This window comes from Helianthus annuus, chromosome 9 (assembly GCF_002127325.2).
Source record: "Helianthus annuus cultivar XRQ/B chromosome 9, HanXRQr2.0-SUNRISE, whole genome shotgun sequence".
Taxonomy (NCBI): domain Eukaryota; kingdom Viridiplantae; phylum Streptophyta; class Magnoliopsida; order Asterales; family Asteraceae; genus Helianthus; species Helianthus annuus.
In genome coordinates, this window is record NC_035441.2 from 157,591,906 (window position 1) to 157,659,804 (window position 67,899).

The following is a 67,899-nucleotide window of genomic DNA, read 5'->3' on the forward strand; positions in this document are numbered from 1 at the left end:
ATTACAATTTGTCATCGGAAGATGAGGAGTATGTTGATGCAAATGATGGTGAAGCACTGCGTCCGGTTCAAGGTACTTCAGAAGCAACGGATCCAGTGTCTGCGCCAATTATCCAAGAAGAAAATGCATCATCTTCTACAACTCACCAGCTTCAGAATGATATCGGGAATTTTAATATCACTAACTTGAGGTCAAATGTTGAAGTTCCTCAAGTTACTGAAACCCGAATTCATAACACTCATCCTCAGCAGAATATTATAGGTGATGTTCTCAGTGGTGTAAGGACAAGGAATCAAATCAGAAACAATGAAAATGCTGGCTTGTATGCTGAGATACGAGAATCGGGACAACAAAATGATTGGTCTTTCGCCTGCTATGTTAGCCAAGAAGAGCCTAAATCTTGGAAGGAGGCATTGAAAGCTGATTCTTGGGTGGAAGCCATGCAAGAAGAACTTCAGCAGTTCGAGAAGTTGGGCGTATGGAAATTGGTTGATAGGCCCGATAACTACAAAAAGATCGGAACTCGCTGGGTGTTTAAGTGCAAAAAGGACGACCGTGGGATTGTTGTCCGAAACAAGGCAAGGTTAGTGGTTCAAGGCTTCAGTCAGATTGAAGGTATTGACTACAATGAAGTGTATGCACCTGTTGCTCGTCTGGAGGCTATTAGAATCTTTCTAGCCTACGCATCCTTCAAGAAATTCAAGGTGTACCAGATGGATGTTAAAAGTGCTTTTCTACACGGAGTAGTCGAAGAGGAAGTATATGTCGAGCAACCACCGGGGTTTGAAGATCCATTACATCCTGACAGGGTTTTACTACTTAACAAGGCGTTATATGGTCTTCATCAAGCACCTCGGGCTTGGTATGAAACGTTGTCTACCTACCTGTTGAGCAATGGTTTTAGACGGGGTTTGATCGACTGTACCCTCTTCATTAAAGAAAAAGGTGAAGATCTTCTGTTGGTACAAGTGTATGTCGATGACATCATCTTTGGTTCTACCGATGATAAGTTGTGCAAGGAATTTGAAAAGGTGATGCAAGATCGATTCGAGATGAGTGCGATGGGTGAAATGACGTTCTTCTTGGGTTTGCAAGTTAATCAGTCCGAATCTGGAATTTTTATTCATCAAACCAAGTACGTCGGAGACATCTTGAGCCGGTTCCAGATGTCTGATACGAAGCCAATTTCTACTCCTCTTCCGCAGAATCACGGCATTACTCCGGATGAAGAAGGGGATGCGGTGGATTCTTCACTTTATCGTGCTATGATTGGATCCTTAATGTATCTCACCGCATCAAGACCCGACATTATGTATCCAACTTGTCTTCTCGCTAGGTATCAAACGAATCCGAAGGTCTCTCACTATGCTGCTGTCAAGAGGATTTTTCGTTATCTGAAGAGTTACCCTGACACCGGGTTATGGTACCCTAAGGATGATAACTTCGATCTCAAAGCTTTCAGTGATTCTGATTTCGGCGGCTGCAAGAAAGATGGAAAATCAACTACAGCAGGATGTCAGTTCTTAGGCAATCGCCTAGTCACTTGGCAATGCAAGAAGCAAACATGTGTGGCTACGTCTACATGTGAAGCAGAATACATTGCTGCGTCTAGTTGCTGCTCCCAGGTTCTATGGATCCAACAACAGATGCGGGACTACGGTTTTGAATTCCTAACTACTCCTATTTATGTTGATAATGAGGCTGCCTTACAGATCACTAGAAATCCTGTACAGCACTCGAAAACGAAGCACATCGATATTAAATATCACTTCATACGTGATTGCTTTGAAAAGAGACTTATCGATGTGGTTCATATTCATACCGACCACCAACGTGCCGACCTTTTTACCAAAGCATTTGATAAATCAAGATTTGATTATTTACTTTTGGTAAACGGCATTAAGGTGAAGCAAGAGTAACCGACATCAGGAAATCGTTTTTGTAAATATTTTTCTAAAAACCAAAAATCCAAAAATATTTTTACTTCACTTTATTTTTGAATTTTAGGGGGAGAAAGTTTCAAGAAAAATACAAAAACATTGAAAAACCACAAAAATACAAAAATATGCTTTTAATTTATTTACTTTCTGCATTTAAGGGGGAGAAAATTCAGAAAAACACAAAAACAATAGAAAAACAAAAATGAGTTTCTTGGCAATATAAGAGAAAGTGATATTACATCAGAGGTCGGTTGAAATATGTTTCCAGAAATCAAAAGAAAAAGAAAATGATAAGTAGCTCTACTAATGATGTACCGGTAGACTCACGATCATTTTAAAATATGCAGGAGATATAAACATAACAGACTGAAAACCGCGTGGGAACCGTTCATTGGCATATGGTCTTGGTACCGAAATTTCGTTTGATAGATTGCCGAGGTTCTGAGATATTCGGGGTTTATGTTGTTTATCATCTGGGTATCATGGTTGTTTCTATAAAAGACAAAGTCTAAGTTCTTCCATGATACCATACATACGTGTACATATCTCATACTGCATTCGACCTCAATAAGTGATAAACAATCACATGTCCATATCAAATAAGTGATAAAATATCACATTTATCCGGGAGTCAAGTTCGTCTCTCTGCTGTACGGAAGTACTGACCTGTTCACGGACTTGCTCCTGTGCCCTCATGCATCGAAAATCAAGTTCCTCATCAATAAGTGATTCTATCACATAGGGCTTGTTTTCAAATTCAAATAAGTGACTTGTTCACATTGTAAATATATACGTTAAAAACGGATGATAAATGGTATACTCCCCAGTAAGATGAACTCTCGTGCATACCTTGATACGGGAATGTGTCGTGAGTGGATGAACACCGGTCGGTAAGTATAAATCATACCTTAAACGTATCTCATTGTATTATGATTACACCTGATCGTTGAGTTTAAGTGGACAACAATATCGGTAATTGTGGTAGAATACTTATCCGCTTCTGTAAAAGAATTTTAAAAGGAAGTGTGTTTTGACAAAAGACCGCAAGCTGATATGATTCTCTTCGCCAGAAACTCGCAAAAATATTGTTGTGTTTGTACATATTTACTTACTGCTTAATTTACTGCTTTAATTTTAAACAGTTTTTGTCGTTTGGTGCATATCAGCACGACATTAGCGGTGATGTCGTTTGATAACATTCAAAGGATTTTAAAATTGTTGCCTTTTATTTTATCAAACCACAAAATCCAAAAAGATTTTCAATTTAACATTATTTTTGATTAACTGATGTTGGTGCTCGATCCGATACCTGACAAGCCGAGATACTTCATAAAACTAACCTTTGCAGAACTTCATAACGGACAACTTTCAAAATGGTCATTATTGAAAAACCTCAAAATTTAAAGGGTTAAATTGGAAATTCCCTAAAAATCCAAAGTGTTGGTAGGAAATCTGATCCTTCGAGGAAGCAATGGCCCTCGAAAGATCAGATGGTCAAGAAGTCAATGAAAGTCAACTGTCGAAAGATGCTGGGTCAACGAAGGATTTGACCAAGTGATCCTTCGAGTTGACCAGACCCCTTGAAAGATGGTTTTAGATCGAAGGATATCTTTCGAAGGACTCATAAATATCTGGTATCTTTCGATCCAGATCCTTCAAATATCTTGATCCTTCGAACCATATATGGATCCTTCGAACCAAAAGTTATCCTTCGAAACAACTGTTCATCTTTCGAATGGTCTTGAGTCCTTCGAGGCGGTTCGACTTTCGAGGTCAGGATATATAAAGGCATCTTCTTCTTCATTGTTCATTATCAGTTTCAAAAGTATCACAAAAACCCTCTCAATCTACTCGAATCTCTGTCCATTTTTCTTTAGAAATCACAGTATCAGGATTTTGTATTTATATTCGGTAGGATCATCTCTATCATCATTATCATTTTAACTGTCAATAATTCAAACATAAACATGATTTTATGTTCTTATCTTTCAAAACTTATTAACTAGAAAAGATAAAATGTGAAGTCTGAATATGTTGTGAATAAATCAGTGATAGTTTTTGTTGATAATGTGGTGTTTCTTATCTGTTTGTGAATGTTCAAATGATGTTGTTGAATCTTGATAACTGGGGAGTTTGGTTTGGGTAAAACAGAGGAATGGTGAGGGTTTAGGGTTTGGATCAAAAGCATGTGTGTGTTCATGTCCGATTTGGGTTAAAATTGTTGATGGTTTTAAATGGATTATGATATAAGTGTTATCTGATATAAAATACACCTGAAACCATTTGACACTTTCACCGGAAAAACATTTAAAACCCACCGGAATTAAGGTTAAAACTCACTGCCGGAAAATTATGCCGATGAACAGTTGCCGGATCGGAAGATGATGAATCATCACCTCGATAGATGTGCTAAACAGCATCCTTCGAGGTGAATCACGAAAGATAGTAGATATCTCAAAAGATCATCTTTCGATGGATCAGCCTTCGAAAGATCAAGATATCTTTCAAAATCTCTTGAGTGTTCGAAAGATGATCCTTCGATAAGGTTGACATCTTTCAAGATAAATAAGATCTTTCGAGCTTGATCAACATCCTTCGAACTGGTTTCCATCTTTCGTGCTTTGTTTCAATCCTTCGATGGATATATGGATCCTTCGAAGAGTTCAACACTTAGAATATTTTCAAGAAATTGAAAATTTTCTAAGTGTGGAATTCCAATGATTGACTGTTTGACCCTTACTTATTACGTGTCAATGTGATGTGCAGAAATGGCACCAAAGGCAGCGAAAAAGGAACGGGCCAAGCCAACCAAGAAGGTGAAATCAGAGCTGGAAGCTATGTCTGAATCTAGACATAATATGGCGGCATATCTACAACCGGAAGGAAGCATCAGTCCGGAATTTGCTGGCATCATGGAATATCTTCACAGGGCACGCATTAATTACGCTATCACAACTCAGCATGTCGCATATCAGTCTCACATTAAGGCTTTCTGGAATACAGCTGGGGTTGAAACGGTGGATGATAAGGAAGTAATCAGGGCAGTAGTCGCTGAAAAGCCAGTGGTTATTACTGAAAACTCTATCAGAGAACGTCTACGGCTTGGAGATAAATCTGAAGACCCAACGTCTATAGAGCTACAGTGTCAACGTGGGTTATTGTTGAGAATTAAGTACAGCCAGAACGTTCTTGCCAATCAAATCAACAAGAAGTTCCTGCCGCTTCGATATAAGTTCCTTCTGCACATTCTCATTCATTGCCTAAGCAACAAGCGCTCTGGGTATGATCTGTCTCCTATCGATTTGACGGGATTGTTTACGGCGCTGATTCTGAACAAGCCGTTCAACATTTCTCGGTATATCTTCAATAATCTGAAGGAGAACACTCGGAGGCCACTTCCGTCAGATACACAGCGAACTAACACCAAGTTTTGGTTATACCCTCGGTTTCTGCAAATGTTGATAGATGATCAGATTCCTGATCTTGCTAAAGCAGAGGCAGATGTGCTTCCTGTGAATCCGATGAACGATCGCACACTGCTAATCGTCAAGTCTATGGGGGTTTACAAGGGATCGGATCCGAATAGGAAACTGATTGGTCATCTTAATGCTCCTGACTATGAGGCTCCACAGAATCACAGATGGCGTCGTGAAGGAAGTGTTTCTGATAATGAAGAACCAGCGTTAATTGCTATGGCTGATGAGCAACTCACAGCTAAACATGGAATCAAGGCAACTAGAAGGTCTGCTGGCAGTTCTGGTGCAGCAGCTAGTACTGAGGTTGATATAAATGTGGCTGCTGAAGAGGTTCAGGATATGTCTGTTGATCCTGATGTTCATATTGTTTCTGGTGGTGATGGTGGTGCTGGTAATGTTGCTGGTCAGTCTAGTGTTGCTGCGACTGACAAGGGAAAGGGCAAAATAGATGAGACGAGGGAGTTAATTGATGAAAGCAGTTCATCTTCCGAAGAGGAAGGAGGTTCAGGTGATGGTGATTCTTCGTCTGAGGATGATAATCCTCCTCCCCCTGGGATGATGAAAGTGTTTGATAGATGCGGGAACCCTCGGTTGATACATATTAAGAAGACGGGTGATACTGGAGACTCCGATAAGGATGATGAAGATTATACGCTTACTTCTCCAGGTTTTCGTAAGAAGAGGAAGGCAAAACGACAGGGTGTTCGTTCGTCAAAGAAAGCTGCTGGTGATTCCTCTGTTCCTGTCTCTGTCCAACCTTCATCTGCTCCTGAGCAGCAGGTTCCTTCTTCTGGTGATCAATTTACTGAAAAAGAGACGCTGGAGCTAATGGCGTCTCCTCAGAGGTCTTCTGGGACACGCACGGCGACTGTTGATCAACAGCCACCTGCAACTCCCACCTCAGGTACACATGCTCGACCCCCTCTCACTATTACTGGTCCTACAGGTGCTTCGGGTCAGGCTGGTCAGTCTGGTTCTTCAAGACCTGAGCCTTTAAGGCCATCTCTGGCAGAAACCTTGTCTGGTTTTTCTGAAGCTGATAAGGTACAGTTCCTGATTGAACAAATCAGTGAATTGGGTGATATAGTTGGTAGACACACAAGAACTATTGAAGAATATCGTGTCCTGCGAAAACAAGATGCAGTGGCACACAACCAGCTATGTAAAATTGTTGAAGCTCAGAATGTTAAAATCAAGGAACAGGCTGAGGAAATCGAAAGGTTGAAAGAGGCAAATAGGGCACGTGATAGGGAAGTGGAAATCATGAAGAGGCATAGTACTAACTTGGAAACTCAGGCGAAGGCATTAAGGGAAAAGGTTAGCAGTCGTGATGATAGACTGATGGAAGCCTTCAAACCAATGCATACAAACTTTGGTAGGGTGTATAAACAGGTTGGTACATTGTGGAGCGAGAGGTGCAAAACCTTAGGGATAGTTCTCCCAAGACGTGAGGATGATCAGGATGATGATGCTGCTAATCCAGATCAAACAACAGCCTCAGGCTCCGGTGCAACTGCATCCGGTGCTGCAGGTGGATCTGGTACTCCTCAAGATACTCCGTCTGCTCCTCCTACAGCTTCTACAGGACCAACTGAACAGACTGAAACACTGGAAATATCTGTAGACCCTGAACAGATCAGCCTGGAACCGGAAACATTTACAACAGATCCTCCTGAATCTTCAAGTGTTCAAAAGTTTCATCCTGTCACGGGTGAACTACTGGAAGAGGGAAAGTTTATTTCTGAGATGACTGCTGAACAGATTTCGATCTTGACCAATTTGGATGAAGTTGCTGTGTGTATGATAGATGCTACTCCGCTGGTACAGGATCAAACTGATTTCTCCACTATTGAAGAAATCTTCATCAGTTCTGATCCTGAACGTCCTGTATATGTTGGAGAGGATAATGCGGAGGTGAATGCCCTTGACGATAACTTGGTTGCTGAAAAGACTGCTGAGTTCGACAATCTTTCTTCTGGTTCGCCATCAGCTCAGGAAAGCCGTGAGAAAACAGTTAATGAATGGCGAGCGGATTTCCTTGCTAGGAATCCTCCTCCGCTCGCTCCGTTGGAACAAGCTAACTATATGATGCTGGAGAAAAATCAGGCTCGGGGTCGGATTATTAGCTGGATGTTTGTCAAAGATCTGCACTGCATGGTTGTGAAAAGAGAAACGGGTCTTCAATATTTCAGAACTCTCCTTAGTATTCTCACACTTCCATATTATGATGTGGCAGTGTTGGCTCAGTTAGATGTAATCAATCGAGCTAAAGAACAGATGGTGGATCTATTCGCGAAGAAAATCAGGTTAGAGAGAAGATTGGGTTGGAAGGATCCTCTGTACAAGCCTCAGTTTCCAAGGTACGAGCAGATCAGGTTCACACTTGATCCAGAGACTAACACCGCTCGTTATCGTTTGGTATACGATCCTCCTAAGGTGATGAAGAAGATTCCGTTACTGAAAATGAAGACCGACTTTCTTGGAAATTTCCGCTGCTGGGTTTATGATGCGGATACTGGTGAGGCTGTGATCTTATTCAGAGATAATTCGGAGAACTTCAGGATAATCGATCCGATGTGGATTACAAATATGTCCAGATCGGATATCATTGTTTTGAAGGATCATGAAATCAACTACTTAGTTCAGGATCGAGATCAAGCTATGAAGTTTCAAAGGATGGCCCGATACTGCTTCAATCTGCTGGTGAACGCAGGAAGTGCATGGTCATCACATCATCTAACCATGGAAAGGACGTCAGAGACTTAAGACACGAAGACCTAGACAAAGCTACAGCCAAGGGGGAGTTTGTTGGTGCACTTTGTGTCTGTACTTTGTCTGTATTTTGTAATGTATAAAACGATGTCTTTTGTCTGTTGTGTTTACGTCTTTGTTATGTTGTTTATGTGTTGGAATGTGTGTTTGACCAAGTCAACCATCCTCCTGGTTTGACTTGGCCAAACATCAACACTTAGTGTTTAAAAGATGATATGCTTCGAAGGATGTCATCGAAGGATGAATTGTATCCTTCGATGACCTCGAAAGATAATGTTTCGATGGATATTAATGGACCTCGAAGGATATATCATCCTTCGAGGTATGTTGGGATCCTTCGAGATCTTTCGATGGCAATTCTGTTCGATAGATGATCCTTCGACCAGAATACCTGATCCTTCGTGCATGGTTGTCTGTTATGGGTATATATATCCCATGAGGGTTTCACTTCAAGCAGAAGTTCTGTGTAAGTGTGTGTAAGTTGTTGAGAGCTTTTGTGTGTGAACCCAAGTCTTGTAAGAGAGCATTTCAGTTTGGTCAAGGTCTGTAACCGTGTCGACTGAAATACAAGAGAAAACTTTGATACTTTGCTTGTCTACTCTTTCTCTTTGTAATCTTTGCTTTCATCTAAACTACGGTTTGCACTCTAGCTTGGATTCCGCACTTGCTAGAGTGTTGAACATAACAAGGAATAGGTTTATCCTCAACCTCCGAGGGACCTACAAATAGGAAACAATCACAATGTTATGTTTACAAAAGAAATAGGGACCGCAGACAGGTTGTTAGATGAAATCACAAACGGGTCAAAAGTTGGTAAAAAGGGTAATAAGCCGAAGAGTTAAAAGTCTTAAATTTTGATAATCCGGACGCTGGATTTTAACTCCAAATGATGGAGGATCAAGTTACAAGCACGTAGGAAGAAACGGTAGGTCAAACGGACAAACGGATTAAACGTTATGAACGTTGCCGTTTTAGAAAACGGCAAACTTGGAGAATTCTGCAGAGGCCACCGTAAATTACGGTAGTTACCGTAATTTACGGTAGGCCATATAACTTTACGCCATGAACCTCCTGATTTACGGTGGAGGAATAAACATTCAGGGGCTACCGTAAATTACGGTAGCCACCGTAATTTACGGTGGACCCTGAACAAAAATGTATTTTTGATCAGTTTTGTTTCCCGGACTCGTTTAGATACATATTAAATCCCGTATGACTAAAACATTTCATGTTTTTATGAAATGTAGGTACTTTTTGGATGCCGGAAGACGATCAAGCTCAACGAAGGACCGAACACGATATAGTTACATGCTTCCGCATTTTGCCACGTTGTAAATTTTAAACAACAAATTTCGATCACGTTATGTAGAATAAATTATAATTTGTAAAAGTTTTAATAAACCCGAATTTTTGTAATATGTGTTGTCTTAGTTACACAACTAATTGTTGGTAATTACATACAAAATCGTTAATTAGTAACTAGGGTGTTACACTAGCCGGGCCTCAGCCGGCCCCCATACCTTTCAGTCTAATGAATATAAGATAATGATCTCGACATTAACAAGTAAGATTTGAAATCTTGGGTCCACGTTTGATGAATCTATACTATATAATAAAATAAACCACTTTTGGGACACTTGTCATTATATTAGACTATCTCTTATAGATAATTATAATTTTAATTTAATCTCTTCTAATTAATTATAGATAACTCCTACTAAATATTATTTATTTAATATCTTATATTATAGATAATCCTGCTACTAAATATTATTAGTTTAATATCTTATGGATAATTATTAGAGTTAATTGCCAAAATCGTCCTTGAGGTTTGGGCATGTTTGTCATTTTCGTCCAAAATTGGACGAAAATGACAAAGATGCCCAAACCTCATGGACGATTTTGGCAATTAACTCTAATTATTATTTAGTTTAATCTCCTTCTCATTTATAATATTATTTATTCGAATTAATTATATTTAAACGTTTTGTTTAGTTTGGTATCAAATAGATTTTACGAATTTTTTTTATTTAGTACAGATATAAAATTAGCTTTATTATAGATATAACTTTTTATTATTAGATATATAAAATTAGATATATTTAATTCGTACAATACACGGGGTTTTTTAAAAATATATATTTTTTATTATTTAGTACAGAAAATTACATTTATTCAAACCGTGTAATGCGCATATTTTTAAAGATGTAATTTTTTTTATTATTTGGTATATAAAATTACATTTATTCAACTCGTGTTATAAATGAGGTTTTTTAAAGATGTATTATTTTATTATTTGGTAAACAATTGTACATTTATTCAACCCATGTAATACATGTGGTTTTAAAGGTGTAACTTTTTTATTTGGTATATACAATTACATTTATTCAACCCATACAATATGGTTCTTATAGATATAACTTTTTATTATTTAATATATAAAATTATATTTATTCAACCCGTATAATAAATGAGATTTTTAAAGATATATTATTTTATTATTTAATATATAAGATTTATTTATTCAACCCTGTGTAATACACGGGGTTATAACCTAGTATGTTTATTATACAGAACATGCGTTAAATTCCATTATTAAAGAAATAAATGTAACAATCAAAATAACTAAATCCTTGTTCAAAACGTAACAAAATTTTGTACGTACTTATCAACAAGATTAAATAATTAACCGGAAGAAGTCAATAGAGATGTTCTCTGTCTTTTTGCAGTAAAAAAGCTTGACCCAATGAGCAACTCTATTTGATCCATTCTTTAAAACACGCCATAAAGTGAAGCCTGGAAGCAGGTTGGCTCGTTCCAAACTTTAGAATACGATGTGAAAAGATTGAATACACCATCAAACCAATGCTTATATAAGTTCATCTCCATTTCAACACTTATTCATCACAGTATCTTTTCAATCTGAAGTTTTAATTTACAAAACCAACCAGCAATGAAGTTTGGAAAAGAATTTGCATCACAGATGGTGCCTGAATGGCGAGAAGCATATATGAATTATAACAACCTCAAGACTCTCTTGAAACAGATCTTGATCTTCCACCGGAGACAGACCCGGTTGCCGGATAATCATGTGAACTCACGGCCAGCACCGCCGTCCAAGGCGGCTTCTTTGAAGAGAAGGGTGTCCCTTTTTAGAGCTTTCAGCGGACTAACTAGTCGGTATGGTAATAATAGTCCGAAAGAGGATAAAGAAGATGAAGTGATTCTAGTGAGTGCAATGCAGCAAGCAGATGAAGAACAAGGGGAAGATGTTCAGAGTTACCAGACTGTTTTTCTTCGGTCGTCAGAGGAAGGAGGAGATCTTGAGCTTGTATTCTTTAGAGGACTTGATCATGAATTTAATAAAGTGATTCAGTTTTATAAAAGTAAAGTTGAGGAGGTGGTGAAGCAGGCTGATGAGCTGAGTCAACAGATGGATGCTCTCATTGCTCTTAGAATTAAAGTTACCAATCCCACTGCCGCTGCTGCGGTTGCTGCTGCTATGTCTCCCTTCATCAACAGAACAAACACAGGTAGTTATTAATTTAGTTAAAAACATGACAGCAACTTAAACAAAAATATGTATACTAAGTTTGGATGAATTTTAGGTTCAATTCCATTGGAGGTGATTCATGAAGACCAACAACCAAAGAGAACAGAAGTTGCCAAGGGGTACCAGATGGCTTCTTTAGAAGTTTTAAATCACGTAAAAGTCAACGTCGCCCCTGAAACACCGATAACCACCATGAAAAATGTTTTCAAAAGTTTAAATCCAAACCTGCATTTCAACAAAAGTGAAGTTAAAGTTGCAGAAGAAAAGTTGAAGCAAGCCTTTATTGAGTTCCATGAGAAGCTTCGGTTTCTAAAGAACTACGCGTAAGAATTGATCAACCACTTTATATACTGACATAAACATTTGACTCCAAAATATAACTGAACTGTGTCTTGCTTTTGATAAAACCAGGTTCCTGAATCAGTTGGCCTTCTCCAAGATAATGAAGAAGTATGATAAGGTTAGGGATGTTTGGTTTTTGTCATACGCGTGTACATCCAGGTGTTCAACTGCTGACCTAAATCATTATTGCAGATAACATCAAGAAATGCGTCGGGTGCTTACATGAAGATGGTTGAAGAATCATACTTGAGCCAATCTGATGAGGTATGTTACTATGATGTTTGTTACATGTCTGTAACTTTAACCATTTTACAGATTTTAGCTGATGTGGCATTTGAAAAACGGTTAAGTTACTGACATTTAACAAATTATAAAATTGCCTTCAGGTTTCTAAGCTCATAGAGAGAGTCGAAGCAGTATTTATAAAGCATTTTTGTAATGGGAATCGGCATCAAGGAATGGACACCTTAAGGCCCAAAGCTAAAAGAGATAAGCACCGGATAACATTTTTTGTCGGTAAGTAGCTACCGGCACCCTACATGATAAATGCAGGCCACAAGGACCTATTATTGGCTTGTATAGTACAAGTACAACTTTCACTAATGTATTTTTCGGTTTCAGGTTGCTTCTTTGGACTGTCATTAGCACTTACGGTGGCGATTATTGTAAGCGTACATGCTAGAGATCTTCTTAAGAGTCAAGGTCGAACTCAGTACATGAACACAATCTTTCCGTTGTACAGCATGTTTGGATTTCTGGTGTTACATATACTGATGTATGGTGGAAATGTATATTTTTGGGCACGCTATCGTGTCAATTACTCATTTATATTTGGATTTAAGCCGAGCACAGAATTGGGCTTTAAAGAAGTTCTACTCCTCGGTTTTGGTCTATCAGTGCTCACTCTTGCAGCTGTACTCTCAAATCTTCAAATGGAATTGGATCCACAAACTAAAAGTTACAAAACATTCACCGAATTACTCCCTCTGGCCTTAGTCATTGTAAGAAATTCCTCTTTACCCTTGTATTATTATATATATATATAAATATGGGATTATGGAGTAGTTGTTTCTGAGGTATGCACATGATGAATAAATATTGTATATGGACCACACTCATGCACCCTATAGGTCTAGATAAAGTTAGTTAAATGGGTGGGTCAAGAAACAGGTCAAAAAAAAGTAGTTTTTGGTGTAGAACAAAATGGGTGGGCTGTCCAGAAGCTAGTTGCTTATGAACAGTTAGTGTGAGAAATGATAATTAGTATTTAATGTTCTAGTTTTATTGAATGAAATGATTTATGAAGTTTTATGCATTAAAAGTACACTTTGTGTGAATTTCGACTCGTCTGACTTGTTGGAGATGAAATATAATTTCCATCTCTAGTTCTAGATATGACCACTACATACTGCATCATGTAGGATACATCACATACCACTAGTTTATAAATTATATGCATGTGTGTTAATTTAATTGTAAACTTTGTTTTGTAGGTTGTTATTTTGATAACCATTTGTCCATTTGACATCTTCTATCGTGCAAACCGCTTCTTTCTCTTAGTCTGTTTATGGCATTGCATTTGTGCTCCACTTTATGCGGTCACTCTCCCTGATTTCTTCTTGGCCGACCAGTTTACTAGTCAGGTAAGATTCAATACACACCTAGGAAATAATTAGGATCGCACTTAGTTTGAGAAACTAAGACTTGTTTAATTTGTTATCGCTTCAGGTCCAGTTATTGAGGAATCTGCAGTTTTATGTATGCTACTATGGATGGGGAGATTTCAAGCACAGGAATGCAGAAACCTGCAACAATAGCACAGTTTATGATGTTCTTTTTATAGTTATTGCAGTTATACCATATTGGATTCGACTCCTACAGGTATATTTCCTACAATATGACCCCCTAAATATAACATTTATAAGATTCATGTTTGTTAATTATTGTCTGTGTGAATGTGTAGTGCATACGACGGTGGAACGATGGGCGCGACTCTACACAAGCTCTGAACGGACTCAAATATTTCTCAACCATTGTTGCTCTTGTTACAAGGACCATTTATAGTCAAAAAGGAGGAATAGCCTTTAAAGTCATATCTGCATCTACCTCAGGATTTGCAACAATTTTCAGTACCTATTGGGATTTAGTGATGGATTGGGGTCTGCTATCTAGGAATTCTGAGAATCCATGGTTGAGAGACAAGCTTATCTTGCCCAGCAGATCTATCTACTTCATAGCAATGGTATTACGGACGAGCAATCTACTATTTCAAATAACAATGATGCAATTATCCTTTTAGATCTTAATTAGTTAATTTGCAGGTATTGAATGTGATACTGAGACTTGCCTGGATGCAAACTGTAATGGATTTCCGTGAACTTCCTTTCCTCCATAAAAATGCTCTAACTGCAATATTTGCGAGTTTGGAGATCATTCGACGTGGCATATGGAATTTCTTCAGGTCTAGTTCAATTCCTAATTATGAAATACATAAAATGAATATCATGAAAACATAATTAATAACCTTGTTGTGAATGAATTCAGGTTGGAGAATGAGCATTTGAACAATGTTGGAAAATTTAGAGCTGTGAAATCAGTGCCGTTACCTTTTAGCTACGAGGACGGATACAAGAATCTTTAACTCGTTTATTCATCTTAAATTTGTTTATTGATATGTAATGATAAAATCATAAGAATAGCTCAGTTGTAAAGAATCACCAGTTTTGTGTCTATACAGTTTCCATATCAATCAGTGCATAAATGAAAATTCCACTTGTACTTTCATCTCTTCCATTGATGCATATTGTTGCTCCTGTGAAGCTCAAAATTCGTTCGCTAATGGTGTTGAGACTAATACTACAATCATAACGGAAAATCATTAATTATATCTAAATCTCCATAGGTGTGGAGTAAAAATCCGTATATATGAAATTGAAGGATAAATTATCAGTTGTTGCTTTGCTTCTATTGACACTTCAATTACCAATGAATGCAACGTACTGAATCATCGCATTTTGTTTTAGGGTATATATATTGGCGCCAAGTATACTTGATTAATCAAACCCAAGACTAGGATTGTTAAGTCGATGATGACGAAGACCAAAGCACGTATTATTAGGGCTAGAATAGATGCGTCAATATGTTTACAAATTGATGAGTTTTATGAACTCCTTGTTATTACGTGGATGAAAGGGTTAGCGGGTAGTACGTGATGCTGTTATAGGTTGATGTTTATTGCATGACATGTCTTATATAGGACCTTGATTTTTGAGAGTCCTAGAGTGGTTTTGGCACATGTCGGAGCTCGGTTGTGCCTCAATCGACGGCTAATCGATCTGAAACCGGTGGTGGGTGTTGGGATTCTGGAGTGGATCAAGGGGCGTGATATTCTAGCGATGTGTGTGTGGAGTGGATCGGGGATTTCATGTGCAAAATCGACCGGGTCTGTACCGGTGAGGTGCAGAGAGAGAGAGAGAGAGGTGATAGATGGGTGGTACTGTACCTGTGAGTGCACAACAATAAAGAGAAATGAGATCTGTACCGGTGAGTGCAAAAAGAGACGAGAGGTATCGATGTTTTGTATGACGGTTGAGGAGGTGAGATGGGGTACGGGTGCAAAAATAGAAGAGGCGGTTGTTGTGGCAGGTGGTGGTGGAGAAAAAAGAAGGAGAGAGAGATAGTGTGTGTGTGTGTCTATATATATATGTGTGTGTGTGTATGGGAAAGTTCATTTTAGAAGAAATTTAACGTGAGAAGGAAAAGAAGAAAGTGCATATTAGTAAAATACTATTTCATTTATATCTCATATCATTAATTTTTCTCTCTTTAATTAATTAGTCAACTAATCATTAATTATCCTACATATAATCTACGAAACCTACACATATCAAAATTTTCCTACATATACCCTACACATTATAGAATTTTATCCTACACAGTCGAAATTTATCCTACACACCTCGAAATATATCATACGCAACTCGTAATTTATCCTACACAACTATTAATTTATTCTACACTTTAAATTAAGCTGTTTTTTTAATTTGGAAAAAATATATGTTTTGAAAAAGAGTTATAAATTTAATTTAGTTACTTATTAAAAGGGAAGAATACAAATTAATGATTTATGTAACTTTACTAATATACCCTTATATTAAAATTAAATGCAAATATTAAATTAAGTAAAATGAAGCATTCTTATTGGTTGAAACTTCTTCTTTTTTCTTCTTACAAAAAAATTCTTCTCATTTAAACCCTCCACTGTGTGTGTATGTTTATATATGTTATAATTAATTTTACTATTTTTTTATTCAATGTTAAAAAAGAAAATTAAAAAATAAGTGCGTGCATATGTATGTGTGTGTATATGTATATATCTATATTATAATTGTAATTATTTTTCTGATTTTAATTTGTAGGTAAAAAAATTAAAAAATAGAAATATAAATGGGTAAATTTCCAAAATAGTTTGTAAGCTAACGATACATTTAATGGGTTTGTCATTTGGTTGTAAATGACAATAAAATCAAAGCGTCAGATGTCAAGATACCTATAAATAAATAAAAATAAAAGTTAGATTTAACAGGCCAATTAGCCCAAATCTTAGAGACGATTTTGGTATTTTATTTGTTACTAAATACTATCAGTAACATGTTTTCTATTTTCTCACTACTAGGGCCGTAAACAAACTGAGCGGGAAATTCGTTTACGTTCGTTCGTTTATGAACAAACATGAATAAAGAATATTGTTTGATTAATTAAATGAACGAACATGAACAAATAGCGTGTTCGTTTGATTGCATTTGTGAATATTCGGTAATGTATTTGTTTACTCCCTTTCATTAAGTTTATGCTTATTATCACAAACTTGTGTCTTTGTTTTGGGGTATTTATGTTTATAATTATTATATCAAGTGCTTAACAAGGTGATTATGCCCGATGTTTGGGATCAAGAATGTTTTTTTTTTTAAATTGTGTTTGTTTAGTTGTTTTCGTAAACAAGTTCAATTGATTAATGAACAAACATGAACACATTCAGTTCGATCCAGTTCATTTATAGGCTACTCACTCTGTCCATGTTGTAATCAATGAAAAACTATTTTGAGTAAACCGGTGCTAAAAGTAAATAAGGAAAATATCATAGGAATGAAATCAATTATTTTTTTCGAGAAAAATGTCTGGATAGTCCCCGTGGTTTGCCTATTTTTCATTTTTAGTCCCTAACTTTCTAAAATTACAACTATAGTCTCCAAATTTTGCAATTTCATTCCCGGATAGTCCCTGGTGCGGATGTTGGTTAGTTTTAGATGTTAAGTGGATGTGAAATTATAAAATTACCCTTAATATTAAAAATCACAATAAAATATAAAAAAGTCTAATTTATTATTTTAAACCAACACCGCAATCAAACCACCACCACCACCATACCGTTGATCTTTCGACGCTTCTTCCCGACCATAAAATCAATAAAAACATACAAAATCTTGAAAAAGAAGTAAAAAAATGGAAATTAATCCAGCCCTTAGAAAATCCGCTTCAGCAGGAAAACATAAAAATCTTGAAGAAATCCATACATGTGAAGAAATTGACCCATCAAAGAAACATTCAGAAACTGATACTTCAGAGAAGCCTGAAGAAACTGTTCCGGAAACTTCCTATGATGAAACCATAACAACCGTTCCAGAAGCCATTGTTTCCGAACAAAACCCTAATAGAACGGATAGTAATCGCAAATGGAGCGATGAAAACGTGAAGACACCTGAAAGCCTTGATGAAACCGATGTTTGTAAAAATACAGAAGTAACTGTCGTATTAAAGAACCCTGAAGAAGAATCTAATACTTCGATGATTCTGGAAGAAACTGATACTTCGAAGAAGCCGAGGAAACTATTCCGGAAACTTCTTCTGATCAAACTGAACCTGCGGTTCCAAAAGCGATTGTTACAGAACAAAAGCGATTGTGGTGACTGGTGGTGGGTTGATTGTTGCAGACAAAGAAAGAGGAATTATATAAAGGGAAGAGGGGGTGGGGTAGGGATAGGAAAAAGGTGGACTCACTTTCTTTAAAATAATCAATTAGGTTTGTTTTTAATATTTTATTGTGATTTTTAATAGTAAGGGTAAATTTGTAAGTTCACATCCACTTAACGTCAAAAACTAACTTCTATCCGCACCAGGGACTATCCGGGAACGAAATTGCAAAAGTTGGTGACTATAGCTGTAATTTAGAAAGTTAGGGACTAAAGGTGAAAAATGGGCAAAACACAGGGACTATCCGGACATTTTTAATGCCATTTTAGTCCCTGAATTTTGTCATTTTTTGCCATTTTCATCAAATCCACTAACTCTATTAAAAAAATTTAGTTAACTTAGGTGACTTTTGGTCAAACCACATTTTTCTTTCTCTTTTTGCAGGTGCAATGATATGGGGATGGTGGTGTGCCGGTTTATAGTGAAGATGATGGCAGTTGTTGCTGGTTTACGATGATGGTGGTGGTGTTGGTTGATGACGTGGGTGGCGGAAAAGTGGCCGGTGGTGGTTGAAATGATGATTGGTGATGGTGGTGGGGTGGGGTGGGTGGGTGGTGACGGTGCAAGAAGGTGGTGGCGATGATAGAAGGTTGTGATGGGGTGGGTGGTGTGAGATGGTGGTGGTAGATGTAAATGGCAAAAAATGACAAAAGTTAGGGATTAGAAGTCAGAAAAAACTATCTGGACTAAAATGACAATTTTAGTCAAAGCTCAGTAACTAAAATGACAATTTACTCTTTTTTTTTATTTTATTTTACGGTAAGTTAGGATTTCATTTAAAATTGTTGTAATTTTGTGTTATTTTTTATGGATTAACTAGTTTCTTAATTTATTTTTATTTCAATATATAAATACCGAAAATTAATACATAAGTTGAAAAAATGAATACAAAATACATGTAAATAAAATAAAATTAGAAAGTAGGTGATGAGGTGGAGGTTTAGAGTAGTTTATTGTTCGAGGATAAAGTGAAGGTTTGGAGTGGTGATGGTTTGAAATAACGTGACATGCTAGCTAGGCGGTTTATTGATGGATCATGTTTAACCATTGTAGATGCTCTTAATACATCATTTGATGTCACATTGATTTACGGATTTTATAGAACATTCTTTTTTCCAATAGGTATGCTAAAATATTTCAATTATATGAGTTTTTTCGAAATGTTTTCGTAAGGGTCATCTCACACTTGATAACCGCAACATCTCCTTCATAAAAAGTGTGTCACGCAACCAAAGAGATATCATGACTTAACTGTCACATTAGACGATAGGAGATTTTGGAATTCTTACTGCGTCATCTACATCAAACATGGGATTCTAGAATTTTGTAAAAAAGAGTTGCAGCGGATAGTAACTGCAACATTTACAACAAAACTACAAAACATGTCTGGTCTAAGGGCCAGCTCATAGGTAGTGTAGGGTATCACTGGAATTCAAGATACCCTTCTGGGATAAAACTACCAAACAATGAGCCGGTTTGACACATGTAATGTATGCGGACGATATACTTTTCATGGGGAAATGGGGTGAAAATAACTTACAAAATATTATTAGACTAATGAGGTGTTTTTATCTGATCTATGTGCTAAAACTAAGTCACGAAAAATCAAGCCTTTTTCGATATTGGGTGAATGAATTATTGGTCACGAATGTTGTCAATGCCATAAATTGCAAGGTGGGTAAATTCCCTTGTAAGTGTCTTGGTTTATTCGTCGGTGCGAACATGAACCAAGTGAGGCATTGGCAAAGCGTGATTGGTTGTTTGAAGGGGATATTTTCAAAATGGAAAGCAAAAAATTATCGGTTGGGCTTTAGTAACATTATTATCGGTAAATTCCCTTGTAAGTGTCTTGGTTTTTCTTAGTATAAAGCCCCGAAAGCGGTGTTGGAAACTCTTGAGGCTTTTAGAAGAATATTTTTTCGGGGCAAGGGATTGGGTGTGTTGGGAAAGTGTTATTGGCCAACAGACAAAGGTGGGCTCGGGTTGGGTGCACTAAAGGATATGAACGTTAGTCTCCTCCTAAAGTGATGGTGGAAGTTTAAGAAGGAAGAGAATTGTTTATGACATTGAACTGTGATGACCATACACCATAACACAAACTCTTGGTCATACTTTCCAGTTAAGTCGGGTAATGTTGGGAAAGGGTTATTAGGCCAATTGACAAATGTGGGCTCGAGTTGGGTGCACTAAGGGATATGAACGTTAGTCTCCTCCTAAAGTGCGGGTGGGTTACTGGGTTTTTCGCGGAATTAGTGGTGGACTCGAGTTCCTCTCCGAGTACTCCGTTTGGTCCGGTGGGTGCCCCGAGAGTGCTCGAGATTGGCACTGGTGGACAATGATATGAGACCCAAAGAATCCTGGTATCGATCCTTGAGCCAAACGGGTTTTAACGGTAATTTCACCGTCGTGCCTACAAGCGGGTGTGTTACCGGGTTTTCTGCGAAATTTATGGTGGACTCGGGTTACTCTGAGAGTACTGCGTTTGGTCCAGTAGGTGCCTTGAGAGTGCTCAAATTGATTCTATTGACCGTTAAAAAAGTCCAATTAAATATACAGAATAAACTTGAAAAGAATTGACTTTTTAACCAATGTTTATTACTACTAGTTTTGCTGAGGTCGTGTGTTGCGGCGATACGGAGAAAATAATAATGTAAAACAAACATTATTTGAAAATAATGAAGCATGTTATTTAGAAAGCCTAACCGTCAGAATTCATTTAATTTGTCATCATACCATTTTACTACACCAAACAAATACTCTAGTTTGAATATAACTTCATTTTTAACAAAACTCATACCGGAATATCGTGGAAAAAAATTAAACACAACGACATACTTAAGTTTTTTTTGAAACAAATACGTAGGTTATTAAAGAAATATCAAATTAACTGATAAAGAAAATATGATATATAAAAAAGGGAAAAAGAATTAATTAAAGAAAAAATAAACGAGAGTGGAAATATATGGTTTTAAAAACAGTAAAATAAAATAAGAAAATGTTAAATCTTAAAAGAAATATAATAATAAACTATTACAATATTAAAAAGCTATTTATTATTATAAAAATAAAGTTACTATTCATATTTGCTCGTCAACAATATATATATATACACACACACACACTAAAGATCAAATACAAATACCTTGACGTACAAAACCTACGAACTTAAAGTTTTTCTGAAAAAACGCGGTGACATTTTCGTAATTATTTACTCGTAGAGTAATTATCAAAATTACCTTACAAATAATCTTGTAGGATAATTTTGATCTTGTATGGTAATTTTATAAAATTGTTTTGTAGGGTAATTTTGATTTTGTAGGGTAATTTTGATCTTGTAAGGTAATTTTGATCTTGTGTGTAATTTTGTAGAGTATGATAATTGCTCTACAAATGATCTTATAGGGTAATTTTGAATTGTATGTTATTTGATAAACTTGTAGAGTAATTTTGATAAACTTGTAGAGTAATGTTGATAATTACACTACAAGATCAAAATTACCCTACAAGATCATTTGTAGGGTAATTTTGATAATTACTCTACAAATAAATAATTACGAAAATGCCACCACGTTTTTTTACATTTTTTCATGCCTTTCGATAAGCCTATTTGTACATGAAACTCTATATATAATGGTGTCTACTTTTTTTTATAACCAAATGAGACTCACTTACAAATTATAATATACTTTCATACAGTCATATTAATATACATATTCTTTTTTGAAATGATATGATTCAATTACTTTATGTTAAATTGTTTAATTGTATATTTATGTTGATTTTTTTAATTATTATTTAGGTTAACATGTAATTACTTAACTTTGATTTCGTATGTATTCACCTTATATTGACCTGAACCATTTTTGACCAACCCATATATTTTATCCCCAGCTCAAAAATTAGGTGTTCATTTTTTCTATTCGTACAGGATCCTCGATTCTTAGGGACAACCCTATCCTCTTTTCTTTGACCGAGACCAGCATGGCAACAGATTTTAAATGAAGATACGGCAATTAGTAACTATTTTCTTTCAAAAACAATGTGATTATGCAGTTTCAAAAATTTAACTAGTTATTATCCCCGCATATAAACTATATACTTAGATAGTCTCTATTACATGAAATAAATTTCAGGGACCTCTCTCCTCTATGTCGAAAAGCTAACAATCAGCCCTTTCTCTCCCCTCGTCTCTCATGTACATTCCTTGCTATTACCCGTTTGTGAAGATGGAATTTCATCCTTGTTCTCTCTTCCACGTTGGCCATTGATTTCTTATACGAGCATGCGATGAAGTTGGTCTTACAATCAAGAAAGATTAGAATATTAAGTTACTACCGGATTAATGGATTTAAACGTTACTTACCTTTATTTATTACTAAAGAGTAAAATGCTAAAATCGTCCAAAAGGTTTGTGCTAATTTGCTAGTTACATTTTATATGGACACATGACGTAATGATTTTGTTGCCATTTCTATCCAAATTATAAACCCAAATAAAATGTATCGTTAACTCAGGGATGATTTTAGAAATTTACCCAATTATTTTAATTATTTTATTTTTTTCTTTTAAATAAAAACAATAAAAATAATCATAATTATAATATATACACGCATTTATTTTTTATTAATTTATATTTCTTTAATAATTTACGTTTATAACCTTTTTCTAAAAATTTAATTACGTAGTTGTGCTTGATTTTTTTCCCTGACATTCCCTTAAAAGTTTTGTTAAAACCGAAGTTGTACTCAAAATAAAGTATTTATTTGGTATCATAAAACGGTACGATAATAAACTAAATTGTTCTAATGGTTTGACTTTCTAAACAACATGCTTTATTTTCAAATCACGTTTGTTTTTCATTACCATTTACTCGGTTTCGCCGCAACGCGCGATGAAAAAAATAGTAAAAATGAAATTAATTATAATATATATATATATATATATATATACATACATACATAGATATATGTACACATTTATACACATTTATATATACACACACTCCCTCTTTTCTCTCATCTCTTCTCCACCACCACAACCACCGGCCACCACGACGATGGTGAAGGTGACATGCAGTGGCACATGTCGGAGCTTGGTTGCGCCTCAATCGACGGCTAATCGACCTGAAATCGATGGTGGGTGTTGGGATGCTGGAGTGGATCGAGGGGCGTGAGATTCTAGGGCTGTGTGTGTGGAGTGGATCGAGGATTTCATGTGCAAAATCGATCGGGTCTATACCGGTGAGGTGCAGGGAGAGAGAAAGAAACGTGATAGATGGGTGATACTGTACACGTGAGTGCACAACAATAAAGAGAGATGAGATCTGTACCGGTAAGTGCAAAGAGAGACGGGAGGTATTAATGTTTCGTATGACGAGTTGAGGAGGTGAGATGTGGTACGAATGCAAAAATAGAAGAGGCGGTTGTTGTAGCAGGTGGTGCTAGAGGTGGAGAAAAGAGAAGGAGAGAAAGAGAGAGAGAGAGTGTGTGTCTAAAAGTAGTGACACCCCCCAGCAGCCCCGTATAAGGCAATGAGGGTTGTATAGGGGTTGAGTGCATTAATTATGTCAGAAAAAGTAAAGTTATATGCCCCTCATTGCCCTATGAGCGGTGTATTAGAAAGGTGGTAGTTGGAGCATTAAACCCTATACGCCTCTCATTGCTTTATACGCTGCTCATTTGTACTATAATATCTGAATTTAAGGTTTATTGCTGACATGACAGTGGAGTTCAGACTGAAAAGGCTGAAAAGGTGATCCACATATACGCGCTCATGGCCCTATACGCTGCGTATTGTTTCCAATTTTTTCCCTTTACCCCAAGCTTACGGGATTTATGTAATACAAATGTTCAAAAATCCCAAAAAAGTGATGAAAATGATAAAAATTTTCAAATAAACGGTCTGGTTAAATTAGATTCTAATCACGATGTCAAATTGGGACTTTGGATATTTTTTTGGTGAAAGTTCGAATGAGTCATACATCTCCGAAAGCGTTTGGTTACCCGGCGTTGATCGAGGTGAGGAGGAGGTGGTTTCCATGCGTCGTTGTGATGAAGGGAATGTGCGGCCCGTAATGCCTGATTTGAACCAGGTAAAAAATTCATATCGGCGTTATGGTTATTAAAGTCTAACCATTAAGTTGTTTCAGGTCGTAGAGGAGGTGGGACCATCTTACGTGGCTCAAAGCTATCCGCAACACGCCGGAACTTACCATTCGCATCAGGAAGGGAGTGTGCGGTCTGTGATGCCTGATTTGAACCAGGTAAAAAATTCATATTGTCGTTTTGATTATTTTAGTCTAACCATTAAGTTGTTTCAGGTCGTAGAGGAGGCAGAACCATCTTACGTGGCTCAAAGCTATCCGCAAAACGCATACGGGACTTACCATTCCCATCAGGAAAAACAACGCAAGAATAAGTCCAAGGAAGGTGCTTTTGACTTCGAGGAAGACGATAACGAAATCGAGAAAGGTGTTACACACTTCGAGGAAAGTGATCAAGACGAGGACGATGGTGGTGGCGGGGACGATGGTGGTGGCTGGGACGATGGTGGTGGAGAGGACGATGGTGGTGGCGGGGACAATGGTGGTGGCGATGACGATGGTGCAAATGACCCGAAAAACAAGGAAAGGTATAACATAACCGTCACTTACGTGTTATTCGTTATGTATAATGTTTATTAAATTTTAGACAATTTTGATTTTGTATACGTGTTATTCATTATGTATAGGTTTATTAGAAGGGTGCCTATTAGAATTTAGACAAAGTTGATTTTGTTTACGTGTTATTTGTTATGTATAATTTTTATTAGATTTTAGACAATGTTGATTTTGTATACGTGTTATTCGTTATGTATAAGGTTTATTAGATTTTAAACAAATATAGTTTTAAATTACCTTTGTTTCAGGTATTTGCGACACTTCACGAGTTAAAGAATTGGGCTTACAAAACAGAAATTGCGAAAGGTTACGTCATTGTGACCCAACGAACGGTAACAAAAGGCGAAGATTCGTCAGCAAGGACAATGAAGATATGGTTGCAATGCGACCGTGGAGGCACATGCAAAAGTAAAGCAACAGTTCGGCGTTCTGGTAGCAAGAAAATTGGGTGTCCTTTTAAAATGATAGGGAAACTAGACGCAAGTAGTGGCAATTGGAGCTTAGTGGTGAAGCAAAAGGATCATAACCATGAGCCTGCGGTATTTCTCGAGGGTCACGCGTTTGCGAGAAGGTTGACCCCAGACGAAGAATCATTGGTAGAGAGACTTTATATTCAAAACATGGAGCCTACGAACATACATTTAACCATAAGAAAACAAAACCCACAGAGCGTGTGCATTCTACGAGACATACAAAACGTGATAAAAAAGATTAAAGTCAAAATGTACGGTGATCGGACTCCAATGCAGATATTGGAGCAAATGTTGCATGAAGGTTTTTTTTGTTCATCGGTACTCGTACATAATGTGGCGTGCTTTCCCACATGTGTTGATGATTGATACCACTTACAAAACGAATGAGTATAGACTTCCGTTTGTTCATATTGTGGGTGTGACATCAACACACAAGTCGTTTTTTGCCGCTCATGCTTTTATCTCTAAAGAAAAACAGGATAACTTCTTGTGGGTCCTACAGAAGCTCAAAGGATTGTTGGTAGAGGGTATGGAACCGCGCGTAATAGTAACAGATTGCGATAAAGCTTTGATGAATGCTTGCGATAAAGTATTCCCAAAAGCATCCAAATTGCTATGTAGGTGGCACATCCCACAAAATACTCTAAAACACACCAAGGCAAAATTTGCAACGGCTGAAGAATGGAAAATATTCAAGCTTTCTTGGTCTCAATTGTGTAATTCTCCCACTGAGACGCTATACAATTATAACTTTGAGCGGCTATTTACGCGACTGACTAACGACCATAGATCAGGTACGTATTATATTACTTCACATTCATTCATGTATACACACATACATGTAACCTCCCTGAATTTTATATATGCAATTATATTTTACAAACTATAGGGGCCTATTTTTACATTTTGTGAAACTATAAGTTGAGGGACTTGTTTGTCATTGTTTGAAACTTGCTTTAAACAAAAAAGGTGGGTTTCTTGTATAACCCGCCCCTTAGCAAGGGTCGAACCCGGACCACTCGTGTAAAAGCACCCCTTCTTTACCAGTTTATCCTCCTGTACAGGAGCTGATTGATACCATAACATTAGTTGTTTTATACTTTAAAAAAAAGTTAACTTAGTTAACTACGTTAATTAGAATAACAAAAAAGGGGGGTTTCTTGTATAACCCGCCCCTTAGCAAGGATCGAACCCGGACCACTCGTGTAAAAGCACCCCTTCTTTACCGGTTTAACCTCCTGTACAAGAGCTGATTGATACGCTAACATTAGTTTTTTTATACTTTAAAAAAAAGTTAACTTAGTTAACTACGTTAATTAGAATAACAAAAAAGGGGGTTTTCTTGTATAACCCGCCCCTTAGCAAGGATCGAACCCGGACCACTCGTGTAAAAGCACCCCTTCTTTACCAGTTTATCCTCCTGTACAGGAGCAGGAGCTGATTGATACCCTAACATTAGTTGTTTTATACACTTCTTAAAATCCAACCGGGCACACACCTTTTATTTTATTTTTACGTTTTTTATCAACTTTATAAAAACTAACATTTTTATAAACTCATATACATCAAACCTGATTTACTAAAAATATAAACTATAGTTATTTCCAGTTTTATCTAATTATTATGAATTAAGTTAGTTTTAATCTTATTAAATTCAATAAAAATAGTAAACTAATTTTATAAAACCTGAAAATTTTTATATAATTATTTTAACATTAGAATGATGTTCGAAAATATAAAATTGGTATTTTTCCCAAAATTCGATTTTTAACCAATTTAATCCAATAATTACATAGTTTTATTTGTTTAATTAATTATTTAAAAATAGTTAATTTATCAGAAAATTTGTTTCAGCCTTTGGTCGGGGTGTTACAATACAAACATTACAAATCGTTATATTCTGTTTTTTTGAGGAGTTTTGGACTATTTGTATACTGTCTGTCTACTACCCTATAAAGAAAAGTTTGTTTCAGCCTGGACTAACACAAGCCCTAACTTTGGTCAACATACAACCAACAGAGTTGAAAGCCAACATGCTAAGTTTAAGAGATACCTTAAGGGGCCAAACAGCTCGCTCCATAGACTTGTGTGGCTTGTTGACAAAGTTGTAGAGTCACAACGCATACAAATAAACCTCACTTTTCAGGATAGCCGGTCCTTGAAAATGGGGGACCACATGATATCATTCTTTGATAACCTACGTGGTAATGTTTCCCTGAAAGCATTAGATTTGTTGCTTGTGGAGAAGAAAAAGATACGTACATTGCTCGCAGCAGGGGGGACTTGTGGTCACCAGCTTTTTATGAGTTGTGGGTTGCCATGTGCTTGTCGGATGGAGTGGTGGGAAAATACAAGTAATAAAAACAGGCTTCAACCGCTTATTCTACTTCATATGAATACCCACCCCCCTCATTTCTAACTATTGTTTTTAAAATACAGATTGCAAAATTCCTCTTGCCGCCGTAGACAAATTCTGGACAAAACTAGATTTCAATGCTGAAGAACTTAAGGAAGACGACAATAATCTTTGGGAGGAAATGGACAGAGTCATGCAACAACTGAAGGCGCAACCACCGATAGTGTTAAAAAGTATGTTGTCAAAGATAAAGGAGGTGGTGAATCCAAGTATGACTGACCATCAACCGCCTAAGGTACAACAAGATACTCGGGGGTGCCCAACCTCTAAAGCACAACAAAAAGAAGAAGGAGGAGGTTGCGGGACGTAAAGATACCCAGTCCGAAGCAAAAGGCAAAAGCCAAAAGAAGGACGAGGACGCTCAAAATCCAGCAATGCAACGCAGTCGTTCAAAGAAAAATAAGGCTAAAAAGACAATTGAAATTATAGATGAAGATTTTCCACTGTTGGTGGGGGATAGGTACGTCAACAATCATTGACCTATATAATATCCTACGTATTTCTATACATACATTTACCCTCATAAAGATTTTCCACAATATATTTTCCAATTAAAGGTACAAAAACATGATCGATCGTTTTAAGGACTGGCTTCCATCTATGTATCGGAGATACATAACACATATGGAAGATGCCCATCCTGACGGTAACTGTGGGTTTCGATCGGTGGCTATGGGTTTGGGGTTGGATCAGAATGCTTGGATGTGGGTCCGCCAAGAGCTACTGGATGAGATGTTCATTAACAAAGCCCGGTGGTGGCCTATTCTTGACTCTTTTGATCCGGGATTTTACACTATAGTATATCAATCAATAAACTGGTTGCACGTGGAACCTGCACCAATGGCATGCCGGATGTTCTTGCCATACGCCGGATTGTTGGTGGCTCAAAAATTTGGTGTGGTTGTTCAACATTTAAGCAATGGTGTTTGTCAAACATACTTTCCCATGTTTGATGGTCCGACGGAGGGCCATCTGGTTCTTTCGATTGCCTATGTGGAAGATGGCCATTTCATCATGGTTAAGTTAACGGATGATGGTCCGATGCCTCCACCGAATGGACTATGGAATATGTATCGAAGTACGAAGCTATGGAGTGGGAGACAATGTACATGTCTCGTCTTTCACATGGTAAGGAGTTACTTCGTAGTAATAGAAGTGTTCGAAGAGACTTTATTAACTTGTTGTAGGTTCTCGTTGTAACACGTAAAACTGTTTAATCGTATTATTATGTGTTTATTTTTTTTAATTTACGTTCTATTATCTTTTGAATATAGTGTAAGCAACATTTATTTTATAAAAAATGTTAATTACATTGTTTTATAATGTAAAAACACTTATTTACATCACTATTTTTATTAAAAAAAGGCATCATATGCAGCATATTGGGCAATGAGAGGTGTATACCAGCCTCTATATGCCGCTCATAGCACAATAAGCGGCTACTGGTAAGCAATCTATAAGCCACGTATTGGCCAATGAGGAGTGTATACCAACACAAACAACATTTCAGCTCACTAAAGAGGGAAAAGTAGATCAAAATCAATTCAAACACACACACACCAAAACACCAAAAACACACACAACTCTCTCCCGTATACCACTTCTATCCCGTATCGAACCATACGGTGCGAATTTTCACAAGAGGTTAGTAACATCTTCATCTTTCCTTTTTGTTATTGTTTTTTTACAGGTTTTTTTTTGTTTTTTCTGAAATATTTTGGTTGTGGTGTTTGGCGGTAGAGGTGTTTGACGGTGGTGGTTGTTAGAGTGGTTTAGGTTAGGACAGTGGTGGTTGTGAGAGTGGTTGAGGTTAGGACGGTGGTGGTTGTATCTATAGGTTAGGGTTTGACGGTGGTTGTGGGTTGGCTATGGTGGTTGTGGGTTGGCTGTGGTGTTTTTGGGTTGTCGTAATTTTATTAATATTTTGACAAAATATTAACTTTTAATTGTTGCAGATATGTTGTCAGATGAGGAACAACATGCACCAAATGGTGGTCCGGTATTCAATCCGATGGCCGGGGGTAATTGTGAGTAGTACGATTTTTTAGACTTCCCCCAGAGCAGTACGGAATACAGACGTTTTGCCAAGTTCCAGGGTATGAGAGTGAGGCAGCAGAGGGCGTTGTGTTGGGACGCGTTACGGGAGTGTGGCGAGGAGTAGAGGGCCCGTGGTATAATCGGGGAAAATAACCCGTGGGATCGTATGTTTTTTTATGCGGCTGGGCCTTCTTATTGGCCTATGATGGTGGAGTTCCTCTCCACTTTTATCTATCGACCACGGCCTGCTGAGCAGCCTAACTCAGATATGGACGATCCGATGGTGGAACCACCCCCTGCTGAGGTAACTTTCTGTTTATTCGGGGAGCGACAGAATATGTCGCTGCGTCAGTTTGCTTTGGCCACCGGATTCTACACTATTTGTACCACCGCGATTACATCTATGCCTGATGATCAGTTGCTTGCTTGGTGGCCCACCCTCTGTGATGTACCCTTCGGTCATAAGGCGTGTCTCGTTGATTCCTGACCCACTCGTTCGCTACATACACCATTGCATTGCCACGTCGATATCTGGGCGTGGCAAAAGCAACGAGTGGGTCACGAAAAACGACTTGTTCTATCTTTACTGTTTATTCACGGGGACGCCGTGCGCCCTCCATCGCTGCCTGGCGGAGTATTTCGCCTCATTTTCCTGACGTCAGAAGGGTGGCGGATTGCACGGAGGGGCGTTCATCACGCGTATTGCCCAACATTGCGGTCGGTATTTTCCATTCATCGGTGAGTTGCCACCGCCTGCCCCTTTCGAGTATTTGGGTATTAGGACGATGAGAGGGATGAACTTGGTGGTGAACTTTCCGGGCATTGGTTATCGGTTTGTCGGTGAGAACGATCAGATTTTCGTAGCCCAGCCGTTAGTACATCAACATCTGCTGGAGGCTGTGGAGGTGGATATGCCTCATGTTGTTGATGAGCCTATTGGAGAAGGTGATGTTGAGCCTGAGGTTGAGCAGGGGCATCCGCAGGAGCCGCCACAGCATACTCGGCGCGTCTATCATGCGGTGAGGTTTCCTCAGTCCACTCAGCGTCTCCTCGAGAGGCTTGTGGCGGGTCAAGTGGCTGTGATGGGGAGGTTGACGCTGCAGGATCGGCGGATGGACCGGATGGAGGATATGATGGAGTGGATGATGGCTAGCGAGGCTGATAGGCGTACCGAGGCGGGGTTGCCGGTTCGAGACCCGCCACAACCACGAGTGTATCCGGGGTTCGGCTCAGAAGCCGGCCCGTCCAGAACGCAGGCAGGCCCGTCTGACACGCAAATGCAGTTGACATGTTATGATGATAGTGGTTCTGATGACAGTGACGAGGAAATGGCTTAGGAGTAGTATTTATCTGTTTCGTTTGGTTGTATTTTGGGTTTAATGTGGTTGTACGAACAAATATTTATTCGTCTTTTGTTATTTATGTTTAGTTGTATGCTCGGTTGTTTTTGTATAAACATTTAATCTTTTATCAACATGTATGGATGGTTACATGTTTAACATTTTATCAGCATCTATGTTGTATTTTGGGTTTAATGTGTTTGTACAAACAAATAGGTATTGGGCTTCTTATAACGAAGGGGTATATTGGTCTTTTTTAAAAATGCTAAGCATGTGCAGAAGGGGTATAAACTGTTAAAAGAATTTCAGGGACTGGATTTGAAAAATTAGAATGGCAGTTAGTTTTTAATAACTGAGCAGGGACTGTTCTTGTGCAAAACAAACCTCAGGGACTGGATTTGAAAAATTAGAATTACACAAATAAAAAGGGAGGGGTCCTTCTGTATCGGACCGGCCTCCCATGGGTTTCGAACTCGCACACTTCGCATAGAACACACAAGCCTTAACCAGTTTATCCTCCTGTACAGGAGCTGATAAATTGGTTATAGTATATCATTTATACACTTCATACATTTTAAGGTGCTCATTGAACCATACGTCTCTCATTGAACACAGACACTTTCCCAACTTCAATAAAGGGGTAAACTAGATCTAAAATTTGAAAACTCACACACTAAAACACCAAGAACATACACAAACGCTCTGGACCACATGATTTTCACAAGACAAACTCTGGACCACACGATGAAGGTTAGTTTGTATTCCAAATTTTATTGCTTAATCTTCAACCTTTTTTATTTTTTGGTTTTATTTCCGCTGTTTGTGGTGGTATTGGGTTTGCCCGGTGGAGGGGGATTGACGGCGGTGGGGATTGACGAAGGTGGGGGATTGACTGTGGTGGGGAATGACGGCGGTGGTGATTGACGGCTGTGGTGGTGGTGGTGGTGGTGGTGATTGACGACTGTGGTGGTGGTGGTGGTTGTGGTGGTGGTGGTAGTGGTTATGGATGTGGTGGTGGTGGTTGTGGTGGTGGTGGTGGTAGTGGTTATGGTTGTGGTGGTGGTGGTGGTAGTGGTTATGGTTGTGGTGGTGGTAGTTGTGGTGGTTGTGGTGATTGACGGATGTGGTGGTGGTGGTGGTGATTGACGACTGTGGTGGTGGTGGTGGTTGTGGTGGTGTTGGTGATGGACGGCTGTGGTGGTGGTGGTGGTTGTGGTGGTAGCGTAACCCTACCCGACTCCCGGCCCGACACGTTTGTCGGGTCTAGACTTATATCATCGTTTTTTTCTAAATGTGCATATGTTATTTTTATTATTATATTTATTATTTTTAACAATATATTTTCGGATGTCGGGTCTAATGCTATAATTGTATGTTTTATTAACAGGATATTGAAAGTCGGTGTTTTGACGGTGGTGGTAGCGTAATCCTTATGGAGAAGTACACTGCGTTCGTATTTCAGATTCAAACGCTTAACTGCGTTCGTATTCCAGATTCATGCACCGGAATGTCCACCAACGGCAATGCTTATGCGTCAGCAACCTATGACGGTGGAAGTAGCTATTTACCAGTGACTGTGAGGGTGAACTAGAATGTTCTTCCACCTCCACCAACGACAATGCTTCTGCGTCAGCAACCTTGAGGGAGAACTCCTTCTGTATGGATTGGTTCTTCATGCTGTGGAACCGGTTACTGAGAATTCTTCAGCAACAACGAGGGAGTGCCAGATCAGGTCGAAGGTTTACCGTGGAACGCGTCCTTAAACTTGATAGCAGCAATATGGTGACCGAATAGAGATCTGAATAACCGATACAGTTTGGAAGAATTTAATAATATGTAACAGTTAGCGATTTAGGGTTTAGGGTTCAGGGTTCAGAGTTTAGTCGTTACATTTTGTATTAAAACGAGTTGACGCTAATCCGCGCGTTGCGGCGGGATGCTAATTATAATTTCTTATTTGTCACACTGTTTGGTACGAAACAATTTCGATCAATATTTAAAAATAAACTGAATTTAGATATCCAGTTTTGGCGACTACGGAGCATTCCTTTCGATTTGTTGTGTATGATATTGAAGCTAAAAATTAACTGGATTTGACATGTCGCTAAAACATAGACTATATATCATTTACGTCGAAGTATTAACCCATTAGTGACAATCGCTATATTTATTACTAATAAAAATAAACTGAGTTTAGATACCTAGATTTGGCGACTACGAAGTACTCCCTTCGATTTGTTGTGCATGATGTCGAAACTAAAAAATTAACTGGATTTGACATGTCGCTAAAACATAGACTATATATTGTTTACATCGAAGTATTTACCCATTAGTGACAATCGCTAACTGGATTTGACATGTCGCTAAAACATAGACTATATATTGTTTACATCGAAGTATTTACTCATTAGTGACAATCGCTATATTTATTACTAATGGTGATCTAGAATTGTTGCAACGTGTAATTCGCGTTGGTTCAAAAACATGTGTTTCAAAGTGATACGACGCTTGGCAGACCGTTATGAAACCATAAACAATCAAAGTTGGGTATATCGGTTCATGAATTTTAATTATGTTAAAATATTAAACCGTTACATTTTTTCTGATTTACGTTGATTATGTGGGAGTTGTAACCCAAAATTCCATAGACACCTCGGTTCGTAAATAATGGATCACGCCACTTGATTTAATTTTCCATGACCCCTTATTATTTAATAATATTATTTAACTTAAACCGATGATCATTTCATTCTTTGTATTTGTGATACCATTAATTGGGTAAATATATAAATTATGGAATAAATATAAACACACCTATTCATTTTAGAAGGCGGTGGTTAGGAGTAATTATATAAATATAACAAAAAATACAATCCTTAATTTTAGAAAGGCATAATTATTAATTCTGCTTCAATTGATATAACTAAATTAGTTTGAAGGATTGTGACTTCTTGAAAGGTTGTGGTATATTTAAAAGTTATGACTTTTTTGTAAGGGGTTTGATATATTTTAAAAATAGTTTAAAGGGTTGTGACTTTTTTAAAGGGTATATATAATATATAATGAAAGAGTGTGAGTAAAATAAACTAAAGGGTGTGACTTTTAAACAAATAGAACACAACCCAAGTTGCTAATTGTATAAGAACGAGTTGGCGTTGACCCGCGCGTTGCTGCGGGATTTTGATTATAATTTCTCATTTGCTAATTCCGAACCAATAACCCTTTTGTGTAAGCTGGAATATAATTTATTAAAATGCAAATTAAAAAGATTGTTCATTCAAATACTCAATTCAATTTAGACAATTTAGGCACACACTCTAAATTAAACAACATTATTTTACATAATTTTTGACATAAGACACATGCTAATACATAAAGTTTGTATGCATGTGACATCTAATTATACTTTAAGTATAATCCTACGTAAAGTTAATCAAATTAGGATATTACGAAGCAATATGAATGACGATGGTGCCTTATTGTTTATTGTCCTTTCTAATATATCTGATGAAAGAAGGGAAAAAACTTAATTCAGTGTACAATAAAATTGCTCTATTTTGCTTTCAAATCTGTAATTCATAGCTTATAAAATATGGTAATTAATAGTGTACGATTGTGAACTTACGTCCTTTCGTACGGCGTTGGTTGCAAAGCTAAAAAATTGTAATAAAATGCATTCCAGTTGTCAACTTTTCATCACTTATGTTATCTTAATAATATTTCTTTATATAAGCTCATGAACCGGGGCGGATTTGAATTAAAAGAACGGGTTCACAGGAACCCAGTCGGTAACTAATATTTTATTAATGAATTGCGGAATTTTATTAATGGTAACTAATAAGTGTGAAATTTCTAACGAAAACCTCATGAATTCCGCACTTATTAATTACCATTTTGTGTATCCAGAAAATCAAATTCACATAATCTAAAGTAATTTTATATTCATATACCTCATAGTAATAAAATATGCTGGGTTATTCAAATTAAGATACACACATAACACATTTTATTAATTAAAAAACCTGAAGGATTAACTTAAGAGTTAGTTAACACACCGAATACAGCCAAGTTATTTTACACTCCCATACATAATAGATTGAAACTACACCAATTTTTCCCAAGTAAGACTTAAAAATTTAGACTTACTTTTGCACCAGAGGTAACTAAGGAACTTCATCTCCTCATTTATGCTCGAAGGCTTCCGAATAAAAACCATGTTGTTCCGACTTCGCCATATGCACTAAACTGTCATCTGTACAACCATATACACAGCAGCCTTCCATCTCTTTGACCCCCTAAAATGCTTATGCATATTGATTAAATCTTGTACCCCAAGGATAGAGTGCATGAAGCCTACACCAACTCGCTATAAAATCCCAATTCCCTTGCGCCATATTGCAGGAGATGAATAAATGTTTAGCGGTCTCATCTATATCTCCACAAAACTTGCATCTGGTGGAATGAAGCTGCACATTTCTTTTGGCCAAATTTACCAAAGTGGGAAGGTGGTCAAGACAAAGTCTCCAAGAAAAAAAGAGTTTACCTTCAGAGGCGTGCATTTATTCCACTCAAACCCGGTCACAAAATTTTGAAAGGTTGCACTTTGAATCATGCTTCGAAAGCTATGCACCATAAAACACTCATGAGAATCTTCCGAACCCCATGCAAACCCACTCAGAATATCGGACAACCCCCGAAGTTCCTGCACTTCATTCCCAGATGTCGGTTGCCTAGCCCTAAGAAAATTCAGCATCCTCACCCCATTTACCGGCTTACATCTCTTATCCACCGTCACCCATGTGTTCACAACTAAAACGAATCGATTTGATAAAACCACTTCACGCCTTTCTTGAATAAACTGAATTGATGCATATTTTACGAACCAACACAGAGTGTGAGATAATAGCATAAAGCGCAAACAAAAAGCAAGAAAAACGTAATTGATTTAATGATAGCACATACTCAATCTAATTGCAATCGGCATACTTACACAGAAAACACCCAAAATATACGATTTGCAAAGGGTCATTGATACACTCAAAAGTTCGATTTCTTTGGAGTAAAGCATGATAAAACAAAAACGAATTAATCTTCTAACTTTCTTTATAAAAAAATCGTAATAAAATTGAAGTTTGAAAATCGAGATCATGGTTACGAAGAAAAAATAGTGTTTGGTATCAAACAAAAACCGGTTAATCATCATTCTTCATGTCAAAATGAAAATATCAAACAAACGTGTTAAACCTGTAAAACAAAGAATATCAAATACACCGGACGAAATCAAATGGCATTTATTTTTGATTTCTTGAATATGGTTGAGAACACAATACAATAAATCTCCCTTTCTTTATGACATTTTGTGTATCAAAAGTGAATGATGTTCTTAGTTCGTCAACACATAATATAACATCGAATAAAACCTATGTTTGATTTTGGGTAACATATAAGATTTAAGACTACTGAAAAATAAGAAACAGAGGGTGATGAATACTGATGAAAAAAATGATTTATACCTATGATATAAAGTAGGGGGTGATGAATATTAATGAAAAATGGATATACAGATTCAGATCTTAATATCACTATATTATTCCATCGTCAACACACTCATGATTCCAAACAACCCTCATTACAAAGAAAAAAATGAAACACATAAAATAACAAATTAACAAATTGGAACCTAATTTCACCATCTATCATCATAACTCTTTCAAATTACTAATACAATCGTGTATTATTCAAATATCACGTCGAAACAAACGATTCTAACAATTGTTACGGGTTTTTAACTGCATTACGATAACAAATATAGTGAAATCGGAGCCTAATTTCACTATTTTGTAGCATCATCAGCGTATTCATGATTCCGAATTACCGTAATGTCTACAACGAAACTCAGAACAACTACAAACTAACGAAATCGGACTGTAATTTCGTTATTAATCATCACAATCCTTAGAAATTCATAATCAGATCACGTGTTATTCATGCATCAAGTTAGTATCAAAATCAGACGATTATCCATTAAAACCTAACAAATTCAGAACATTTACGTTTGAAGGATACATAAAACGTGGGTGTAGAAATACATACCGGAATTAGCCGAAGGAAAATTAAGTCACTGAAAGGGATTTGGGGATTGAAGGATTTGGTGAATAAAATCGAAGGAAGCATTTGAATTAAAAAGAATGGAGAAGAATGTGAGCGTGAAAATGGCGGTGGTGAAGTTGTGGATGGCGGTTGCGAAACCGTCGATGGTGCGAGAATGAAGATGTTGGCTATTGTGTATTTGAAACGGTGTAAGGACAGCGAAACGTCAGAGAGCGTCGGTTGAATGTAAAAGATGTCTCCAGTTGCTTTTTGTATAATATAGTAATGACATGTTTTGTGTATTAATATAAAACGATGTTTCGTGTATTTATTGTGTTATGGTTAATAAATGACAAGTGAAAAATAATTAAAGACATTATAATAATTGGTAAATAAAAAATTTGACATTTTATAATACACAAAATTCATTTCATAAAATATCGTCATGGGTCAAAAACCCTACCCGACCCCCGGCCCGACCCGTTTGCCGGGACTAGATATAAGATCGTTTTTTAAATGTGCATATGTTTTATTATTATAAGTTGCATAAACTCTCAAGACATAACATTCCGCTAAATAACCAAAATACGAGAGTCATTACATTCGTTTACATAAGTTGCATAAACTTAAATACGGCTAACGACAAATACAAATACGGACCAAAAAAAAAAAAAACAAAATCCAACAGATTATCAAACAGGTGTCCCTATTAAGAACGACCCTTGAATTTTTATTTTCCATTTCTGCTACTTGCGAACCTCCTCTTTCAAATACTTGACTTCGTTTTCAAGTACTGCTTTCGTATCCATCAAACCTCGAATGACTTGAACTGACCGAGGACACATGGGAGGGTCGATCCACACAAAGAATTTGCACCGAGAACGTTGAAACCGAAGGCGAATTAATATATATCATTACCACTATACAAACCATAATGCATAAGTTACAACAACCATTGCATCAAGATGTTTTTAAAGTACATACCAATTGCACGCAGGTGTAAAATTGACGCCCGGGATTAATATCCGTCCAAGATGTTTTTATCCCAGCTTGCCTTCCACATCTACACATAACCATTGTGAATGTGAAGATGGATATGGATTACACTTTCTCATACGTAATATTTGTTTAGAAAAAAAGGACACAATACGCCGCTCATAGCACAATGAGATGCGTATAAAGTACAAATTCTAACCACTTTTTCAGAAAAAGTAAATACATATACCTCACATAGTGCTATGAGGTCCGTATAACAAAGAGTTAGGTGGTGTATATGCCTCTCATTGACCTATACGGTCGTATACGCTGACACCTTTTCAGAAAAATTAAATTCATAAGCCCCTTATGGATCAATGAGGGCGGTATAGACTGACAACTTTTTCAAAAAGTAAATACATACGCGTCATATAGATCAATGAGGGCCGTATATGTTGTTTTTGTTTGACTTATTTAGCAAGGAGCCTGCTCTTTGACGTATATACACCCAACTATATACCCAAAAAGGTCTTGGACCACACGAGACAAAGTTGGACCACACGATGAAGATCCAGAAGTACACACACGCCCGGATTCTTTGTCTCTCGTATTGTTATCGCTCTCGTATCTCTTCATACTCTCGGAGTATTTAAGGTTAGTTCGTATTCCGTATTTTTTTGTTTAATTTTCATTTTTTCTCTGATTTTTGTGGTTTATTTTGGTCGGGTATATTGGTGTTGGGGTGGTGGGTTTTTGTGGTTGACGGTTGTGGTTGTGTTGTTTTGTGGGTGGTGGGCTGTAGTGTTTGTGGGTGGTTAGGTGGTGGTGTTGTGTAGTCGGTGGTAGGCTGTGGTGTTTGTGGGTGGTGGGCTGTTGTCACACCCCGAATTTCCACGTGTCACCGGTGGGCCCAGTGGGGGAGTATCGTGACGTAGTTGATATCATCATTGTCAAACAACACAAATTATAATGCACAGCGGAAGCAAAAGAAATAGATTTATTTCAACCATCAAATGTAATATTTAAGTATCACAAGTAGTCGAAATAGATCCACAGGCGGATCAGAATAAAAAGGAGAAAATTGTTCAACAGATAAATGCATCCCAAAGCTTGCGAGACTCTATGATGCTAAGGAGAAACCAGCCTATTACGTATAGCACCTGCACTTAATCTTTTTGGGGAAAATACGTCAGTTTACACTGGTAAATACAATTTAACTGACTCATTTTGAAAAGGTTTTAAAAACTGATTTAAATGCTCAAGGCACAAAACATTTTATAACTTGGGAATAATTAATCAAAGTTAAACTTGTAAAAGAATTACATGTTCGTTATGCGTTCAGTCGCCCGAGTCGTGTCGAGTTTAAGGTTAATTGACACACCACTCAGTATAAGTCCGCGGCGGGAAGCCAACGTTTATACCTTAATAATATGGACATAATACCGGGTGTACGCCTACACCCGGGTGTCAAGGTCGTGGCCATTACTTAAAATGATGCCAAGGATATCCGGGACATGGTCATTAAACTCCCAAAGGCGTAAAAACAAACAAAACCAATTTTTCAAACGGGTCACATTGATAGTACCCAACTACTAATGAGTTGGGGTCAATTGCCCGACCAAGCGGTATTTTATATACCGTACCCCCAAGCCCGTATAAGGGAAAATAAGTTAAAAGTATTTACCTGAGCAAGTATAAACCACAAAAGCAAAAATGCAAGTGTCTTTTACTGGGCTCCTATTCTGGAACGAAGGTTTATAATAACCTATTAGAATCCTAACGGGTCTTTTAACATAGCCTAAGCTTAGACCGGTTAGTTTCAAAGAATAAATATGGTTTAATCGCGAGGAAGGCGAAAACCGAAAAGGAATGTGACTTAGACCCTACAAGCTTGGATACTTGTATTACATGGGTAAACTAAACACATTCTGGATTTAGAGACTAAGATGTTACGGTTTGACCCGTTTCGGCTAATGTGCGTAAACTAGTCACATAAGCCGATCCGAACGCGAAAGTGCATAACGGGTAACCATATAAATCATATACATGTTTCCTGAGATTATATGCACCAAATATGTTGTAATATCAGTATGGTATGTCCCATTATGCCCCGAATGATTTTAAACTCCAATTACGCCTCATAAGGGTATTTTGGTAATTTTACATAGGCTTAAAAGGTCAAAACGGGAAACCTAAGTCCTCATCCTTAGTTTACTGTTATAATATGAGATTTTACTAAATATCTCAGTAGGTATTAGACCTTTTGTAGAAAAACTAGTTTTGACATATACTATGTCGTAAAAATGCCTAAAAGGCGATTTGGAGCCATTTCCGGGTTTTAAAGGAAAAGCTGATATTTTTATAATTCCAGAAGGCTCAAAATATTATATTTAACATAAAAAATCAGTAGGAAAAGGTTTGGAGTCAAAAGGTTTTGTAAAACTCATTTTATGGCCGAAAAGGGCAAAACCGGCATAAGCCGAATTAAGTTTAAAACCTTAAGTTATGCTCAGCCTAAAAATAAATAAAAATCTTTAAAATTCCCAAAATATTATTACATAACAGTGGGTATAAGGTTTTGGTATAAAATCTAAGTTTAAATAGGCTATACGTTAAATACGCTAATTATTTACTAAGAAAGCTTCTAATTACGCTAATGAGCATAACTCTTATTCTAGACTTCAAACTGATGTCAAATTTTGGGGACAAGTTTATAATTCAGTAACTAAGATGTCTACCCTTTTACATTTTCAAAAATCATGATTTTTAGACATTCGGGCATAAGGGTCAACATATGGGCATTTAACGAAAACATGCATGTGAACAAGATATCTAATGAACCAAGTTGTATAATCACAGGAGGATATACTAACATGTTATTAGGTCCAAAAGAAGCTCTAAGGCAATCTTAATCTTGACTAAAACGGGTCAGAACTGAAAGTCAAAGCGAAAGTCAAACTATGCGACTTTCGGTTCCGAACCGGGTCTAAACAGAAAATCGTCGAGTTGAACATGTTGGAACATGTTCTTACATCATTTACCAAGTTATATTAGTGATAAAACAGGTTGCATGCATCCTACATTGCTAATTATAAGTTAATTTGAATTTAAGCGTTCTGTTGACTTTTTATAGTTAACTTTGACTCGACAATTGACATGCTTAGAGTGGGAATCTGGAAATACCCTTTTAAGGGTTTGCTACCCACTTAATTACCTACTTAAAGGTATCTTTAATTCGTGATTTGACAGAGTACATTATGATTAATCACGAAGTCAAACCTTAATTACGACGGTTTGACTTTTAGCTAATTAATTAAGCTAGAATGGATTAAGGGAGGTTAAGAGCACTTACAAGAGTCCTAAGAAGGGTTAGGGACCTAATGAAACTTAGTTGATGTCCAGCAAAGCTCCAGAGATGTCTTGAACCAAAGTCCCAAGTAAGCAAGTGACAATGGTTACCATTCAAGTCCTTATATAGTGAGCCAAGAGGTCCAAGATTGTGACAAGCAAGTCTACAATGGTTGGGGGATCATCCCAGGTGTTCCTAGAGGGCTAAATACTGCCTAGCAAGCCCATGGTTTTGAAATTTTACGTTTTAAGTCGGTTAACAGGTTGAACAGGCAGCTGTCCAAAATCTGCTGCCAGCGACCTTCTTACGGACCGTAAGCACAAGGCCTTGCGGTCCGTATGCGTGTCTTACGGATCGTAAGCTTAAATCTTTGCAGTCCGTAACCGACCTTGCTGAAAACTTCCAGGTACCTTGCTTACGGACCGTAAGCCAAGGACCTTGCGGTCCGTATCCGATGGCCAGAAGACAAACTTTTGTGAGCTTTTAAGTCTTAACCATGCAATCAAACCAACTCCGAAATCAGTCCCTCTTTTTCAGATGTGGGACCATCTTGATCAGCCATTGCATGCCTAGCATGCTCTTACATGTTTCCCATTCAATTTCAACTCACGAGGGTCTTGCAAAGTGACGGAGATTTCCAAGAATGAGTCTTGGATTCTCATAATGGTTGGCCAAGGAAAATAAACTATATTGATTTCTATTTACCAGGATTTTATTTTAACATTTTCAGTAGTAACAACCTATAATTCCCAAATCCTTAATAAAGATACAACTTTATTTATTTGAGAGCAACCGGTTATCATATAAGATGGTTATCAGATGATTTAAGGATCTTGGGATTTATAAAAATTTCGGGTCGCTCAGAGGTGATTTAATAACATGTCGCCCTTGGGTCGTTCAGAGGTATTTTAAATAACATGACGCCCTATAAAATCCTACCAAACATCTTTTTATTTAATCCGGTTTTTCTGACACCTCTGTCTAACGTGACACGTGTCTTTATTTTAATGGACAGGAATTTTCGAGGTGTTACAGCTGTGGTGTTGGTTTGTTAAGATTGACGGTAGTGATGTGGTGGGCTGTGGTGGTTGAGGTGGTGGGTTGTGGTGGTTGACGGTGGTGGTTGTGGTGGTGTTATGTTGTGGGTGGTAGCCTGTGGTGTTTGTGGGTGGTGGGCTGTGGTGGTTGACGGTGGTTGAGGTGATGGGTTGTGGTGGTTGACGGTGGTGAGGTGGTGAGGTGGTGTTGTGGGCGGTAGGCTGTGGTGGTTGTTGAGGTGGTTAAGGGTGGTAGGTTGTGGTGGTGGTGCTGTTGGTGGTGGTGGTGGTGTTGGTGGTGGTGGTGGTGTTGGTGGTTGTGTTGTTTGTTTATTATATTTTACAATACAATTTCTAACATCGAGTCTAACACTATAATTCTATGTTTTTTAACAGGATATCGAAGGTCGGTGTTTTGACGGTGGTGGAAACGTAATTCTTATGGAGAAGTGCACTGCGTTCATATTTTAGATTCAAACGAGTACCTGAGCTCATATTTCAGATTCATGCGCCGGGACGTCGGTCTAGGGTGAGGTGCTTGGCGGTGGGGGATGCATCATCCAACATCAATTGCCAAGTCACCCGAAACTCCGACATTATCAGATGTTAACGTGCAAATAGCACGGAACTCTCATATTGTCGATTCCCGGTGTAGTCTTGATAGCATCTACCGACGCACGGTAGTTCCGTCACCGGCATCTACCGACGCCCGGTAGTTCCGTGACCACCATATACCATCACGCGTCTGAACCGGCTTTTAAACCGGACGGAATCTACGAAGAAACTGTTCGATTTCACCGTTTGTTTGAGAACCTGATTCAGATACACAACGGTCTCTTTGCTTCGTCCACTAGAACTATTTGTGTATGCATTCTAATGCATACACAAATAGTTCTAGTGGACGAAGCAAAGAGACCGTTGTGTATCTGAATCAGGTTCTCAAACAAATCGTGAAATCGAACAGTTTCTTCGTAGATTCCGTCCGGTTTAAAAGCCGGTTCATCAAATTGGATGAAATAACCGATTCTATTCCCAACTCACGACATTGCCTTGTATGATCAACTTCTTCATCATATTTTTCATGCATTTCCATTAGCCACAGTTGTACGAAGAAACTGTTCGATTTCATGGTTTGTTTGAGAACCTGATTCAGATACACAACGGGTTCGTGTGAATCTAAGTAATAATATGTAATAGTTAGCAATTTAGTGTGTAGGGTTTAGGGTTTCGGCTATGTAATGTATTACATTTTGTATGAAAGTGTTGTGTTTTGTGTTATTTTATTAAACAATGTTCACTTACATTTGCGTTATGTATTATAGAGAATTTGACGTTTTATAATAACACTTGATAAAAAAATGTAGAAGTTTTATAATACTAATTAAAAAAAATGTTGACGTTTTATACTAACACTTGATAAAAAATGTAGAAGTTTAATAATACTAATTAAAAAAATGTTGACGTTTTATATTAATAATTAATAAATAAAAATGTTGCCATTTTTCTAAATATATTAAATAAAAAAATGACATTTATATACCTTCCTTTTATAACAATAAATAATAATAAATATAAATGTTAATATTTTTTTATTTTAACAACAATTTAAAAAAAATATATATATAAAGTTTTTTTTTTAAATAATATTTCACCCACTTGAAAACCCTCCATACCCTTCAAATTTGTTCCACACAAAAGAGCCAATGATTGGGTAATCATTGGCTGAAACCCAATGATTGACAATTAATAGGATGTGTGAAAAAGTAACCAAAAAGTAAACGTATAGCGCAATGAGGGGCTTATCAGGTGGGTCCATTTTCAGGCGTATGGGGCAATGAGGGGTGTATAGGGTTAGGGGATGTGTGGATAAATTGAGGGGATGTGTGGATAACCAAAGCCTAAAATTAACACAGTAGGCTAATTATTCACATTTCTTGTGGGTGTTTCCATTGTGTGATAAATATAATGTTTTTAAAGTCTTTTGAATTATTTTGTGCATATGTAATCAATTCAAAACATACATTCAAGCTTTAATGTGACAATGGACGTGCGTATAATAATTCGCGGCATTTTCATAATCTATTTCAAACTCATGGCATTGAATTTCGTTTTCTTTCCTTACACGTGTTAGCAAGAGGGGAAAGCTGAATACGCAATCCACACTATTAATAATGCCATTCGCACATTGTTGCTCAAGCATCATTTTCGTCTAAATTTTGGACACAAGCCAGATATGGTAGTTCACATACTTAATCTTCTGCCCACTATGACTCTTTCATTTCGAACCCCATTCGAGATGCTGTACGGTTTCTTTCCTTCTTATGCGCACCTTCGTGTGTTTGAATGCCTATGTTATCCAATCCTCTCCTTCACTGCTCCAGATAAGCTTGCATCTCGTTCTTCTACGTGTGTCTTCCTTAGACCATCATCCAATCATTGCCGGTGTTGGAGTATGGATTTCCTTACTCAACGGATCATTATTTATCACCATATCACCTTTGATGAAACACATTTTCCACACAGCTTCCCTTGTTCTATAGAGTAAAATATTAAGTTTGTCTCTTATAGATACACATTTCATTTTAAGGTTATTGGATTTTAATAATCTTAAGTTTCACCCGTTAGCTGATAATAATTCAAACTTTAAAAATTCTCTCCAACGATCCCAACTTGTAAGAATTTGGCCCTTATTGATCATTTTATAACATATAAGAATTTGACATCCTCAATAGATTTATGTGCACCTGCAAACTCCTTAATTGAATTAAGTGCATCTGTTGTAGTTTGAATAAGATCAATGGGGGCCAAATTCTTACAAGTTAGGATCGTTGGAGGGGATTTTTAGAGTTAGAGTTGTCGGTCAACAGGTGGAACTTAGAATTATTAAAATCAAATAACCCTTCATCAACTTTTTAAAGCTCGACTGCTTTTCTCTTGCAAGACTTTTGGTAGTCACCGTTTCTTATTTAACGTAATTTTTCAATATGCAACTACCGTAGATTTATGACACTTGAGTTTTTCAATATGCAACTACCGTAGTTTGAATATAACTTCATTTTTAACAAAATTCATACTGGAATGTCGTGGAAAAAAATTAAACACATCGACATACTTAAGTTTTTTGAAACAAATACGTAGGTTATTAAAGAAATATCAAATTAACCGATAAAGGAAATATGATATATAAAAAAGGGAAAAAGAATTAATTAAGAAAAAAGTAAACGAGAGTGGAAATATGGTTTTTAAAAACAGTAAAATAAAATAAGAAAATGTTAAATCTTAAAATAAATATAATAATAAACTATTACAATATTAAAAAGCTATTTATTATTATAAAAATAAAGTTACTATTCATATTTGCTCGTCAACAATATATATATATACACACACAGACACACACACACTAAAGATCAAATACAAATACCTTGACGTACAAAACCTACGAACTTAAAGTTTTTCTGAAAAACGCGGTGACATTTTCGTAATTATTTACTCGTAGAGTAATTATCAAAATTACCCTACAAATAATCTTGTAGGATAATTTTTATCTTGTATGGTAATTTTGTAAAATGGTTTTGTAGAGTAATTTTGATATTGTAGGGTAATTTTGATCTTATAAGTTAATTTTGATCTTGTGTGTAATTTTGTAGAGTATGATAATTGCTCTACAAATGATCTTATAGGGTAATTTTGAATTGTATGTTGTTTGATAAACTTGTAGAGTAATTTTTATACACTTGTAGAGTAATATTGATAATTACCCTACAAGATCAAAATTACCCTACAAGATCATTTGTAGGGTAATTTTGATAATTACTCTACAAATAAATAATTACGAAAATGCCACCACGTTTTTTTTTACACTTTTTCATGTCTTTCGTATGTTTTTTTGTACGATAAGCCTATTTGTACATGAAACTCTATATATATAATGGTGTCTACTTTTTTTTGTAACCAAATGAGACTCACTTACAAATTATAATATACTTTCATACAGTCATATTAATATACATTTTCTTTTTTGAAATGATTTGTTTCAATTACTTTATGTTAAATTGTTTAATTGTATATTTGTGTTGATTTTTTAATTATTATTTAGTTTAACATGTAATTACTTAACTTTGATTTCGTGTGTATTCGCCTTATATTGATTGACCTGAACCATTTTGACCAACCCGTATTTTATCCCCAGCTCAAAAATTAGGGGCTCATTTTTTTCTATTCGTATAGGATCCTCCATTCTTAGGGACAACCCTGTCGTCTTTTCTTTGAACGAGACAAGCATGGCAACAAATTTTAAATGAAGATATCGCAATTAGTAATTATTTTCTTTCAAAAACAATGTGATTATGTAGTTTCAGAAATTTAACTAGTTATTATCCCCGCATATAAACTATATTCTTAGATAGTCTCTATTACATGAAATAAATTTCAGGGACCTCTCTCCTCTATGTCGAAAAGCTAACAATCAGCCCTTCTTCTCCCCTCGTCTCTCATGTACATTCCTTGCTATTACCCATTTGTGAAGATGGAATTTCATCCTTGTTCTCTCTTCCACGTTGGCCATTGATTTCTTATACGAGCATGCGATGAAGTTGGTCTTACAATCAAGAAAGATGGAATTAAAAACGATTAGAATATTAAGTTACTACTGGATTAATAGATTTAAACGTTACTTACCTTTATTTATTACTAAAGACTAAAATGCTAAAATCGTCCAAAAGGTTTGTGCTAATTTGCTAGTTACATTTTATATGGACACATGACGTAATGATTTTGTTGTCATTTCCATCCAAATCACAAACCCAAATAAAATGTATCGTTAACTCAGGGATGATTTTAGAAATTTACCCAATTATTTTAATTATTTTAATTTTTTCCTTTAAATAAAAACAATAAAAATAATCATAATTATAATATACACACGCCTTTATTTTTTAATTTCCTTTTTCTTTTAAATAAATATATACACATACATATATACACATTTATATACATACATATACATACATACATATATACACATTTATATTTTTTAATTTCTTTTTACCTTTAAATTAATTATAATATATATATATATACATACATATATACACATTTATTTTTTAATTTCTTTTTACCTTTAAATAAATATATATACATACATATATACACACACTCCCTCTTTTCTCTCATCTCTTCTCCACCACCACCACAACCACCTGCTACCACGACGATGGTGAAGGTGACATGAAGTGGCACATGTCGTAGCACGACTGTGCCTCAATCGACGGCTAATCGACCTGAAATCGATGGTGGGTGTTGGGATTCTGGAGTGGATCGAGGGGCGTGAGATTCTAGGGCGCTGTGTGTGGAGTGGATCGAGGATTTCACGTGCAAAATCGGTCAGGTCTGTACCGGTGAGGTGCAGAGAGAGAGAGAGAGAGAGAGAGAGAGAGAGAGACGTGATATATGGGTGGTACTGTACCCGTGAGTGCACAACAATAAAGAGAGATGAGATCTGTACTGGTAAGTGCAAAGAGAGACAGGAGGTATTAATGTTTGGTATGACGAGTTGAGGAGGTGAGATGGGGTACGAGTGCAAAAATAGAAGAGGCGGTTGTTGTGGCAGGTGGTGCTGGAGGTGGAGAAAAGAGAAGGAGAGAAAGAGAGAGAGTGTGTCTAAAAGAAAGAATGGATAAAATTACCACAGTAGATTAATTATTCACATTTCTTATGGGTGTTTCCATTGTGTGATAAATATAATGTTTTTAAAGTCTTTTGAATTTTTTTATGCACATGTAATCAATTCAAAACAAACATTCAAGCTTTTCAATGTGACAATGGATGTGCGTATAATAATTCGCGGCTTTTTCATAATCTATTCCAAACTCATGGCACTAAATGTCGTTTTTTCTTTCCTTACACGTGTTAGTAAGAGGGGAAAGCCGAATACACAATCCACACTATTAATAATGTCATTCGCACATTGTTGCTTCAAGCATCATTTTCGTCTAAATTTTGGACACAAGCCACATATGGCAGTTCACATACTTAATCTTCTGCCCACTATGACTCTTTCATTTAGAATCCCTTCGAGATGCTGTACGGTTTCTTTCCTTCTTATGCGCACCTTCATGTGTTTGAATGCCTATGTTATCCAATCCTCTCCTTCACTGCTCCAGATAAGCTTGCGTTTCTTCTACGTGTGTCTTCCTTAGACCATCATTGCCGGTGTTGGAGTATGGATTTCCTTACTCAACGGATCATTATTTCTCACCATATCACCTTTGAAGAAACACATTTTCCACATAGCTTCCCTTGTTCTATAGAGTAATATATTAAGTTTGTCTCTTTTAGATACACATTTCATTTTAGGGTTATTAGATATTAATAATCTTAAGTTTCACCTGTTAGCCGATAATATTCAAACTTTAAAAATTCTCTCCAACGATCTCAGCTTGTAAGAATTTGACCCCCATTGATCATTTTATAATATATAAGAATTTGACATCCTCAATAGAATTTATGTGCACCTGCAAACTCTTTAATTGATTTAAGTGCACCTATAATTTAAAAAAGATCAATGGGGCCAAATTCTTACAAGATAGGATCGTTGGAGGAATTTTTTAGACTTAGGATTATCGACCAACAGATGGATGAAACTTAAAACTATTAAAATCAAATAACCCTTCATCAACTTTTTAAAGCCCGACTGCTTTTCTCTGCAACACTCGCTTTTACTAACGACTTTTCATAGTCACTGTTTCTTATTTAACGTAATTTTTCAATATGCAACTACCGTAGATTTATGACACTTGAGTTTTTTTGGTATATAATCATTTAATTATTTTTGGTGGCATATTGGATGGAAGCGACTTTTCTTACCTACCTTTACTTTACAATATTTATTATCACATTATTTGTGTCTAAAATCTAATCAGATGTGAATTTTTTTTTTGAGTATTCGATCTTTACATCATCCAATTCAAATAAATACATACGAAAGAGGGGAATAGGCTCAACAGAATATATATTATAAGATAACTACTGGATTAGTTACATTATAAATGTTAATTGTATTTGTTTATTTATTTATTATCAAAATAGGTTAGTATCCAATGTGTTACATGGGCGTCAAGAAATGTAATGTTATATATACCTAGTAATAAAAATCATGTATTTAAAAAACGGACGGGTTGAACAACCCGTATATTACACAAGTTGAATAAAATATAATGTAATCCATTAACATATACAGTCGTCAAGACAATGACAGATTTAAAAGAAAAGTTAAGGGGTAATGCGAGCTAAATTTTTTTTTGCTTAGGAGTAGCGGACACATAAAACGGAGAAGAAAAAAATTAGTACTAAAAGTATACTTTACAAGAAAGTTGAGAGGTATCTTGGGCTACACCACTGCCCCTATGTTAGATCCGGCCCTGTGTCAAAATATTTATGAGTTTAAATTTTGCGATGATGGTTATAAATTCTGAAATTAACTTTTAAAACATTTTCTTAAAAATTTATAGTGTTTATTATGTGATGGTATAATTTCGAAAAACATATATTTTAATGAGCATAATTATATATTTGGTGTATCAATTCATGTCCTTATTAGACGTGGTTAAGTGTGTCAATTAATGTCCTTAGACGTTGTTAAGTTTTGATTTGTATATGATTTAAATCTTGGGTCCACGTTTGACGAATATGTTTATTATACAGAACATGCGTTAAATTCCATTATTAAAGAAATAAATGTAACAATCAAAATAACTAAATCCTTGTTCAAAACGTAACAAAATTTTGTACGTACTTATCAACAAGATTAAATAATTAACCGGAAGAAGTCAATAGAGATGTTCTCTGTCTTTTTGCAGTAAAAAAGCTTGACCCAATGAGCAACTCTATTTGATCCATTCTTTAAAACACGCCATAAAGTGAAGCCTGGAAGCAGGTTGGCTCGTTCCAAACTTTAGAATACGATGTGAAAAGATTGAATACACCATCAAACCAATGCTTATATAAGTTCATCTCCATTTCAACACTTATTCATCACAGTATCTTTTCAATCTGAAGTTTTAATTTACAAAACCAACCAGCAATGAAGTTTGGAAAAGAATTTGCATCACAGATGGTGCCTGAATGGCGAGAAGCATATATGAATTATAACAACCTCAAGACTCTCTTGAAACAGATCTTGATCTTCCACCGGAGACAGACCCGGTTGCCGGATAATCATGTGAACTCACGGCCAGCACCGCCGTCCAAGGCGGCTTCTTTGAAGAGAAGGGTGTCCCTTTTTAGAGCTTTCAGCGGACTAACTAGTCGGTATGGTAATAATAGTCCGAAAGAGGATAAAGAAGATGAAGTGATTCTAGTGAGTGCAATGCAGCAAGCAGATGAAGAACAAGGGGAAGATGTTCAGAGTTACCAGACTGTTTTTCTTCGGTCGTCAGAGGAAGGAGGAGATCTTGAGCTTGTATTCTTTAGAGGACTTGATCATGAATTTAATAAAGTGATTCAGTTTTATAAAAGTAAAGTTGAGGAGGTGGTGAAGCAGGCTGATGAGCTGAGTCAACAGATGGATGCTCTCATTGCTCTTAGAATTAAAGTTACCAATCCCACTGCCGCTGCTGCGGTTGCTGCTGCTATGTCTCCCTTCATCAACAGAACAAACACAGGTAGTTATTAATTTAGTTAAAAACATGACAGCAACTTAAACAAAAATATGTATACTAAGTTTGGATGAATTTTAGGTTCAATTCCATTGGAGGTGATTCATGAAGACCAACAACCAAAGAGAACAGAAGTTGCCAAGGGGTACCAGATGGCTTCTTTAGAAGTTTTAAATCACGTAAAAGTCAACGTCGCCCCTGAAACACCGATAACCACCATGAAAAATGTTTTCAAAAGTTTAAATCCAAACCTGCATTTCAACAAAAGTGAAGTTAAAGTTGCAGAAGAAAAGTTGAAGCAAGCCTTTATTGAGTTCCATGAGAAGCTTCGGTTTCTAAAGAACTACGCGTAAGAATTGATCAACCACTTTATATACTGACATAAACATTTGACTCCAAAATATAACTGAACTGTGTCTTGCTTTTGATAAAACCAGGTTCCTGAATCAGTTGGCCTTCTCCAAGATAATGAAGAAGTATGATAAGGTTAGGGATGTTTGGTTTTTGTCATACGCGTGTACATCCAGGTGTTCAACTGCTGACCTAAATCATTATTGCAGATAACATCAAGAAATGCGTCGGGTGCTTACATGAAGATGGTTGAAGAATCATACTTGAGCCAATCTGATGAGGTATGTTACTATGATGTTTGTTACATGTCTGTAACTTTAACCATTTTACAGATTTTAGCTGATGTGGCATTTGAAAAACGGTTAAGTTACTGACATTTAACAAATTATAAAATTGCCTTCAGGTTTCTAAGCTCATAGAGAGAGTCGAAGCAGTATTTATAAAGCATTTTTGTAATGGGAATCGGCATCAAGGAATGGACACCTTAAGGCCCAAAGCTAAAAGAGATAAGCACCGGATAACATTTTTTGTCGGTAAGTAGCTACCGGCACCCTACATGATAAATGCAGGCCACAAGGACCTATTATTGGCTTGTATAGTACAAGTACAACTTTCACTAATGTATTTTTCGGTTTCAGGTTGCTTCTTTGGACTGTCATTAGCACTTACGGTGGCGATTATTGTAAGCGTACATGCTAGAGATCTTCTTAAGAGTCAAGGTCGAACTCAGTACATGAACACAATCTTTCCGTTGTACAGCATGTTTGGATTTCTGGTGTTACATATACTGATGTATGGTGGAAATGTATATTTTTGGGCACGCTATCGTGTCAATTACTCATTTATATTTGGATTTAAGCCGAGCACAGAATTGGGCTTTAAAGAAGTTCTACTCCTCGGTTTTGGTCTATCAGTGCTCACTCTTGCAGCTGTACTCTCAAATCTTCAAATGGAATTGGATCCACAAACTAAAAGTTACAAAACATTCACCGAATTACTCCCTCTGGCCTTAGTCATTGTAAGAAATTCCTCTTTACCCTTGTATTATTATATATATATAAATATGGGATTATGGAGTAGTTGTTTCTGAGGTATGCACATGATGAATAAATATTGTATATGGACCACACTCATGCACCCTATAGGTCTAGATAAAGTTAGTTAAATGGGTGGGTCAAGAAACAGGTCAAAAAAAGTAGTTTTTGGTGTAGAACAAAATGGGTGGGCTGTCCAGAAGCTAGTTGCTTATGAACAGTTAGTGTGAGAAATGATAATTAGTATTTAATGTTCTAGTTTTATTGAATGAAATGATTTATGAAGTTTTATGCATTAAAAGTACACTTTGTGTGAATTTCGACTCGTCTGACTTGTTGGAGATCAAATATAATTTCCATCTCTAGTTCTAGATATGACCACTACATACTGCATCATGTAGGATACATCACATACCACTAGTTTATAAATTATATGCATGTGTGTTAATTTAATTGTAAACTTTGTTTTGTAGGTTGTTATTTTGATAACCATTTGTCCATTTGACATCTTCTATCGTGCAAACCGCTTCTTTCTCTTAGTCTGTTTATGGCATTGCATTTGTGCTCCACTTTATGCGGTCACTCTCCCTGATTTCTTCTTGGCCGACCAGTTTACTAGTCAGGTAAGATTCAATACACACCTAGGAAATAATTAGGATCGCACTTAGTTTGAGAAACTAAGACTTGTTTAATTTGTTATCGCTTCAGGTCCAGTTATTGAGGAATCTGCAGTTTTATGTATGCTACTATGGATGGGGAGATTTCAAGCACAGGAATGCAGAAACCTGCAACAATAGCACAGTTTATGATGTTCTTTTTATAGTTATTGCAGTTATACCATATTGGATTCGACTCCTACAGGTATATTTCCTACAATATGACCCCCTAAATATAACATTTATAAGATTCATGTTTGTTAATTATTGTCTGTGTGAATGTGTAGTGCATACGACGGTGGAACGATGGGCGCGACTCTACACAAGCTCTGAACGGACTCAAATATTTCTCAACCATTGTTGCTCTTGTTACAAGGACCATTTATAGTCAAAAAGGAGGAATAGCCTTTAAAGTCATATCTGCATCTACCTCAGGATTTGCAACAATTTTCAGTACCTATTGGGATTTAGTGATGGATTGGGGTCTGCTATCTAGGAATTCTGAGAATCCATGGTTGAGAGACAAGCTTATCTTGCCCAGCAGATCTATCTACTTCATAGCAATGGTATTACGGACGAGCAATCTACTATTTCAAATAACAATGATGCAATTATCCTTTTAGATCTTAATTAGTTAATTTGCAGGTATTGAATGTGATACTGAGACTTGCCTGGATGCAAACTGTAATGGATTTCCGTGAACTTCCTTTCCTCCATAAAAATGCTCTAACTGCAATATTTGCGAGTTTGGAGATCATTCGACGTGGCATATGGAATTTCTTCAGGTCTAGTTCAATTCCTAATTATGAAATACATAAAATGAATATCATGAAAACATAATTAATAACCTTGTTGTGAATGAATTCAGGTTGGAGAATGAGCATTTGAACAATGTTGGAAAATTTAGAGCTGTGAAATCAGTGCCGTTACCTTTTAGCTACGAGGACGGATACAAGAATCTTTAACTCGTTTATTCATCTTAAATTTGTTTATTGATATGTAATGATAAAATCATAAGAATAGCTCAGTTGTAAAGAATCACCAGTTTTGTGTCTATACAGTTTCCATATCAATCAGTGCATAAATGAAAATTCCACTTGTACTTTCATCTCTTCCATTGATGCATATTGTTGCTCCTGTGAAGCTCAAAACTCGTTCGCTAATGGTGTTGAGACTAATACTACAATCATAACGGAAAATCATTAATTATATCCAAATCTCCATAGGTGTGGAGTAAAAATCCGTATATATGAAATTGAAGGATAAATTATCAGTTGTTGCTTTGCTTCTATTGACACTTCAATTACCAATGAATGCAACGTACTGAATCATTTGAACAATGTTGGAAAATTTAGAGCTGTAAATGAATTCAGGTTGGAGAATGAGCTGTAAATGAATTCAGGTTGGAAAATTTAGAGCTGTAAATGAATTCAGGTTGGAGATCATTCGACGTGGCATATGGAATTTCTTCAGGTCTAGTTCAATTCCTAATTAGAGCTGTAAATGAATTCAGGTTGGAAAATTTAGAGCTGTAAATGAATTCAGGTTGGAGATCATTCGACGTGGCATATGGAATTTCTTCAGGTCTAGTTCAATTCCTAATTATGAAATACATAAAATGAATATCATGAAAACATAATTAATAACCTTGTTGTGAATGAATTCAGGTTGGAGAATGAGCATTTGAACAATGTTGGAAAATTTAGAGCTGTAAAATCAGTGTCGTTACCTTTTAGCTACGAGGACGGATACAAGAATCTTTAATTCGTTTATTCATCTTTAACTTGTTTATTGCTATGTAATGATAAAATCATAAAAATAGCTCAGTTGTAAAGAATCACCAGTTTTGTGTCTATACAGTTTCCATATCACTCTGTGCATAAATGAAGATTCCACTTGTACTTTCATCTCTTCCATTGATGCATATTGTTGCTCCTGTGAAGCTCAAAATTCGTTCGCTATTGGTGTTGAGACTAATACTACAATCACAATGAAAAATCACTAATTATATCCAAATCTCCATAGGTGTGGAGTAAAAATCCGTATATATGAAATTGAAGGATAAATGATCAGTTGTTGCTTTGCTTCTATTGACACTTCAATTACCAATGAATGCAATGTACTAAAATGATTGGTTGTTTGGAGGGGAGATTTTAAAATGGAAAGCAAAACATTATCGGTTGGCATGAGTATCATTATTAAAATTTGTTCCCGAGTCTCATTTAACAGAGGGAGGGGAGGGAAAGGAAAATGAATTAAGAGAGAAAAAGAAGGAAAAGATGTGATTTTTTTCGTGGTCCCGAGTTTAATGAAAAGTAAAGGAAAAGAGAAGAAATCAGGCATTTTATGTGATCCCGAGTTAGGAGGAAAAGAAAAAAAAGGAACAATTTTACCATTATACCCTTTAAACATAAAACATTTTAATTAGATATGAGGGTAATTTAGTAATTAATAAGATTTTCTCTCCTAATCTCTCCGATTTGGGAGGATAAATATAGGTACACATTTTCTTCCCTTTTCCCTTCCTTTCTATCTTAAAAAAATCTCGGGAACATGATTTTTCATATTTTCATCTTTTTTCTTTCCCATCCCCCTGTTAAATGAGACATGGGAACAGAGTGTTAATATAAAGCCTCGAAAGCCGTGTTGGAAACTCTTGAGGCTTTTAGAAGAATATTTTTCGGGGCAGGGGCTTGGGTATGTTGGGAAAGTGTTATTGGGCCAACTGACAAAGGTGGGCTCGGGTTGGGTGCACTAAAGGGTATGAACGTTAGTTTCCTCCTAAAGTGGTGGTGAAAGTTTAAGAAGGAAGAGAATTGTCTATGACATTGAACTATGACGACCACAAATCATAACATAAACTCTTGGTCATACCTTCCAATTAAGTCGGGTAATGTTGGGAAAGGGTTATTAGGCCAATTGACAAATGTGGGCTCGAGTTGGGTGCACTAAGGGATATGAACGTTAGTCTCCTCCTAAAGTGCGGGTGGGTTACTGGGTTTTTCGCGGAATTAGTGGTGGACTCGGGTTCCTCTCGGAGTACTCCGTTTGGTCCAGTGGGTGCCCCAAAAGTGCTCGAGGTTGGCACTGGTGGACAATGATAGGAGACCCAAAGAATCCTGGGTATGATCCTTGAGCTAAATGGGTTTTACTTGTAATTTCACCATTGTGCCTACAGGCGGGTGTGTTACCAAGTTTTCTGTAGAATTAGTGGTGGACTCGGGTTACTCTCAGAGTACTCTGTTTGGTCCAATGGGTGCCCCGAGAGTGCTCGGGATTGATTCTGTTGGCCATTAAAAAAGTCCAATTAAATACATAGAATAAACGTTAACAAATTGACTTTTTTAACCAATGTTTATTACTACTAGTTTTGCTGACGTCGCTTGTTGCGGAGATACGGAGAAAATGATAATGTAAAACAAACATTATTTGAAAATAATGAAGCATGTTATTTATAAAGCCTAACCGCCAGAATACGTTTAATTTATCATCATACCGTTTTACTACACCAAACAAATACTCTAGTTTGAATACAACTTCATTTTTAACAAAACTCATACTGGAATATCGAGGAATTAAATTAAACACAACGACATACTTAAGTTTTTTGAAATAAATATGTAGGTTATTAAAGAAATATCAAATTAACCGATAAAGGAAATATGATATATAAAAAAGGGAAAAACGATTAATTAAAGCAAATAATATACGAGAATGGAAATATGGTTTTAAAAACAGTACAATAAAATAAGAAAATGTTAAATCTTAAAATAAATATAATAATAAACTATTACAATATTAAAAAGCTATTTATTATTATAAAAATAAAGCTACTATTCATATTTGCTCGTCAACAATATATATATATATATATATATATATATATATATATATATATATGTATGTATGTATATATAGGCTAAAGATCAAATACAAACACCTTTAACGTACAAAACGTACAAACTTAAAGTTTTTCTGAAAAAATGAGGTGACATTTTTCGTAATTATTTACTCGCAGAGTAATTATCAAAATTACCCTACAAATGATCTTGTATGGTAATTTTGATCTTGTATGGTAATTTTGTAAAATGGTTTTGTAAGGTAATTTTGATTTTGTAGAGTAATTTTGATCATGTAAGGTAATTTTGATCTTGTGTGTAATTTTCTAGAGTGTGACACTTGTGTCTCTTCGACCATCATACAAATGCAAATCCAATGAAATCTTGTGTTTCATTCTAGGAATTTGCACAATTTCATGTGACTTTTGCACATATCAATTCTAGTTCAATTTCAAGCTTTAAATCCTTTTCTGGAAAGTTATACGCGAACTGATACGTAAACGTAATCAGTTTAACGCGAAAAACACTCCGGAACTGTGACATAGGCTTAACATACCTTAAATAACCTTTACATAACTTAGAAATAAGTTTTGGAGGGTTTGGTGTGTCGAAAACAAGTTTATTCGATCGAAGGGACTATTTGCATCAAATTGCGAAACTATGCTGATTTGTATAGTAACTAACATTCCGGAACTTGATTATAAGCTAAACATACCCTAAATATCCATTACATAGCTTAGAAATAGGCTCTGAGGGGTTCGGAATGCGAAAATATGCTTATTTGATCAACAGGGACTAAAAACGTCAAAAAGTGCATAAGTTTGCACTTTCGCGCACATCTCACATTCTGAACATATCCGGACATCCAAAAATTTTTGTAATCATTAAAATATTTTATTTTAGTGATTGGAATGCAAAAATACCACTCGTCGCGTAATTTGGATCGTTTTCGCGTCCGTTTGAGTTTTCGTCGTAATTAACCGAACAACACAACCGTACGAACAAACGAACCGACAATCCGAGATGCTTTTGAGCATATTTCATGTTTCCTATGCTTTAAATTCACTGTGGAGCCTTGAAATGGGACTAACGGGGCTTAAACGTGTCGAAAATCAAGTTTTAAGCATGCAGGGACCTGTTCTGCCAATTTGGGAAACTTAGAACTGACCTCCCCCGAGCCACGCCCCAGACCAGGTAGTACCTGCGTGCCACGTGACAGGGACCAAAAATCAGCAATCCAGTTTCAGCAACAGGCTTGATTTCCAGGGTTATTTATGCAAATTTCTTAATACCTTGAGTTGGTTTTAGGCCCCCATTGTATTTAAAACTATGTCCCACAAGTGTAGGGTCAAGATTTCACCTTCTAAACACATGTAATGATCTCCTTAATCCTAACTTCCTATAAATAGCAATGGGCTTCTCATTCATTCTTGACACTTGATTTCAAATCTGCTCTAAGTTGGAGTTTTATACTTCATACCTGAGTAATCTGAATCAAATCTTCATTGCTTGGACCTTTTGTAAGCTTCTTTCATGCTTTTTTTATGCTTTTCAAGCATGAAAGTCAAACAGTGTTTGACTTTCTGCTTTGACCATGAATTGGTCAACACAAAGTTCGTTTGAACTTTGCAACGTGAGCGTAATCACGATGGTTATAGTCCCATGTGACTATACCTACTGATTACCATGTCGATTAGTCGAAGTGACGAGTCAAAGTTTTGGTCAAAATATGTGCTTATGCGTATTTTGCAACGAAGCTATTTTTGGGTATCAAAACACTTTGTTTTGATATCAAACTTGTTTTCTAAATTAGGTAAACATGTTTTAACATGTTTAACTCGTCACTTTTAGTCTAGTGCTTGTTTAGGGTCGTAAAGTCAAGCGGTCTAAACCACCGCTTAGACGTTCGAACCCGACCCGTTTGGTCGATCATTAGGATCCGACCAAGCATATTATGTGACCATAGTTGTATAGGGAATAACCTTCCGAGGTTATACCTTATGGTCACTTAGTTTAATTAGTTGTATGATAGGTAGTTTATATGCCTTAGGTAAATGACCAAAATGCCCTTTTCATGCATAATAGGATTTTAAGCATATGCAACTTAACTTTTGTCACCTAAACTGATTTTGCAACATATTTAAACATGTTAGGGCATATAATACTTATCTTAAGACTAGTTAGGCGTCTCGAACGTGCATTCGCGCGAACGACACGTTAAAGTAGCGTAAGCTACCTTAATGGGTCGTAACGGGTCGTAAGCACTTAGGATAGGTTCCGATTTAGAATGAAGGTTTTGTTAAACCATATCACATGAGTTCCAATACTCATTTGTCCGTTTGACATATCTATCGTGCAAACCGCTTCTTCCTATTAGTCTGTTTATGGCATTGAATTTGTGCTCCACTTTATGCGGTCACACTCCCTTATTTCTTCTTGGCCGACCAGTTAACTAGTCAGGTAAGATTCAATACACACCTAGGAAATAATTAGGATCGCACTAAGTTTGAGAAACTAAGACTTGTTTAATTTGTTATCGCTTCAGGTCCAGTTATTGAGGAATCTACAGTTTTATGTATGCTACTATGGATGGGGAGATTTCAAGCACAGGAATGCAGAAACCTGCAACAACAGCACAGTTTATGATGTTCTTTTTATAGTTATTGCAATTATACCATATTGGATTCGACTCCTACAGGTATATTTCCTACAATATGACCCCCTAAATATAACATTTGTAAGATTCATGTTTGTTAATTATTGTCTGTGTGAATGTGTAGTGCATACGACGGTGGAACGATGGGCGCGACTCTACACAAGCTCTGAATGGACTCAAATATTTCTCAACCATTGTTGCTCTTGTTACAAGGACCATTTATAGTAAAAAAGGAGGAATAGCCTTTAAAGTCATATCTGCATCTACCTTAGGATTTGCAACAATTTTCACTACCTATTGGGATTTAGTGATGGATTGGGGTCTGCTATCTAGGAATTCTGAGAATCCATGGTTGAGAGACAAGCTTATCTTGCCCAGCAGATCTATCTACTTCATAGCAATGGTATTACTAACGAGCAATCTTCTATTTCAAATAACAATGATGCAATTACCCTTTTAGATCTTAATTAGTTAATTTGCAGGTATCGAATGTGATACTGAGACTTGCCTGGATGCAAACTGTAATGGATTTCCATGAACTTCCTTTCCTCCATAAAAATGCTCTAACTGCAATATTTGCGAGTTCGGAGATCATTCGACGTGGCATATGGAATTTCTTCAGGTCTAGTACAATTCCTAATTATGAATACATAAAATGAATATCATGAAAAGATAATCTAACCTTGTTGAGAATTTATTCAGGTTGGAGAATAGGTTGGAGAATGAGCATTTGAACAATGTTGGAAAATTTAGAGCTGTGAAATCTGTGCCGCTACCTTTTAGCTACGAGGATGGATACAAGAATCTATAATTCGTTTATTCATCTATAGTAATAATAGTTAAGTTGTAAAGATCATCAGTTTTGTATGTATAACGTTTCCTTATCATTTTGTTCATACTTGAATTTCCAACTTGTACTTAGAAATTTCTTTGTAGGTAATGTCCTCCATTCCACATTGATGCATATTGTTTCCCCTGTGAGTAGAAAGCCGTTCACCAATGGTGTTGAAACTAATTCAGTCTCCATGGGAGGGGAGTAAGTGTTAAACAAACACAACTATTTTTGATCGATTAAAGCCAAACACCCAGACGAACTGTTGCTCAAACTTAAGCGACTTTTGTTATTAAATCAGAAAACAATAAAACAAATTTTTAACTACAACAAACACAAAGTTCGGCGGCAATAGTTGTCGCCATTAATTGGAGGAAAGGGGCGGCAGGGGAATAGTGCCAGGCAGGTGCCTGACACTCCCCTATTGGCACAACAAATTCACGATTTTATCCCGCTTTAAAATTACGATTTTGTCATTAGTTCAAAAATATGTTTTTACCTCCACTTAAAGATAAATTTGCCATTTTTCTCCCAGCTAAATATTTCGATTTTGCCCCCGGTTCAAAATTACGATTTTGTTCAATTTACAGTTTTGGCATTAGTTTTTTTCCCTTAAAAATACGATTTTGCCATCAGCTCAAAATTATGTTTTTACCCCCACTTAAAAATAAATTAGCGTTTTTGCTCCTAGCTAAAAATTTCGATTTTGCCCTCGGTTCAAAATTACAAATTTGCCCCGTATAAATTTATAGTTTTGCCATTAGTTTTTTTTTCTCACAGCCAAGTTACGATTTTGCCCTCAACTTAAATTTACATTTTGTCCATCGTTTTTTTTCCTGGTGAAATTACAATTTTGCCCCCAGTGTAAAATTACTGTCATGTCGGCAACTTCCTGGCACTTCCCTATTGGTCCATTTAATTTACGATTTTATACCTGAATTAAAATTATGATTTCGCACTCAGTTAAAAATTACGTTTCTCCCATCGTTTTAGTTTTTTTAGCAAAACTATAAAGGTTTTTTGTTTTAATTGGTTTACTCAATTTAATTTTTTTTCGTGTCAAGAAGCTGCCTAACACTGACTCATTAGTACTGAAAAATTACAGTTTTGCCCTGAACCCAAAATTAGTGTCTTATAATCGTTTTTTGTCCATAACAAAATTATTGTAGTCTTTTTTTAATTGATTAAAAATTGTTCAATAGTTAACCTACAAAACTATAGCCACCCATATAATCCGACTCGTATTTGAATTTATACTAACATGGTAAAGTTGAACTTTAACTTAACCTTAATGTTATTCGAACCATATCAAATAAACTAATTAATTTAATTGTTATCTTGATCTCCTCCAAAACACCCCATAAGAGCAAACCAATCCATCCTAAGTGTTGTTCAATACTCCATTTTAACACTTGCTTCCACCATGCCAATCTCTCCACAAAACTTAATTAACTTTACTCCTGACAATGACTTTGTCAACATATTTGCCACTTGATCATCGGTTGCAACATACTTTAAATTGATGTCTTTTTCTGTTAATACCTTCTCACAAATAAAATGGTAATGGACTCCTATCTGCTTTGTTCTTGCACGAAACACCAGATTCCCAGCAAGTGCTATTGAGGAATTACTATCACACTTTATCATTATACTCGAGCTCAATTCAAGATTAAAATCAGGGGCGGACCCAAGCCCAGCCCAAGGTGGACGGGCGCACCCCCGGGGAAAAAAATTTAGTGCTAAGTTCCGTCGAAAATCCCGTCCGCACCCCTTGGAATTTTTCGTCTACACCCCTTGGAATTTTTCGACCGCACCCTTGAAATTTTCCGTCCGCATCCCTTAGGTAAAAAGTGTTACCAATTTATATTTTAATTTTTTTTAGTAAACTTCTGTTTTAAAAAAAAAAATACTATCTAAATTATATAACTTTTAATACCTAACTAACTAAACCCAAATACTCATACCTTCTAGGGCTTGAATAGTTGAAAATTAAAATTAAATTTGAAACATTATGTTATGGAGCGATGAACTTATGTTATATAGAGAAAGAATTGCTTAAGAAATTAGTTTTAGATGATGTTTTGGATAGATTTCAAAAAATGAAAATCCGTAGGGCGTCGACGTTTTAATTATGTTTGTAACAAGGTTTGACATGTTTTTGATGATTATATAAATTTAGTTTGATATTCGTTTGTTTTACATGATCCGACCTGACCCGGCCCGATACGAACCGATTTTTGTACCTATATACCTAGGGGCCTAAAATTTTTAAAAATGTTTCGCACCCCCATGGAAAAATTCTTGGGTCCGCCACTGATTAAGATCATCAATTGTACCAGCCAAATGCACTCCTGAGCTGGCATAGTTGCAGCACGCCAGCACGATAGTAGATTGGATCTAAATATATGACTCTAGTAGGAAACATCACTTAGAACTAATACAATGTGTATTTGATTGCTTGTGTGATGTTCCGATACACACTTGTTTGTTATAGGGTTTGAAAATCGAATCTCATATATTCCGGTATCTTCTTTGTTTAGTGAAAGTAAAGACCTAAGATGCTTAACACATCAGTTATTGTTCTATGAAAGTGGAGACCTAGATCAATCAAAACATCTAAAGAGACCATATAAGTCCAACAAGATGTTAATGTGCACAACAAAAGAGACCCTTTAGTGTCCAAAACCCTTAAACCTTAATCATATAGGAAATCATTTGATATGTATATTATACCAATCTATATATATCATCTATTATGTTCTTTTCTCAACCAATGGTCCTAGACAAGAATTCAGACTCTAGGGTAGATACTGTGAAAATATGTGGTTGGGAATCTACACGATTGATAGAATGTACTGAATATGTTCTATAGGATCTGTGTGAGACCCACTTAAGATCATAACTAATGCATAAAACATGATAAGGAATCACAGACGACTATATATAACAAAGGTTTGAAACAAGAGTTTAACTGGACAAACATATTGGCAATCACATAGACCAGTTTGAATAAATTTGTGCCGAAAAATGTTCTTCCGTCTATCCTATGATTTGATACCATTGTACATGTAATTGTATATGATAGTAGTAATATTTATATTTGTTTTTTAAATGTAAACTTCATTAGAAACCACCAACCTACAAAACAAGGCGGTCACAAAACAACAAGGACTACATAATTATAAAATTACACCACTCAGTCCAAGAAACGAACCTAACCTTAAATCTACTACTAATCCAAAGGAATCCTACTGTCACAACCATGGGCGGTTCTTAGAAGCCCACTGACAGGGCCACGGCCCGGGCAAGTTTTTCGGCCGTAGTGCTAATTTTCCGCATTTCGATCGAAATTTTTTATATATACTATGTTTGGCCTGGGCTTGCCCATGCTTTTTTTAGTGCCCGTGTCTTTCGGCCCTGGCATGTTCAACGGGCAAGATCCACCACTGGTTACAACCCCCGACCCCACCCTGGGAGCGGGAGCCGTGAACCAGTCAGATGGTATCGGTGTTTATTAATTACGCAGCGGAAAACTTTCATCAGGACCGTAGTTAGGAAATAATTTCAGAGTTTCAAAACACCAAATTTTTATAATAATTAAATAGGATAAAACCCAGATTTTATTCACAATACATTTATAGAGATAAATCTTAATTATTAAAAACATGATCTCCTTTTTATTTAGGTAACTTTTTAGTCACTTATTTAAGCTTTCAGTGCTCCATAGTTGACTTCTAATAGCTTTCACATCAAGTTACCTGAAACGCGTTTTAAAAAGATTTTATCAGCAAGAAATACTGGCGAGTACATTCCAGTTTATAAAAACATTAGTTGTTATAACATTACAGCATTCAGAGCGATTACAATGTTTATATCTACCAATATACTCATTCAGTACTTGCCACTCGACCGAATCTGTGGCTATGGTCATATCACACATTGGCTAACCCATTGTCCAATTGTGAAGGTTGTCAAGTAAAGTATACAAAACCCCATAATACCGGAAGCAATTGTAGAATACAAAGACTCAATCACTGTTAAGTATAATGAAAATATTTGAGGTTTTGTAAAACAGTTTGGTAGAAAAACAGAATGACTCACATTGTTGACTTAGGTATTTCTACAGGTTCCTGTTGGTGTTCCTGATTATTATCTATTAAAATAAACAATGCACACGTATTAGTAAGATAACCCAAATCACATTAGCCATCCAACACGAGACAAAACTCCAACAAACTTAGTCAGGCAGAGCCTCGACATGCGTTACGGAGCCCTAGATCAATCGGGTAGGGTAACGAATTAGTGATCGGGGGTTAAAATACTTACAACGGGGCAGAGCTCGTGTTTTAGGGGTATTATATCCGATAATTTTCGCCTATAATAGAGGCTTTGAGAGAGAAAAAATTGAACGAGAATGAAAGACAGGGGTTCGGCCCCTTTTATAGTTGAGACAGAGGTCTCTCGCGTCCCGCGAGAGCCTTGTCTACTTCTTTCGCGGCCCGCGAGGGGCACCCTTGCTATGGCTAGGGTTGCCTTCTCACAACGTAGACCTGCCACATGTGTGACACGTGGCGTCACAGGTGACCGGTAAGTAAAGGGGCCTCGCGCCCCGCGAGCCACCCTCCAGACTTGGGCGCGGCCCGCGAGCGACCCACAGATTTTGTTTTATTTTATTTTTAATAATATTAAGTTTATACGGGTTCGCTTTTCATGTACGTATTAGGAGCGTTTTTCGAGGGTTGTTATACCTACCACTTTGATTTCACCAATAATTTCCTCCACCTTCACTTGTTTGTTTGAGAACTTCGCTCCATTCCTTGGGCGCCAACTACTCCAACAAATTATCATCACAATCCTATGGAAAATCTCCTTGGCAAACCCTTTCAATCCGACATGATTGTAAAGCTCCAATAAGTCCCAAGAAAGAAAAAGCAATGAAAGGGGCCACCTTGCACCAAACCGAAATATGCTGACAAACTGTGCCAACCTCAATACAAGAAGAGAACAAATGAATATTGGTCTCATCGCTCAACCCGCAGAGCGGGCACGAGACGTCGTTGATCTCTATGTTCTTATCTCTAAGCGTCGTCCCTGTTGGAATCTTCCCCATCTCGGCTCTCCAAGCGAACACATTGCATTTTATAGGGATCCACTTGCACCGCTTCATCACATAATTTCCACTATGGTCCGACCCTTTGTTTAGAAACCTTCTCACCACCCCAACCTCACCCGCTTTCTCTCCTATCCACGTCCACTTATCACTACGGTCTTGGAATCTGACCGCGTCCAAATTCCTAATGATCTAGTTCAATTTCGAGATTTCTAAAAATCTACCTCGTCCGTTTTTCCAGTTCCATTCAACCACATTAGAGTCACCATTGACTTCGAAAAGTCTACTCTCCACACTACGTTTTTTCTCAGCCTCTAATTTAAAAATAGAGTAAATTACTATTTTGGCCCCTGTAGTTTAACCAGTTTAACCCTTTCAGTCCAAAAAGAAATCTTTTAACATATCAGATCTTAGTTTGGCCCCTAATGCTAACCATGTTACTTTTTTCTAGTTAAGCCTAAGGGTATTATGATCCTTTTACAACTTAGGGGTTGTTTATGTAAGTTATAAAGTTCTTTTAATATTTTTATTTGTGTAATTACTTAATTTTTTTATTTCTTTATTTCACGATTATTATTTAACAAAATATATCTTAAATATACAAATAAATACATATTTCTTTAACAATTTGTTTTTTTTTTATAAATGTCGTTTTTTAGAAAAATGTTTTTAACCTTTTTAAAACCATTTATCGTTTTTAAAATCGTTCCTTTTAATCTGTTTCAGTCCTCATTTTTTTTTTATAATTTGAACAGTTCATTTTTCTACCGTTCTTTTTATAACCATATGTTTTTAAAACTTTTTTTAAACAATTCATTTTCTAAAGTCGTTCCACCGTTTTTTAAAGCATTTCTTTTAGAACCGTTTTTGTAAATCGTTACTTTTATATTTAAAGCGTTATTTTAATCGTTTATCGTTTTTAAAATCCTATATTTTTAGATAGTTTGTTTATTTGAAATTCGTTTATTTTTTAAACCTTTTGTTTACTAAAATCATTCACTTTTAAAACCTTATATTTTTTAAAAACTTTCATTTTTTAAAGTCGTTCATTTTTAAAACCGTTTATTTTTAAAGCGGTCCTTTTAGAATTGTTCTTTGTAAAACATTCCTTTTATTTTTTAAGCATTATTCGAGTCGATTATCTTTTTTAAAATCTTCCATTTCCTGGACCGTTTGTTTGTTCCGAATTCGTTCATTTTTCAACCTTTTATTGATTAAAACCATACGCTTTTTTAAACCTTATATTTTTAACATATTTTTAGTACCTTTTACTTTATTTTTATAAATGCCGTTTTTTAGATCTTAGAAAAAACTGTTCGGAGTTAATTACATAGTTAGTCCCTGTGGTTTGCACAGAGTAACATACTTAGGTACTAATAGTTTAGAATCACATTCTAGGGTATTAACTTTTCATTTTGTAACGTTTGAAGGTATTAACGTTATTTGTAGGCTTAAAATCACATTCTATTAGTACCTAAATGTTACTTTGTGCAAACCACAAGGACTAACTATGTTAATACCTTAGAAGTTAATACCTCCAAATGTTACAAAATGAAAAGTTAATACCCTAGAAGCTGATTTTAAACTATTAGTACGTAAGTATGTTATTTTGTGCAAACCACAGGGACTAACTATGTAATTAACTCAACTGTTCGTTTATTTAAAATTGTTCATTTTTAAATTCCTTTGATTCAAAAATTGCTCATTTTTAAGTTTATTTTTGCTATCGGCAATAAATAAATTACAGAATACAAAGTTTAAAAGACGATTGTTAAAAAAAGAAAGGTAAAAAATGAACAATTTTAAACAAATGAACGTTTTTTCAAAGATTAAAAAAACAACATTTATAAAAAAAACAAATGGTATGAAAAATTATGAGAAAAAATTTAGTTTTAAAAAGCGAATGATTTTAATAAACAAAAGGATTAAAAAATGAACAAATTTCAAACAAACAAACAAACAGTAAAAAAATGGAGGATTTTAAAAAGGATAAACGATTCAAATAACGATTTAAAAATAAAAGTAATGGTTTACAAAGACGGTTCTAAAAGAAACGTTTTAAAACTTAAAAATGAACGACTTTAAGAAAATGAATTGTTTAAAAAAGTTTAAAAAACATATGGTTTTAAAAAGAATGGTAAAAATATGAACTGTTCAATTTATAAAAAATGAGTTCTTAAAAAAGAACGATTTTAAAAACAAACAGTTTACGAAGGAACAATTTTAAAAATGATAAACGGTTTTAAAAAAGTTAAAAACATTTTAAAAAAAAATGA

At 36.2% G+C, this 67,899-nt stretch overlaps 2 protein-coding genes, 1 long non-coding RNA gene and 1 pseudogene across 3 annotated transcripts; 3 read left to right on the forward strand and 1 right to left on the reverse strand.

The window, feature by feature from the left end:
* The first annotated feature begins 10,978 nt into the window (after positions 1 to 10,978).
* Positions 10,979 to 14,865, forward strand: LOC110879157 (phosphate transporter PHO1 homolog 9). The gene is made up of 12 exons (XM_035977760.1): positions 10,979 to 10,994; positions 11,099 to 11,721; positions 11,797 to 12,064; positions 12,153 to 12,201; positions 12,276 to 12,347; positions 12,470 to 12,599; positions 12,705 to 13,084; positions 13,577 to 13,726; positions 13,812 to 13,964; positions 14,047 to 14,325; positions 14,405 to 14,544; positions 14,628 to 14,865. The coding sequence occupies exons 2-12, from the start codon at positions 11,142 to 11,144 to the stop codon at positions 14,722 to 14,724; spliced, it is 2,298 nt and encodes a 765-aa protein (XP_035833653.1). The 5' UTR covers positions 10,979 to 10,994; positions 11,099 to 11,141; the 3' UTR covers positions 14,725 to 14,865.
* A 20,231-nt stretch (positions 14,866 to 35,096) lies between these two features.
* Positions 35,097 to 37,404, reverse strand: LOC110879158. The gene is made up of 2 exons (XR_004867640.1): positions 37,131 to 37,404; positions 35,097 to 35,895 (listed from the first exon to the last, which is right to left on the reverse strand). It is a non-coding gene; the product is annotated as an uncharacterized LOC110879158 (long non-coding RNA).
* Positions 37,405 to 50,408: 13,004 nt separating this feature from the next.
* LOC110879159 (phosphate transporter PHO1 homolog 9) lies at positions 50,409 to 54,292 on the forward strand. Its single transcript, XM_035977761.1, has 12 exons — positions 50,409 to 50,424; positions 50,529 to 51,151; positions 51,227 to 51,494; positions 51,583 to 51,631; positions 51,706 to 51,777; positions 51,900 to 52,029; positions 52,135 to 52,514; positions 53,004 to 53,153; positions 53,239 to 53,391; positions 53,474 to 53,752; positions 53,832 to 53,971; positions 54,055 to 54,292. The coding sequence occupies exons 2-12, from the start codon at positions 50,572 to 50,574 to the stop codon at positions 54,149 to 54,151; spliced, it is 2,298 nt and encodes a 765-aa protein (XP_035833654.1). The 5' UTR covers positions 50,409 to 50,424; positions 50,529 to 50,571; the 3' UTR covers positions 54,152 to 54,292.
* Positions 54,293 to 56,327: 2,035 nt separating this feature from the next.
* On the forward strand, positions 56,328 to 60,492 carry LOC110874823 (annotated as a pseudogene).
* Positions 60,493 to 67,899: the final 7,407 nt, after the last annotated feature.

Bases quoted from the DNA above. Each gene is read 5' to 3' on its own strand.
- LOC110879157 (XM_035977760.1), top strand. From the start codon at position 11,142: ATGAAGTTTGGAAAAGAATTTGCATCACAGATGGTGCCTGAATGGCGA. The intron at 13,085-13,576 runs GTAAGAAATTCC...TTTGTTTTGTAG, and splicing joins TCCCTCTGGCCTTAGTCATT to GTTGTTATTTTGATAACCAT. The intron at 14,326-14,404 runs GTATTACGGACG...GTTAATTTGCAG, and splicing joins CTATCTACTTCATAGCAATG to GTATTGAATGTGATACTGAG.
- LOC110879159 (XM_035977761.1), top strand. From the start codon at position 50,572: ATGAAGTTTGGAAAAGAATTTGCATCACAGATGGTGCCTGAATGGCGA. The intron at 51,152-51,226 runs GTAGTTATTAAT...GATGAATTTTAG, and splicing joins CATCAACAGAACAAACACAG to GTTCAATTCCATTGGAGGTG. The intron at 52,030-52,134 runs GTAAGTAGCTAC...TTTCGGTTTCAG, and splicing joins CCGGATAACATTTTTTGTCG to GTTGCTTCTTTGGACTGTCA.